General features: G+C 46.9%; 1 protein-coding gene across 1 annotated transcript; it reads left to right on the top strand.

Annotated features, from left to right (window-relative positions):
• The first annotated feature begins 20,697 nt into the window (after positions 1–20,697).
• LOC147092035 (putative G protein-coupled receptor 139) lies at positions 20,698–63,515 on the top strand. Its single transcript, XM_085975607.1, has 2 exons — positions 20,698–20,957; positions 62,610–63,515. Exons 1-2 carry the CDS (start codon positions 20,819–20,821, stop codon positions 63,509–63,511), a joined length of 1,041 nt encoding a protein of 346 aa, XP_085831733.1. The 5' UTR covers positions 20,698–20,818; the 3' UTR covers positions 63,512–63,515.
• Positions 63,516–72,089: the final 8,574 nt, after the last annotated feature.

Here is a 72,089-nt window from a genome sequence, read left to right as displayed (position 1 = left end):
TGGTGTCAGAAGTGATTGAAAGAGATGAAGAGAAAAAATCTGAAGTTAAATCAGCTCTCCACAGATTAGCAAGCCAAAAGAGAACATCGTTACTTATCATTAGAGAAAAGCTAACAAAGTGAAAAATGGAAGGTTTACTCCCACCGGCGACGCTTCAGTTGACGGTTTGTATCCGTTCTTTCTCACTGCATCCACGTTGCAGCTATTGTCACTGAACAGCTCCTTTGCCTGCAACTTCACAGTCTCTGTAACCCTACACAGTGCTATGGCTATTTCCAGGTCTAGATCTTGCTCTCTTAGCAGTCTTTCCCTTAGACCATTGTCTGGAATACCACACACCAGTCTGTCTTTTATCAGCGAGTCTGCCAGTTGGAGAAGATTCAAACAACGTGTGGGGTTGTATTTATCAGCAATCGGAGCTGACGAGCAACGTAATAAAAAGAAATCGTCACTGTTCTTACATGTCGTGGGTGATGAAGCGCTGGAGGTGTATAATAACTTCACATTCGCTGCTAATGGAGACAAAATGAAGCTAGATAAAATAATGGAACAGTTTGAGGTCTACTGCATACCTAAACGTAACGTGATGTTTGAGAGGCACAGATTTTTCACATGTGTTCAGAAAACGGGTGAGACTATTGATCAGTATGTGACTGAACTGAGAAACAGAAGCAAATCGTGTGAATTTGGGGGACTGGCAGACTCGCTGATAAAAGACAGACTGGTGTGTGGTATTCCAGATAATGGTCTAAGGGAAAGACTGCTAAGAGAGCAAGATCTAGACCTGGAAATAGCCATAGCACTGTGTGGGGTTACAGAGACTGTGAAGTTGCAGGCAAAGGAGCTGTTCAGTGACAATAGCTGCAACGTGGATGCAGTGAGAAAGAACGGATACAAACCGTTTAACAAAAAGAGCGCCAATGTGAAAAAAGAGGCGTGGCCAGCGAACAAAAATGAAAGGGACAATCGAAAGACATGTAGTCGATGCGGTACACAGCATCCACCAAAAGAGTGTCCAGCATATGGTAAAAAATGCAATAGTTGCAACAAAAACAACCATTATGCCCGTTGCTGCAAGAACCAAGTGCAACAAAGCAAGGTCAATGCAGTAGATGAAAGCGACATAGAGGAGTTCTATGTAGATGTTGTGTCTGAAAACAAAAAAGAAGAAAGAGAATGGATGTTGACACTAAAAGTGAATGACGTACATATTCCATTTAAATTGGATACTGGAGCACAAGTTAATGTGATATCAGAGACTGATTTTAAGAAAATTAGACCCAAACCAAAGATACATGGAATAAAAGTGAAAGTGACAGGATACACAGGTACTGAAATACCAGTGAAAGGAAGATGCATTGTCAAAGTGACACACAAGGACAGAGAGCACACGTTAGCATTAATCGTGGTGCCAAAGAATGTGCAAGCCATACTAGGTTTAAAAGCATGTGAGAGATTGAACCTGGTAAAGAGATTCCTCGTTGTAGAAAGCGACGGAGAGACAGTCTATGATGAACTGAATGTTGCTTACACACTGGGTAAGCTGATGTATACAGCAGACACGCTGTCCAGAGCTGTTGACCCAGGAGAGCCCGCAAACACAGTGAAAAGACTGAAGTACAAGTCAAAAGACAGTGGAACTGACTTCTACCAGAGCATGCTTCTATGCCGCACAACGCCGCTCGAGTGTGGTAAGTCACCAGCCCAACTCCTGATGGGACATCGGCTAAGGTCAAACCTACCCATCCCGAAGAACCTCCTGAAAAAAAAAGAGGGGGAGAAAGTGAGGAAGTTCAAAGAGCAACAGAAAGAAAAGCAAAAGTACTCCTATGACAGAGGAACACAAAACCTACCTGAACTCCACACTGGTGACCAAGTAAGGTTGAAAGACAAAACAAACACATGGACTCAGAAGGGAACTGTCCTGAGTGAAGTTCAACCAAGATCATACACCATTCAGACAGATGAGGGTGCTGTTCTGAGAAGAAATCTCGAGATCTTCTCATGGGACCAGCCACAGCAGGTCAAGAGACTGATACTGTTGAACAACCTGATCACACAGCTGAGAACCAATCATCTGTGGCAACAACTCAGATTCAAGGACAATCAATCAGAAAATCCTCAAGACACGTGAAGCCTCCTGAGAGACTCATTGAGCAAATTTAAGGACTATTGTTTTCGAAGTGTGGTAAACCACTGTTTGTTGTTTTTGTTGTTGTTGCACACTGTTGTGCCTATGCATGCCTCAGCTGACTCCGCCCCTGGCTCCACCCACATGCCCGGGTATAAAGGTGACTTCTCTGCAGCCCCCTGCCCTTTTGGATACCAGGCAACCACGAGAGGCATGTTCTGTTCTTTGCTAATAAAAGCCTATTAATTAACTCTCTGTCTTTTATGAGGAATTGATAGCGCATCAAGAAGGAAGTAATGTTATCTTATCCTTTCTTCAAGTTCTAGTGTATTGACATATTTCATGTGAACACACAAAGCAAGGTTAAAAAACCTTGATCATGATAATGATAATGTAAGTTCATTAAGTGTTACAGTTAAAATGCAGATTAATACAAAGAAAACATGTTGTTAGTTAAAGGTAAAATACTTCTGTTTTAAGAAAAGGAGATGTAATGATATCAGCAAATAGTGATGTTATTTGCCTGTTTGATTATCATGCCTTACCAGCATAGTTGCAGGTATTGATTACTTATGCCTGACCAGCAGAGGGCATGTGACCGAGAGAAGCAAGGCAGTGAGTTTAGTTTCAGTTTCGTTCTAGATGCATCACAAGCTTCGTGTCTCCTGTAAAAGCTGTATAAAAGAGTTGAACAGACTTAGATTAAAAGACATCTTCTTTCATAAATGTCTCGTCATTGAACCCACAAAGAAATCAATACCGACCAAGTCACCCTTTTCTAACGAGGTCCCATTTAGCCAGTGGTATTCACAGGAAATGAGCAGGCTGAGGAAATGTCCAAACCTTTGGCCATAGATTTAGGATCCCTGCATACCACGTGGGAGGGTAACCAAAAGACCGTCGAGGTGGCCAAGCAGGGGGCATGGGAAGGAGAGTTCTGCGATCCTTGTAGAGCAGGCCCGGTAGCCACAATCCATGACAAGGGAGGCACACAATTGGTAACTTTGGCCCCAGACCTAAAGCAGGTCCAAGCCCCTTAAGATGCCTGTCCCGGTAAGGAGAAAGAATGGGGAGTCCATTGAAGGCCCGTTCAGGGCAGCGGACGAGACCTTAAAGCAAGCTGCTAGTTACATTAATCAGTGCAAATTGTTTAAGCCCGAGAAAAGAGAACAGCCAGTTGGGGCAAGGTCTGAGGATGGAAATCCTCAGCCTGCAGTGGGAGAAAGTTCACAGACTGCACAGACAGGCACAGTGGCGTGTTTAAGGGGAGAGTCCATCCCGCCCACCATTGGGACACTCCCACACTCGTCTGGGATTCAGATGAGGTAGGACCCGATGCCAAAGACCCCACCCCTGACCCAAGTTTAGAGGAGGAGGGACCTGAGGGCGAAGACCCCGCCCCTGACCCAGGATTAGAGGAGGAGGGACCCCAGGGCGAAGACCCCGCCCCTGACACAAGTTTAGATGAGGTGGGACCTGAGGGTGAGGACCTTCAGCCTAAAGCATCAGGCTGCGTAGTGTTGCCTACCCCTAGCACATGTTCATGAGAGGTAAAGCCTGAGGATGAAAATCTCCAGCCAGCGGTAGTGGTAAGTGCACAGACCGCACAGGAGTGGGCAGTGGCTTGTGTTAAAGGCCCAGCAGCCAGAACAACCCCATCAGCCAAAGTCCTTGGAAGATCCCCGCGAACGCCACAACCAAAGGAACCGTGGTCACCGACTCCCCCGTTTAAAGGGACAGCCTCCCGAGTCAGAGGTCAATCTAAAGACAGAGGTTCCCAGCCAGCAGCCACAGGCTGTGAGGGATCGAAAATAAAGGACAGTGCAGCCACACTGAAGGGAGCGGTGTGCCGCAGCCCGAACAGGGTTTAGGCTGGCTGCCTGGAGACCGGCGTCGGATGTACATAGTTTACATAATTTAAGTGTGATATTGTTAAATTTGGGTGTTTAGTTTAAGTTTAAACGCGTTGATTGTTGGTTTAAATAGTATTGTTGTAAAAGTGTTTATATTGAGTCGAGGTCGCAAGACTTTACTATGTTTCACCCAAGCCAGAGAATCTCTCGGGACCTGGCTATATGTTCTTGTATCTAAAATCAAATCAAATCAAATCAACTTTTATTTTCATTGTTAGTGCACAGGTGCAGTACAACGAAATGTAGGCCAAGCCAAGCCAGAGAATCTCTCGGGACCTGGCAATATGTTCTTGTATCTCTTTGCTGGAAAGGATTTCAGGATGAAGGGGGGCGCACTCCCACTCGCCCTGATAGGAATGAGCACTGGGAGGCGAGGTGACATGGAGGACTCCCACATTTATGGGTGCTCAGGAGAGACAGCACCAGTTGTGACTGCCGGGGGTGGCGAATGAGGCGTGGAGGAGCTCGCCATCTATTCCCATGAGGGATAATGGGCAGGGTGGCTGGGATCTAACTCCACCCAGTACATAGCCAGACCGGGTTAAACTACGGGGAGGCCTACGGGGAGGCCTCCCTCCCATGCCCCAGCATACAGGTGGTGGCCACACGCGTTGGGGTCACTGAGGGGAAACGCATGTGCCTGACTTGCAGAGGACAGATTCCCCTGGGAAGGTGGTGGTGGCTCTGAAAGCTGAGCAAGGAGATGAGGGACCATACAGGTGACTGGGTACGACTGGGGAACGACACCTACCGGACGGTCACAAGGACCCAAGGGGTACTAGAGTGTGCTGGGATAAGTGGTGGGAGTCGGAACAAGGAATTTATGTCTGCATGTGGGGCTCACAAAGGGCCTGTCCGACGGGCATAGCCATCATCTTTTCCGCATCATTGCAGGATAAAGAGAAGGGGGTGGAATGGGATTCCCACCTACATACCTGCACAGTCCCGCATTTCCCAGTCCCAGTTAAAGCCACTGAGCTAGTGGCACACGCCCGAAAGGTCCCTGCCCAAGACCCAGGCAGCAAGGACACACAGAGTGGGGTGCCCTGCCATCACCAAGGGACCAGGGAATGAGCTGGTACTAGTGCCGACTGAAAAGGTGCTATACCAGTGGGTACACTACATGGTAGCTTCCATGATCCTGAATCTTACCGAGGTACAATTACCTGAGTGGTGCCCCAAAGATACAGAACAGCTATATCAGGCCCTGTCAGAAGAAATGTTTTAAGAAATTTTACGAGTTTAATTTTGCCAATGTAAACAAAGCAGAACTGTACACCACACACAATGAGTATTTTGGTAATGCGGGGAGACAAAGAAGCGGAGCCTAGACTGATGTTTCACAGCGTTTAACACCGGGCGCTCTGTTATCAACAGACTGGATGACATAGAGTTGCAGACACAGATAAACTGTCTAAAAACACAATTGAGGAAGATCCCAATGGATTAAAATAAGGTAGTAGGCTCAGAGATACACGAGGACCAGGCCATAATGGTCCATTTAAAAGAGATAACAGCCGAGCTGGAAAGACACGCCAAGACTGTAAATGCCCTCATAAGAGAGGACAGAAATGTTTCAGATCAGGCTGCACAGAACCAGGCGTGTGTACTGTACGGGGCATGGTTGCTGGGCGAGGGCCGCAGTAATCTGGAGGATTTAAAACATGGTTTGGTCCCCTCCTGGATCAGCAAAAAACACCTCGCAGCCCTCCACCCGTTTGAAATTTGCATTAAGCCCGTGTCAACTCCGGTTAGCGTCTGAGGCCTACATTGTCCCAGTAGATTGTGGACATTCAAATCATACTATCATGAGTATAGTAGTAAGGATGCCGGTCATGGGTGGGATGGACAGGCCCGCGCCAGTATACAGGCTAGAGAATATTGGAGTCATTCAAGGGGGTGCACACATCCGTTTCACAGCGGTCCCACCTTATGTCATAAAGTGGGAGCACGCTATGACAGGTACTGACCTCTCGGGGTGCCGGAACCGGGGAGCACACATAATACTGTGTCCCCAGCACTTGAACGCCTATTCAAAACCACAGTGCGGGTTTAAAGCTGCTGGCACAAAACCTATAAACTGTACCATGGAGGTAATGGCACAAGAACATGTTCCCCCACAGGTAGCATATATTGGAGGTGGGACATATTGTGTCACCACAGGTGCGCCCCGATACCAGTATGGACAGCATAGCTGGTGTCTGGTATGTGACAGCAGTTTCTGCTTTAAACCCGAGGCAGAAGTTCGAGTGGCGCAGGAACTGATTGGCCCCATTCCTGAACCCTCCACTGCTCACCTCACTCTAAAAGAGTATTTCACCAACCTGCAAAAATATGTAGCAGATTTCGGCTACGATATCCCCCCTCTCCCAGAAAACCTTACCAAAATACTAAAAGCTGTAATAGTCTCACAGAAATATTTCTACAGTCTGCCGCAGAAGACGGCAGAGATAGGGGCCAAAATATTGGATATTGTGGTTCCACCCTGGTGGGACATTTTTGACAACATAGAGTTCCCTTCATGGATTAGACTGGCTTCCCACATCCTCGTGATTTTCCAGCTGGGAATAGTATTGTACCAAGTGTGCACTCAGTGCAAGGTGTAAGGCCAGATACTAGAATCCCGAAACCAAAGGAGCTGGAAGGAGCACTATGTTAAGGTGGAGGGAGATAAACCTGTTTGAATCTTCTATTTTGTATTTCAGAATAAATATTCTTTTTTTAGTGTTTTGTTTCTATAAAGGCTTTTGACGTGTTATTTTAATAAAGATGTATGTGTTACAAGTGGTGCAGTGGTGTTGGACCCCCTGCATGCTTGGATGTGTGTAAGCGACTGTATTCTGCCTATGTATGCTAATGTACACTACATTTTTATAGAATGGGAAATGCATGTTTCATGGGATCATATATAGGTAATTACAGCGGAAGATTTACTATGGAGGGACGGACATTTTGCTCACCTTGACAGGATGATACTTAAAGCGAGTTTAGTATCAACACGGGGGAGTGTAGGGTTCTCAAAATTCCCACATTCCCCAAAAGTTATTGATAAAGGTACCCTGCATGGACAAGTAATTAATAAGGGTACCCAAAAGAAAATGGCTTCTGAAACCTCATGACAGACACCTGCAGGAATTTTAAAGGACAAGGCCCTGCAAAAGGCAGGCCCAATCAAATCCTGAAACGAAACCTAACATGCATGGAACTGAGTGGAAGACTTTGTCATTTTCTAAAGCCAGACAGCTAGGTAAACACAGAATATGCATTCTTCATCTTGGAAACAGATCAACTCAGGATAGACCTAATGTTGAGGCAATTAACTTTTTGCATAAATAATCGGTAACAGCTTCAAATTAGCTAGCAAAGCAGGGAAAGACGATTACATTTCATAAATGACGAACAGCCAGGATATTGAAGCCATTAATCAAGGAAAAAACCACCCCAAAAACAGTTAAAGTGGATGACTGTAATCACTTTAGACGAGCCCGCCAAAATTAAAGAAATAACTAACCTGATTTGGCGCTCAGGGGTGAAGAACCGGGTAAAATTATAGGCCCACCGGTAGCTAAGTGTCTCTCGCTCTTGTGCTGGCTCGCTCTTGCCTCTCTCAACACCGGGGACACCCATTACAACACTGGGGGCCAAACGCGGGAAGGAGAACGGGACCCGACTCAATGCATACAAGACACAGAGGGCAGCAAGTGGGCAGGCGAGATGAGATGAACGGCAAGGCCGATAAGCAGAGAAGTGCAGCATAAAGAAGTGTGTGGGTCAAGCGGGCATTATAAGCTGGCATTCGAAGCGTGGGTAGTAAAATCAAAGTAAACCGACAACTGAGCCCCAACTGCAACAAAACCGTCAGCGAACAAATCACCACCAGAAGAACAACCATTCCTGCAAGGTGAAGTACCCAACAAAAGAACTTACTCTAAAGAAGGAAAAAGGAGGGGTACTTCGCACAGACAACTCCATCGCCGCGCCCTGGGACCACGTGACAACGGCAGGCCCAAGGACAACAAGCGCAAACCCCAAAACCACAACCGGCTTGATTGACAGGTTTCGAACCATCAAAAAGGAACCGCATTGATGAGCATAAATCCCTGGCCCCTCCTAGCTAAATCTAGTTAGGTATTGGGGGTGGGACAAGGTTAGGGGGATTATTAATCTGTTTGTTTCCCTCGATGTGCCGTGTTTTCCCCATTCCCAAATAGGTGTTCTTTTTTATATGCCTGTAATTATTCTAGTAATCTTCAGTGTTGTGAGCATATTGCTGTGCCTTTAATAAAATTACGGTTTTCTTGTACCAAACCAGTTGCCTACACTAATTCTGTATCGCCGCCTATACCTAAGTCCGGTGTCTAGAACCCAGGGATGTGGGAACGATTGGAACCGCTCAGAGACAGTCAGGGGCAGATCTGACTGGGTACACGGTACCACCCTACAGTATATATATAGGGAGAGAAAGAGAGAGATAGAGGAGGAACGAAAGAGAGAGAGAAGAGGCGAGAGGGAGAGACAAACAGCGAAAAGGCTGAGATTCAGAGGCAGAAAGAGAGACAGAGAGGGAGATCGGGGGAGACCGGGGTTGATTGATAGAGACAAACAGGGAGACAGAGACAGAGTGAAGCATAGAGACAAAGAGAGAACGGGAAATGGGAGACAGAGAGAAATAGATGCTGAGAGAGACAGAGGCAGAGAAAGAGAGAGAAAATGAGAAAGAGGGGAGAGAGACACACTCACACAGCGTGAACAAATGAAAGAGGGAGAATGAGAGCCTGAGAGAGGGAGATTGTGAGGAAGACACAGAGAGAGACGGAAAAGAGCAGAGAGAGAGCCAGAGAATGGGGAGAGACTAAGAGGAGAGGAGCAAGCGACATTGAAAGATAGAGAGACAGTGAGACTAGAGATAGAGAGAGCAACACAGAGAGAGGCAGCGACAGACAGAGTGCCTAAAACACATTCCGAGAGTGAGAGGCAGATAGGGAGAGGGAAAACATAGAGAAGGGAGAGAAAGAAGGACCTAGACAGAGAGAGGGACAGAGAGAGGGACAGAGAGAGGGAGAGAGAGGGCGAGAGAGAGAGAGAGAGAGAGACACAGCGACAGAGAGAGCGGGGCTATAAAAGAGAAAAGGATTAACATACAAAGAGAGAAAGAGAGAGTGGGAACGGGGGTGAAAAGAGAGACAAGGTGAAACAAACAGAGTGGGAGAGACAAAGGGTGGTTCATAGCGAGAGACAGGGGCAGAAACAAAGAGATGGACAGTGATAGTTTGGAGAGGGCGAGAGACAAAGAGCAAGAAAGAATGGGAGTGATAGACAGAGAGAGCAAGAGAAGCAAATAATGAGATAGGCAGAGGGAGGAAGAGAGAAAAAAAGTGCAAGAAAATGGGAGATAAAGATGTTACCAGAGAATAGAAACATAGAATGGTTGCAACACAGAAGGAGGCCATTCGGCCGGTCGAGCCCGTGCCGTCTCTTTGCAAGAGCACTTCAGCGAGTCCCTCTCTCCCGCACCTTACCCTCAGCCCTGCAATTGTTTCCTTCAGTAACTTAGCCAATTACATTTTGAAAGTCATTATTTAATCTGCCTCCACCACCCTTTCAGGCCGTGCATTCCACTTCAAAACCAATTGCTGTATAAACAAGGATTTCCTCATGTCGCCTGTGGAACTTCTGCCAATTACCTTAAATCTCTGCCCTCTGATTCTCTACCCTTCCACTAATGGGACCAGTTTCTCTCTATCTCGCTTTCTCAACCTGTCCTGCCACCTTTAGCGATTTGTGTACATATGCCCCCAGGTCTCTCTGTTCCTGCGCCCCTTTAGAATCGTACCTTCAGTTTATATTGCACCTCCTCGTTCTTCCTACCAAAATGTATCGCTTCGCACTTGTCTGCATTAAAATTTATCTGCCTGGTGTCTGTTCATTTCACCAGCCTGTCTATGTCCTCGGGAGGTCTATCCCTATCCGCCTCTCTGATCGCTATACCTCCAAGTTTTGTGACATCCACAAATTTTGAAAGAGTGCCCTGTCCACCGAAGTCCATAACATTAATATATATCAAGGAAAGCTGTGGTCTGCGTACCGGCCCCTGGGGAATACCAATGTATACCTTCCTCCAGACCGAAATAACACCGTTCACCACGACACTTTGTTGCCTGTCACTTTGCCAATTCCGTATCCATGCTGCCACTACCCCTTTTATTCCATGGGCTTCGGCTTTGCTGCAAGCCTGTTATGCGGCACTTTATCAAATGCCTATTGGAAGTCCATGTAGGCCACATCAACCACATTACCCTTATCAACCTTCCCTGTTACCTCCTCAGAAAATGCAAACAATTTGGTTAAACATGATTAGCCATGAAGAAATTCGTGCTAGGTTCCCTTAATTAATCCACACTTGTCCAAGTAACTGTTAATCTTTTCCCCGATTATCGTTTTGAAAAGCTTCACTACCATCGAGTTTAAACTGGCTTGTCCTTCCGCCCTTTTTTGAACAAGTGTGTAACATTTGCAATTCTCCAGCAGTCTGGCACCAGCCCCGTACTCGAGGAGGATTGGAAGTTTATGGCCACAGTACATCCGCAATTTCCACCTTTACTGCCTTCAGCATCCTAGGATGATTCCGTCCGGTCCTGGTGACTTATCTACTTTAAGTACAGCCTGCCTTTCTAACAGCTGATTTTATCAATTTTTATTCCATCCAATATCTCAATTGCCTCCTCTTTCACTGTGAGAATAGGGAGAGGAAAACAGAAATGGGAGAGAGAGGTAGACGCAGCGAGAGACACACAGAGTAATAGGGACAGAGAGATAGAGAGATACAGAGTGGGACAGTGAGAGACACAGAGTAATAGAGACAGAGAGATAGGGAGATACAGAGTGGGACAGAGAGACACACAGTGTAATAGAGACAGAGAGACAGAGAGATACAGAGTGGGACAGAGAGAGACACACAGTGTAATAGAGACAGAGAGATAGAGAGATACAGAGTGGGACAGAGAGAGACACACAGAGTAATAGAGACAGAGAGATAGAGAGATACAGAGTGGGACAGAGAGACACACAGAGTAATAGAGACAGAGAGATAGAGAGATACAGAGTGGGACAGTGAGAGACACACAGAGTAATAGATACAGAGAGATAGAGAGATACGGAGTGGGACAGAGAGAGACACACAGAGTAATAGAGACAGAGAGATAGAGAGATACAGAGTGGGACAGAGAGACACACACAGAGTAATAGAGACAGAGAGATAGAGAGATACAGAGTGGGACAGAGAGAGACACACAGAGTAATAGAGACAGAGAGATAGAGAGATACAGAGTGGGACAGAGAGACACACAGTGTAATAGAGACAGAGAGATAGAGAGATACAGAGTGGGACAGTGAGAGACACACAGAGTAATAGAGACAGAGAGATAGAGAGATACAGAGTGGGACAGTGCGAGAGACACACAGTGTAATAGAGACAGAGAGATAGAGAGATACAGAGTGGGACAGAGAGAGACACACAGAGTAATCGATACAGAGAGATAGAGAGATACAGAATGGGACAGAGAGACACACAGAGTAATAGAGACAGAGAGATAGAGAGATACAGAGTGGGACAGAGAGAGACACACAGAGTAATAGATACAAAGAGATAGAGAGATACAGAGTGGGACAGAGAGACACAGACTGTAATAGTGACAGAGAGATAGAGAGATACAGAGTGGGACAGAGAGAGACACACAGAGTAATAGAGACAGAGAGATAGAGAGATACAGAGTGGGACAGAGAGACACACAGTGTAATAGAGACAGAGAGATAGAGAGATACAGAGTGGGACAGAGAGACACACAGTGTAATAGATACAGAGAGATAGGGAGACACAGAGTGAGTGAGAGACACACAGAGTAATAGATACAGAGAGATAGAGAGACACAGAGTGGGACAGAGAGCGGCTGTGAAAAAAACTACAGGGAAAGTGAGAGAGACAGCGAGTGAGTGAGAGAGAGACACAGAGTAATAGAGACAGAGAGATAGAGAGATACAGAGTGTGCGAGCGACACACAGTGTAATAGATACAGAGAGATAGAGAGATACAGAGTGACACCGAGAGAGGCTGTGAAAAAAACTACAGAGAAAGTGAGAGAGACAGTGAGTGAGTGAGAGAGAGACACAAAGTGAGTGAGAGAGACAGACAGAGTAATAGATACAGAGAGATAGAGAGATACAGAGTGGGACAGTGAGAGGCTGTGAAAAAAACTACAGAGAAAGTGAGAGAGACAGCGAGTGAGTGAGAGAGAGACACAAAGTGAGTGAGAGAGACAGACAGAGTAATAGAGACAGAGAGATAGAGAGATAGAGAGTGGGACAGAGAGCGGCTGTGTAAAAAACTACAGAGAAAGTGAGAGAGACAGCGACTGAGTGAGAGAGAGACACAGAGTGAGTGAGAGCGAAAGATTGAGTGAGAGGGACAGAGAGTGAGTGAGAGAGACATTGGGTGAGTTTGAGAGACAGAATGAGTGAGAGAGAGGCACAGAGTGAGTGAGAGAGACAGCGAGTGAGTGAGAGAGAGACACAGAGTGAGTTAGAGCGAAAGATTGAGTGAAAGGGACAGAGAGTGAGTGAGAGAGACATTGGGTGAGTTTGAGAGACAGAATGAGTGAGAGAGAGGCACAGAGTGAGTGAGAGAGACAGCGAGTGAGTGAGTGAGAGAAACAGAGTGAGTGAAAGGGACAGAGAGTGAGTGAGAGAGACAGAGGCCGAGACTAAGTGAGTGGGCGCGACAGAACGGAAGGAAGATGGACAGAGTCACAGAAATAGAGGAGAGATAGATGGAGATAGAGAGAAGAGAGATAATAGATGTAGACAGGGAGAGAGAGAGGTGGTAACAGACATAGAGGAGAGACAGATGGAGATAGACCGATGTGATATTATTAGATAGATAGAGGGTGAGACAGAGATGGAAGGCAGATCGACAAACGCAGACAAACACGGAGCGAGAAGCAGATTATAGACAGAGGTAGATGTGTTTCCCTCTTGGTTCTGTAAATTTCTGTGTGCTGTGGGCCCTTTGAGCTATTAATGATCCTTTGAGATAATGTGCTTTATTACTGGGTGTGATCCCTGATTTTTTATCTTCAAAAATGGCACAGAACTGAGCTGTTGCCAGCTCAACAATATCAACTTGTTGGAACGACAGTAGAGTTATTTCCAGAAGAAAGTGGATTAATTTAAATATACTGCGATGAGCGAAGCAGGAATGATACCTCAACACTGATCTGACAGAGAGACTGAGTCAAACCATTCCAAGGAGGGACAACACTGAGATTTTGGGGAGGCAATGATAATTGGGAAATGCCCAGGGTCCATCATGGCCTGCGTTGAGATAGCCTGATCTCACACCCGCTGTGGTACTGAGGCCCCCAATAGACACTCAGAGCAGGAGAGGCCCAGGCTCCATCCCCGGCCTTTGCTTAGTGAGCTGATTTCACAACCGCTGTGGCACTGAGCCCCACACAGGCACACACACACAGAATGGGACCTTTTAGAGCGAGCTTTGCTTTACATCTCACCAAAGCTGTATCTGCCCTGGGCGAGTATCAGGGGGCAATGTAGAGGGAGCTTAACTCTGTATCTAACCCCGTGCTGTACCTGCCCAGGGAGTGTTTGATGGGCCAGTGTAGAGGGAGTTTTACTCTCTATTTAACACGTGCTGTACCTGCCCTGGCAGTGTTTGATGGGAAAGTGTAGAGGGAGCTTTACTCTGTATCTAACCCGAGCTGTTACTAACTGGGAGTGTTTGATGGGAAAGTTTAGAGGGAGCTTTACTCTATATCTAACCCGAGCTGTAACTACCTGGGAGTGTTTGATGGGACTGTGTAGAGGGAGCTTTACACTGTACGTAAACCTGTGCTGTACTTTCCAGAGTAGCAGTTTAAATTAAGATAAGTGTCATTCCCCACGCATCACATTCCAGAGCATTAATCTGAAACAGTGTTTGTGTTTGTCAGTCCTGATATTACAAAGCTCCTTCTGTTCACCCTGTAAGATTATGTTTCTCGGTTGGGTCCATGTTCCTCAGGCAGTTCATTCATGGGTCACTGCTGAGTCATAGAGTCATCGAGTTATACAGCACAGAAAGAGGTCCTTCAGCTCATCGTTCCACGCCGGCCATCAAGCCCTGTCTATTCTAATCCCATTTTCCCGCACTTACCCCAAAGATTTGTATACTTTGGCGTTTAAAGTTCTGATCTAAATGCTTCTTGAATGTTGCGAGGGTACCTGCATCTACCACCCTTTCAGGCAGTGTTCCAGATCCCAAACACCCTGTGGGTGAAAAAGTTTTTCCTCAAATCCCCTCTAAACCTTCTGCCTCATGCCTTGAATCTATGTCCCCTGGTTATTGACCCCTCTACTAAGGGAAAAGTTCCTTTCTACCAATCCTATCTATGACCCTCAAAATTTTGTACACTTCAACCGGTCCCTCCTCAGCCTTCTCTGCTCTAAGGAAAACAACCCCAGCCTCTCCAATCTCTCTTCCTTGCTGAACCGCTCCTGTCCAGGTAAGATCCTGGTGAATCTCCTCTTCACCCACTCCAATGCAATCACATCCTTCCTATAGTGTGGCGACCAGCACTGCACACAGTATTCCAGCTGTGGCCTAACTAGCGTTTTGTACAGTTCCATCATAACCTCCCTGCTCTTATATTCTATGCCTCGGCAATAATCTCCAGTTTAATACCCTTTTATATTGCGTGCTATCTGGAGAATATTCCAGCTTCACTTGTCTCTCCACATAAATTAAGTCCTTCAACCTTTGTATCATTGTAGTAAATCTCCTCTGTGCCCACGCCAAGGCCTTGACATCCTTCCTAATGTGTACTGCCGAGAATTGGACACAACACACCAGCCGAGGCCTAACCAGTGATTTATAAAGTTTCAGCATTACTTCTTTCCTCTTGTTCTCTGCCCCTACTGACAAAGTTAAGGATCCCATGTGTTTTTTTAATAATCTTGTCAACTTGTCCTGCCATCTTCAAAGGCTTGTGTACGTAAACTCCCAGGTGTCTCTTTTCCTGCTTGATACAATTGTACAGTTTAAATTATATTGCCTCCCTTTTTCCTCACAGATTTACCCTTCACTCCTCTCTGCATTAAACTTCAGCGTTTTTGTTTAAATTTGTATTAATTCATGGGATGTGCCATGGCTGGCTTGGCCAGCATTTCCTGCCCATCCCTCATTGCCCTTGAGAAGCTGCCATTGAGCCGCCTCCTTGAACCGCTGCAGTCCGTGAGGCGACGTTTCTCCCACAGTGCTGTTACAAGTGGAGTTGTAGGATTTTGACCCAGCGACGATGAAGGAACGGCGCTATGCTTCCAAATAAGGAAGTTGTGTGACTTTGAGGGTAACTTGGAGGTGCTTTGTTTGTATGCGCCTGCTGCCCTTGTCTTTCTACGTGATAGAGGTCGCGGGTATTGGAGGTGCTGTCGAAGATGTCTTGGCGAGTTGCTGCAGTGCATCTTGTAGATGGTAAACACTGCAGCCAATGTGCACCGGCGGTGGAAGCAGTGAACGTTTAAGGTGGTTGATGTGTTGCCAATCAAGCCAGCTGCTTTGTACTGGATGATGTCGAGCATATTGAGTGTTTTTGGAGCTGCACTCATCCAGAAACCTGGAGAGTATTCCATGACACTCCTGACTTTTGCCTTGTAGATGATGGAAAGGCTTTGGGGTGTCAGGGGCTGAGATAATCGCCGAAGAATACCCAGGCTCTGACCTGCTTTTTTAGACACAATTTTTACGTTGCTGGTCCCGGTCCAGTTAAGCTTCTGGTGAAAGGTGACCCTTAGAATACTGATGGTGAGGAATTTCGCGATGATATTGCCATTGACTGACACAGGGAGGTGGCTCTTTTTGGAGATCGTCTTTGCCTGGCACGTCTGTGGTGCGATGGCTACTTGCCACCATTCAGCCCACGCCTGAAAGTCGTCCTTGCTGCATGCGGGCATGGACTGCTTCATTATCTGCGAAGTTTTGAATGGAAGTGAACATTGATATTGTAATTGAACTAGCCCTTGCCTGACCATACGTTGGAGGGAAGGTCATTGATGAAGCAACTGAAGTTGGTGAGCCTAGGAACCTAACCTGAGCAACTACTGCAGCGATGCTTTGGGGCTGACAATATTGACTTGCAACAAATACAAGCCATCTTAATTTGTGGTTGGTATGACTCCAGCCAATGGAGAGTTGTCCCCCTCATTCCAATTGTTTCAATTTGACGAGGTATCCTTGATGCCGCACTTGTTCAAATGCTGTCCTGGATGTCGAGGGCAGTCACTCTCACCTGAGCTCTCGAATTCTGCTCTTTTTCCATGTTTCGACAAAGGCTGTAGTGAAGTCTCCAGCCGAGTGCTCCTGGCTGTACGCTAAATCAGCATCGGTCAGTAGATTATTGCTGCGTAAGTAACACATAATAGCACCGTCGACGACACCTTTCAATGCTTTGCTCATTTCACCAGATTGTCTATGTCCTCCTGAAGTCTACTACAATCCCACTCAGTGTTTACTACATTACCAAGGTTCGTGTGATTTGCAAATGTTCAAGTTATGCCCTTTATATTTATACACTAGCTGAAGTGCCCGGTGGTGCCGAGGGTCTTTTGAGGGCATGTTGTTGTTGGAAGAGAGAGAGAGAGCGACTGGGGGGAAGAGAGAGAGCGACTGGGGGGAAGAGAGCGAGCTACTGGGGGGAAGAGAGAGATCGACTCGAGGGGAGAGAGAGAGCGACTGGGGGGAAGAGAGAGAGCGAGAGACTGGGGGGAAGAGAGAGAGCGACTGGGGGGAAGAGAGAGAGCGACTGGGGTGAAGAGAGAGAGCGACTGGTGGGGAAGAGAGAGAGCGACTGGGGGGAAGAGAGAGAACGACTGGGGGTAAGAGAGAGAGCGACTGGGGGGAAGGGGGGAACGGGGAGGCGGGGGAGGAAAGGAGGAGGGGGTGGAAAGGGGGAGGGGGAAGGAAAGGGGGAGGGGAGGGGTGGAGGAAAGGGGAGGGGGGAGGAAAGGGAGAGGGGAGGGTGGGAGGGGAGGAGGAGAGGAAAGGGGGCACGGTGAGGGGAGTGGGGAGGAAAGGGGGAGGGGTGAGGAAAGGGGAGGGGTTTGGAAAGGGGGAGGGGTGGAGGAAACAGGGAGGGGCGTAGGAAAGGGGGAGGGATGGAGGAAAGGGGGAGGGGGAAGGAAAGGGGGAGGGGGAGAGGGGGAGGAAAGGGGGAGGTGGAGGGTGGGAGGAAAGGGGGTAGGGGGAGGAAAGGGGGAGGTGAAGCGGGGAGGAATGGGGAGGCGGAGGGGGGAGGAAAGGGGAAGGGGGAGGAAAGGGGAGGTGGAGGAAAGGGGGAGGAAAGGGGAAGGGGGGAAGAAGGCGGAGCGGGGAATGAGGGGGAGGGGGAGAAGGGGGAAGAAGGGGGAGGTGGTAGAAGTGGGGGAAGAAGGGGGAGGGGGAAGAAGGGGGCAGGGTGGAAGAAGGAGGAGGGGAGAAGGTGGAGAGGGGCAGAAGGGGAGGGGGAGAGGGTGAGGGGGGAGAGGGGGAGGGGGAGTGGCGGAAGAAGGGAAGGGGGGAAGAAGGGGGAGGGGGGAGGGGGGAAGAAGGGGGAGGGGGAGAGGGGGTAGAAGAGGGGGGAGGGGTAGGAAGGGGGAGGGTTGAGGAGAGGAAGAAGGGGGAGGGGGAAGGGGGGAAGAAGGGGGAGGGGGGGAAAAGGGGGAAGAAGGGGGAGGGGGGAGGGGAAGAAGGGGGAGGGGGGAAGAAGGGGGAGGGGGAAGGAGGGGGAGGGGCGGAGAAGGGGGAGTGGGGGAAGGGGGATGGGGAAGAAGGGCGAGGGGGGAAGAAGGGGGCGGGTGTAAGTAGTGGGAGGGGGAGAGGGGGGAGGGGGAAGCAGGGGGAGGTGGGAAGAAGGGGGAATGGGAAGAAGGGGGAGGGGGAATAAGGGGGAGCGGGGAGGGGGGAAGAAGGGGGAGGGGGAGGGTGGAAGAAGGGGAGGGGGAAGAAGGGGGAGCGGGGAGGCGGGGAGAAGGGGGAGGGGGAGGGGCTGAAGAAGGGGGAGGGGGAGGGGGAGGAAGGGGGAGGGGGAGGGGGAGGAAGGGGGATGGGGGAGTGGGGAAGAAGGGGGAGGGGAGGAAGGGGGACGGGTGAGGGTGGAAGAATGTGGAGGGTGGGAGGGGGACGAAGGGGGATGGGGAGGCGGGAAAAAGGTAGAGGGGGAGGGTGTAAGAAGGGGGAGGGGGAGGGGGAAGAAGGGGGAGGGGGGAGGAAGGGGAGGGGGAGGGGGAGGAAGGGGGATGGGGGAGTGGGGAAGAAGGGGGAGGGGAAGAAGGGGGGCGGGTGAGGGTGGAAGAATGTGGAGGGTGGGAGGGGGACGAAGGGGGATGGGGGAGGCGGGAAAAAGGTAGAGGGGGAGGGGGGAAGAAGGGGGAGGGTGAGGGGGGAAGAAGGCGGAGGGGGGAGGGGGAAGAAGGGGAGTGGGGGAGGGGGGAAGAAGCGGGAGGAGGGGAGGTTGGATGAATGGGGAGCGGGGGAGGGGAGAAGAAAGGGGAGGAGGGGGGAAGAAGGGGGAGGAGGGGGGAGGAGGGAAGAAGCGGGAGGGAGAGGGTGGAAGGAGGGGGAGATGGTAAGGAGGGGAGAGGGGGAGAGGTTGGGAGGGGGGAGAGGGGGGCGAGGGGAGCGCCCTGTCAGCCCGAGACCCGACAACCGCCCCCCCTGAGCCACGGCCCACGCCTCCCCGAACCCCGCCCCCCGATCTCCCGATTCCCACCCCTCGATATCCCGCGGCCCGATCTCCCAAGCCCCGCCCCCGATCTCCCGAGACCCGATCTCCCGAGCCCCGCCCCCCGATCTCCCGAAGCCTGATCTCCTGAGCCCCGCCTCCCGCCCGCCCTAGCCCCGATCTCCCGAGGCCCGATCTCCCGAGCACCGCCCCCGATCTCCCGACCCCGCCCCCCCATCTCCCGATGCTCGCCCCCCTCCGATCTCCCGAGGCCTGATCTCCCGAGCCCCGCCCCCCCAGAGCCCAGATCTGCCGAACCCCGATCTCCCGAGCCCCGCCCCCCACCCGAGCCGGCTTCAGGAGCGGAGAGAGGCCACCGCGCAACCTACCGCGTGAGGCCCGGACGGACTCAAGTCGCGTGTGCTGACGCCTACCCCACCCGCCTTTACTAAGATGGCAGCGGTGGCGATGCTCGGCTCAGGACCGCCCCTCCAGCCTTCACAAAGATGGCAGTCATCACGAGCCGCTTGTTGAGCGTGATGGGAGGTGCCTAGCTCGGGTGTGGCTGGGCAACAGAGGCCCAGGCTTACAGGCCTGGAAAAACGGTGAAAGGTAGGAAAATTCTAGATGTTAGAGAAAAGATTTACAAATAAATTAACTTTTTTAAAAAACAATTTGTGTTTTAAATGCAACTTTTTTTTTGGTGGAAATGTAGATTTGAAAAGAAACCCGCAGAAAGTGGGAAAAAGAAATGAAGAGTTTGGAATCAAGATGGCGGCCACTCGCCTCGGTTCAGAATGATAAGGCCCGCCCACACATGCACCGATTGCTCAACCGTCAGGTCACTGAAATGTAGGATTGATCAATTAGCACGTCACTCAACTGTAGGGTGGCCCGCCCGCACACACAATGAACCCACCCCCACTCGATGCAAATGAGCGGATAATGAGCATAATTTTGAATGTTTTTTCGATGCCATCGGCAAAATTTTTGTCCGACCGTCAGCACAATTTTTGTCTGAGCAAAAAGTAAATACGCCTACATGAGTCACCTAATGAAGAGCTTTTTTTTGATATTACACATGTACGCTCTGTAACTTTTCATTTTATAGCCGGACAGAGAGACAGACAGAGAGACAGGCAGAGAGACAGACATTGAGACAGACAGAGAGACAAATCCTTTTATATATATCGATACGTTAATGTTTAATATTTATCAAAATGATCAGCGATCCGAATAGCGACCCCTGGGTGACATCACTGCATAATTCCCTCCAAGCTGAACAAAAAGCATTTACCACTGCTCTTTGGTTTCTGTCTCTTAGCCAATGTCAGAACCGCACTGTTACTGTCCCTTTGGTGCTAACAAGTTTATTCAAAGGCACTTTGTAAAATGTGTTTTAAAATTCCGTATAAACAACGTCAACCACATTATGCTCATCAGCTCTCTCCATTACTTAATCAAAGAACTCAATCAAAATTATCGGGAATAAGACCTCTAGAAGATTCCCCACCACTGACCTTTGCCTGACTGGCCTGTAGTTGCAGGGTTTACCGCTCTCTCCTTTCTTAACAGTAGCAATTTTTGCAACCCTACAAGCCTCTGGCCGCACTCCCATATCCAATGAGGACTGAAAGGTTCCGGCCAGATCTTGCTCAATTTCACCATTCCTTCCCTCAGCAACCCTCATATATCCTATCCAGACAGAAGAAATGTTCTACTTTACTGTGTTACAAAACGTGCAGGATTGAAAGGGGTTAACTGAAGTTGTTTGTTCAGTGACTGTAATTCATATCAGTCTCCACGGGTTAACTGAAGCTGTTTGTTCAGTGACTGTATTTAATGTCATTCTCCATGACCCTTAATTGCATCAGAGCAGGGTTCCCCTCTTTTATTAATAAGGGGCTCCTTTCATTTTGTTATCCCATAGTGTCAGTGAGAGCATCACCTCTGGCACTAACAGGGATCAGTGTGCTGCTCAACAGAGAGTGAGTCGGTATCTGAGAACAGTCGATTGGAATGTTACAACAATGGGCAAGAGTTTCTCCTGGGCGTTTGACTTTCTTTCTACATATTATGATTATCTATCATTGGCAAATAAGATCTATTACGGGCTTATGACAATTGAATGCATTTACTATCCACTCCTTGCTGTTGTTGGTGTACCTGGTAAGTCTCTCTATCCTGTTTTATTTGTCTAAACCTTGATTAACTGCATTACTGTTCTTGCCTTGTACCCTCCCCTCCTTGCTGCGAATATTGTTCCTGTTAAGTCTCTGTATCCAGCTATTAACTTTGCCTACTTTATTACAATTCTCATAAGTTACTCTCTCGTCCTTGCTGCTGTTGTTGTTCCTGTTACTTCTCCACATCCATCAATTAGATAGGTACACCACGTCTCTCTGTATTGCTGTGTTTGTCATTTAAATTTGGGAAGACTAAAGCCATTGTCTTCGGTCCTTGTCACAAACTCCCTTTTTTATCTGCCAGTTCATTTCCCCTTCCAGAACAATGCCTGAAGATGAACCAGACTGTTCGAAACGTTGGCATTCTCATTGACCTGAGCTGAGTTCCGACCTCATATTCTCTGAAACATCAGTCCTGCCTACTAAAACCTCCATAATATCGACAGTCTCAGTCCCTCCTCAGCCTATCTGCTGCATAAATCCTCACCCGTGCCTTGGTTAAATTCCAAAATGGCTATTCCAATATTCTCCTGGCTGGCCTCCCAGTTACAAGCCTCCATAAGCAAGAGCTCATCCACAACTCTGCAGCCCACATCCTACCATGTCCCGTTCACCATCACCCTTTTGCTCGCTGAGCAGCATTTGCTCCCGATCGGGAAATGCCTCGTTCTGAATATTCACAACCATCAGATCAATTCCCACCATGGCCTCACCCCTCCAATTAGTCCCATTCCCCAGTTCTTTTTCTATAGTCCTCCAAATTGTTACCTCTCAAGTATTTATCCTATTCCCCTTTTAAATTAATTTCTTCACATCTGTACCTCTCCCAGTCATTCTGTCTTTTTTTTCTTTCTCTCTGTCACTCACTCTCCCTATTCTATCTATCTGTCTCGTGCTCATACAAAGATCGAATGGTACAGCACAGAAGGAGGACATTCGGCCAAACATTTCCATGCCATCTCTTTCAATGAGCTGTATTATCAGTCCTACTCTTTAGCCAGAGCCCTGTAAAAAATGTTCCTCTTCGCTAATTATTCAATTCGCTTTCGAAAGTTACTATTGAATCTACTTCCACCACGTTCTCAGACAGTGCATTTCAGATCGCAACAATTCACTGTGTAAAGTAAGTTCTCCTCATCTCTACTCTGGGTCTTTTGCCTACTACCTTAAATCTGTAACCTCTGGTTACCCACCATTCTGCCACTGGAATAAAATAGATTTATGTAATCTTTCAAATCCAATCAAAATTTAGGTTATCTATATTAAATCTCCCCTTATGTAGAAGGACAAAGATAGATCAAGTGTAAAAGTTTTCAATTGTGGAAAGACCAATTTTAAGAAGCTGAGATGTCATTTAGCAAAAGTGAACTGGAAAAATATACTTGAAGGTAAATCAGTGTCAGAGCAATGGGAGGCATTCAAGGAGGAGATAGTAAGGGTTCACTGCCAATATGTTCCCACAAAGAAAATAGGAAAGGAAAGACTTGCATTTATATAATGCCTTTCACGACCACCGGACGTCTCAAATCGCGTTACAGCCAATGAAGTACATTTGACGTGGAGTCACTGTTGCAATGTGGGAAATGCGGCAGCCAATTTGCACACAGCAAGGTCCAACAAACACCAATGAGATAATGACCAGATTATCTGATTTTTTACGGTGATTGAGAGTAAATTATTGGCCAGGACACCGGGGCTAACTCCCCTGCTCTTCTTCGATATAGTGCCATGGGGTATTTTACATCCACCTGAGAATGCAGAAGTTGCCTTTGTATACCATCTCATCTGAAGGCCGGCACCTCAGACAGCGCACACTCAGCAATGTACTGGAGTGTCAGCCTAGATTTAAGTACTCAGGTCACTGGAGTGGCATTTGAACCCACAGCATTGTGACTCAGGGGTGAGTGTGCTACCCACTTAGCCACAGGTGACAAAAAGGATGGGACTGGACAATCAAATCTAGGGCCCACTGGATGTCAAGAAGCATACAGGGAAACATACGTGAAATAAGGGAATCCTTTGACAGAGACTGAGAGCTCACTTATACAGAAAGCCTTGAGGTGTATAGAAAGAGCAGGGGTTGCATACGATTACATAGGATACACGGTGCAGAGACAGGCCATTTGTCCAAATTAACTCAGCTGGAGATCAAGCTGCACTCGAGACTCCTCCCGTGTTCCTCGTCTAATTCTATCAATACAACACTCTATGTCCTTCTCCCTCATAAGTTTATCTAACCGCCCCTTAGAAGAATCCATACTATTCACTTCAACCTCTCCCTGTGGTAGCGAGTTCCACATTCTCATCCCTCTCTGGGTAAATAAGTTAATTCTGAATTCCCTATTTGATTTCTTGGTGACTGTCATATATTGATGACTTCCAGTTTTGATCTTCCACAAAAGTGGAAACAATCTCTCTGTTTCTACTCTATCAAAACCTTTCATGATTTTAAAGACTTCATTTAGGTCACCACTCAGCATTTTCTGTTCAAGAGAAAGGATACACAGGCTGTTCATCCTTTCATGATAGGTGTCCCCTCGCATTTCTTGTATCATCTTTGTAAATCTGCTCTGCACCCTTTCACGTGCCTCCATATCATTTTAATTATTATAGCGACAAAAGTTGCACAGAGTAGTCCAAGGGTGGTCTAACCAAGTCCTCACCAAGGTTCGATAGAAGTTTAGCAGAACTTCCCTACTTTTCAATGCTATCCATCTACAAATAAACCCTAGTACATGGTTTGCTTTTTGTATGGATTTGTTAAACTCTGTCGATAATTTTCAGTGATGTGTGTATTTGTGCTCCTAGGGCAGCACGGTGGCATCGTGGTTAGCACTGTTGCCTCACAGCGCCAGGGACCCGGGTTCAAATCCGGCCTCGGGTGACTGTCTGTGTGGAGTTTGCACATTCTCCCCGTGTTTGTGTGGGTTTCCTCCGGGTGCTCCAGTTTCCTCCCACAGTCCAAAGATGTGCGGGTTAGGTTGATTGGCCATGATTAAAATTGGCCCTTAGTGTTAGGGGGGATTACATACGTGGGGTTACGGGGTTATGGGGATAGGGCTTGGGTGGGATGGCTGTCGGTGTAGGGACCGGGTGCTAGGGTTTGGATGATCAGCCATGATCTCGTTGAATGGCAGAGCAGGCTCGAAGGTCCGAATGGCATACTCCTGCTCCTATCTTCTATGTTTCTATGTTAGATCCGTTTGCTCCTCTACCCCTTTATAGATTTATATTTTCCAAGTAATATGTAACCTCGCTATTAGTCTTATCAAAATATAATACATCACATTTATCTGTGGTAAATTTAATTTGCTCATTCTATAACGATTCTGCACGTTTTTAATGTGTTCTTGTAATTTGTTGCAGTGCTCCTCAGTATTGGCCATCCCCTCCAATTGGGTGTCGTCCACAAATTTAATAATTGTGTTTTTGATTCCAATGTCTAAATCGTTAATATAAATTTTGAACAACAGTGGTCCCAGCACTTATCCTTGTAGATCACCACTACCCACCTTCTGCCTCTCTGAATTGCTACGCTTTACCCCACTCTGTGTTTCAGTCTTGAATCCAGCTAGCTATCCATTCTGCTACTTGTCCCCTGATTCCGCATTCCCTGACCTAATTTATTAGACTCTTATTGGATAGCGTATCAAAGGCCTTGTGAAAATCTAGATGGATTACATCTACTGCGTTACCGTTGTCTACTCTCTCTGTTACCTCTTCAAGAAATTCAACTAGATTGGTTAAGCAAGACTTTTCCTTTTGAAATCCATGCTGAGTATTTCTAGATGTTCTTCTATTTTCTCCTTTAGTAGCGTTTCCATTATTGTTCCTACCACCGATTTAATCTGACTGGTCTATAGTTCCATGGACATGGTCTATCTCCCTTCATTGATAAAAGTGTTACGTTAGCTATCCACCCGTCCTCTGGCACTACACCTTTTTCTAACGAATTATTAAATGTGTGTTATGATGCCTCAACTATCTTTTCCCTAGATTCTCTTAAAATGCGTGGATGTAATCCATCAACACCAGGAGTTTTATGCCCTTTGATTTTGATCAGTTTTTTTAGTATATCTCTTCATTTTAATTTAATTGTAGTTAACTCATTATTAACCTCATATTCCAATGTCGTCTCCACCTGTTCTACCTACCTGGTAAATACTGAAGCAAATGAATTATTTAAAATCACTGCCAATTCTATATTGCTGCCTGTGATATTATCCTCTCCATCACTTACTGGCCCTATTCCAAACCTGATATTCCTTTTTTATTGATATACCTGGAAAATATTTTAATATTTTCTTCTATGTTCCTTGATAATTTAATTCCATAGTTCGTGGTTGCCTTCCTAATTGTTTTTTGAATTCTCCTCTAATCCCTTCATGTTCTACCTTATCATACTCTCCCCTGTCGTCCATGTACTTAATGTATGCCACATTCCATGTGTTCAATTTTTCCCTTATGTCTTTATTCATTCACGGTGACTCTTGAGTGTTTATCTTGTTCTTGTTCATAAGCAGAATATATTTTTCTGGATTCTATTGAATACTCATTTAAATGTTTCCCATTGCTGTTGTAAGTCACTGTTTGCCAATGTTGTCCTTTTAATTTCCAAGTGTTACTCTCAGCCCCTCAAAATCAGCAGTTGTCTAACCTATTACCTTGCACTTTGTCATCATTATGTCCTTCTCAATTATTATCTTAAAGCATATTATATTATGGTCAATATTGCCTCGATGTTCCGCTTATCTGTTCTGGCACATTCTCCATTATTACATCCAATAGTGACTCATCACTTGTTGGGCTTTTTAAATGTTGTTTTCGAAAGGAATCTTGTACACATTGTAGGAACTCCATTCCCTTATCCCCTTTACCTGCCTCAATTGTCCAAATAATATCTTGGTATTTGAAATACCCCATGATTATTATTCTAGGTTTTTTACTAATTTCACTAATCTGTCTGCATATGTATTCCTCCAACTCTCTTCCACTATTAGGTGGACTGTTGACTACACTATTAATGTGACTGATCCTTTCCTGTCTTCCATCTCTATCCACATGAATTCTATTTATGTCTTGCTGAGAGCTGCATCACTTTTTTCTACTGCCATTATGATATTTCTAATAAGTAGAGCTACACCACCTCCACTTACTCCCTCTCGCTATAATTTCTGAATACCTTATATACTGCAATGCTTACTTTCCAGTCATGATTTTCCGGTAGCCATGTCTCAAGGAAAGCAAAGAGAGGGAATGAAAATATATTAACAAGTTGAAACAAGGAAAATCCAAAGATCTTTTATAAATACATAACGAGCAAGATGATAACTAAGGAGAGAGTATGGCCTTTTGGAGACCAAAAACGTAACCTGTGTGTGGAGGCAGAAGACATGGGTAAAAAATTTAAAGCCCATGGGATCCAAGGAAAGTGGCAAGTTGGATCCAAAATTGGCTCTGTGGCAGGATGCAAAGGGTAAAGGTCGACGGGTAGTTGTGTGACTGGAAGGATGTTTCCACTGGGGATCCACAGGGCTCAGAACCAGGTCCCTTGCTTTTTGTGGTATACATCAATGATATGGACCTCCATGTAGGGAGTGATATACCTATCAATTCATCCAATGAAAAGTGACGAGTTAAGAAAGTAACTATAGGTTTTTATTGGCTAAATAACAGAGCCCACCCTCGTGGGTGATCGGATACAACAAGGAGGAATGCCAGCCAGTCGACTACCTTTATATCTCGGCAGGTAGGTGGAGTCATGGGCGGAGTCAGCAGTGGTCAGCCCAGGTATAGCAGCGTGACAAGAGGCGACCTCGTATAGTGATACAACAGTGTGAACAGTGATAACCATAGAGTAACGATATAACAGTGATAACTATAGTGTAACGATAGTGAACGATAAAAGTGGTTTACCACATTCACCCCTTGTTTAGATTTGAGTCCGGCGGGGTGAAGTGTACTACCAGCTCTGGTATGTCAGTCTGTCCGGAGGCCTCGTACGCCTTCCTGATCGTCGCAGCGGCGGTGTTGCATTATCCGGTGTTAATGCTGGTGTCTGCGTGGTCGGCGAAGGCTCGTGCGGTTCCGGCATGCCGTCTACCTGGCCTGGAATTGGGGGGGTGGTGGGGGGGGTGAAGGTGGTGTCTCCGGAGTGCCCGAGGGTGCGAGGTCTCGTAAGGAAACTGTGTCCTCCCGCCCGTCTGGGTATGCCACATAGGCGTACTGGGGGTTGGCGTGCAGGAGGTCCACCCTCTCGACCAGGGGGTCCGTTTTATGGGCCCTCACGTGCTTTCGCAGCAAGACGGGCCCAGGAGAGGCCAGCCAGGTTGGTAGCGTGGTTCCCGTAGTCGACTTCCTGGGGAAAGCAAACATTTGTTCATGGGGGGTGGCGTTGATGGCAGTGCAAAGTAGTGACCGGGTGGAATGCAGTGCTGCCGGGAGGACTTCCTGCCAGCGGGAGGTTGGGAGGCCCTTAGACTTTAAGGCTAAGAGGGCGGCCTTCCATACCGTCGCGATTTCTCTTTCTACCTGGCCGTTCCCTCGGGGGTTGTAGCTGGTGGTCCTGCTTGCAGCAATACCTCTCGCTAATAGGAACTGACGGAGTTCCTCGCTCATGAAGGAGGAGCCCCGGTCACTATGTATATAGTTTGGGAACCCGAACAAGGCGAAGAGGTCGTTCAGGCATTTAATGACCGTGGTACTGGTCATGTCTGGGCAGGGGAAGGCAAAGGGGAAACGGGAGTACTCATCAACAATGATGAGGAAGTACACATTACGGTCAGAGGACGGGAGGGGCCCCTTAAAGTCAATGCTCAGGCGCTCGAAGGGGCGGGTGGCCTTGATCAGGCTTGCTCTGTCCGGCCTAAAGAAGTGCGGTTTGCACTCGGCACAGGTCTGGCAGTTCCTGGTCATGGTCCTGACCTCCTCGATGGAGTAGGGCAGGTTGCGGGCCTTAATGAAGTGTTAAAGTCTGGTGACCCCGGGGTGGCAGATGTCGTTGTGGAGGGTCTGAAGTCTATCACTTTGCGCGCTGGCACATGTAATTCGTGACAGAGCATCGGGGGGTTCGTTCAGCTTACCTGGCCGGTACAAGATATCATAATCGTAGGTGGAGAGCTCGATTCTCCACCTCAAGATCTTGTCATTCTTGATTTTGCCCCTCAGCTTGTTATTAAACATAAAAGCGACCGAACGTTGGTCAGTAAGGAGGGTAAATCGTTTGCCTGCCAGGTAGTGCCTCCAGCGTCGTACTGCCTCCACAATCGCCTGGGCCTCCTTCTCGACCGACGAGTGTCGGATCTCAGGGCCCTGTAGGGTCCTTGAGAAGAAGGCCACCGGTCTCCCCTCCTGGTTAAGGGTGGCGGCTAGGGCGAAGTCGGATGCATCGCTCTCGACTTGGAAGGGGATGGACTCATCCACTGCGTGCATAGTGGCCTTGGCAATGTCTCCCTTAATGAGGGAGAAGGCTGTGCACGCTTCCTCCGTAAGGGGGAAGGATGTGGACTTCATGAGGGGTCTGGCTTTGTCCGCATAATTGGGCACCCATTGGGCATAGTAGGCGAAGAGCCCCAGGGTTCTCTTCAGTGCCTTTGGACAGTGGGGGAGGGGTAGCTCCATGAGGGGGCGCATTCTTTCGGGGTCGGGGCCGATGACTCCGTTCTCTACTACACAGCCAAGGATGTCAATGCGCGAGGTGTTAAACACACATTTACCCTTATTGTAGGTGAGGTTCAGCCATTGGGCCATACGGAGGAATCTCTCCAGATTAACATCGTGGTCCTGCCGGTCGTGGCCACAGATGGTGACGTTATCTTGATAGGGGAATGTGGCGTGCAGCCCGTTCTGGTCAACCATCCGGTCCATCTCCCTTTGGAAGACCGAAACCCCGTTGGTGACGCCGAAGGGGACCCTAAGGAAGTGGTAGAGGCGGCCGTTCGCCTCGAAGGCTGTATACTGGCGGTCCTCAGGGCGGATAGGGAGTTGGTGATAGGCCGACTTAAGGTCGATGGTGGAGAATACCCGGTACTGCGCAATCTGATTGACCATATCAGATATGCGGGGAAGGGGGTATGCGTCCAGCTGGGTGTACCTGTTTATGGTCTGGCTGTAGTCGATGACCAGGCGGTTTTTATTGCCGGTCTTAACGACCACGACTGGGGCACGCCAGGGGCTGGTGCTCCCCTCGATGATGCCCTCCTTCAGGAGACGCTGCACCTCAGAGCTAATGAAAGCTCTGTCCCCGGCGCTGTACCGTCTGCTCTTGGTAGCGATGGGTTTGCAGTCGGGGGTGAGGTTAGCGAACAGGGAAGGTGGCGGGACCTTGAGGGAGGATAGTCCGCAGGTGTTACGCGGTGGGCGGTTTAAATTCTGCTGGTTGTCGACTATGAGTGGGGGGAGGGGTCCGCCGTATGCTAGCGTGACGCTTTGGAGGTGGGATTGGAAGTCTAGGCCTAGTAGGACGGCAGCGCATAGCTGGGGCAGGACGAGGAGTTTAAAATTTTTATACTCCGTACCCTTAACCGACAGGGTCACAACACAGTAGCCGCTGATGTCTGTGGCGTGTGACCTCGATGCCATTGAGATCCGGTTGCGCGTTGGCAGGACAGGGAGGGAGTAGTGGCTCACCGTGTCTGGGTGGATGAAGCTCTCCGTGCTTCCGCTGTCGAACAGGCAGGTCGTGGCGTGGCCGTTTACTTTGATGTCCATCATCGACTTGGACAGGTGATGCGGTCGGGCCTGGTCCAGTGTGACGGAGGCTAGTGTATAGCTGAGCGAGTTGTTGTAGTCTGCGGTTGAGGCGGTAGTCGGGTCTAGAGGCACGGTGGTGGTCGGGCGTGGTGGGTAAAATGGCGTCTCCCACGAGGTTGGACAAAATGGCGGAGAAGATGGCTGCCCACATAACTCACATGAGGCACTGCTGGTGTCGGTTGCCTGTATCAAAGATGGCCGCCCCATGACTCACATGTGGGGATGCTGGCCTCTGTTGCCTAAAGGAAGATGGCTGCCCCCACAGCTCGCATGAGGCACTGCTGGCCTCTGATGATCCACCTCTGCAGGCCTTAGCGAAGTGGCCTTTCTTCCTGCAGTTTGAGCAGGTAGAGTTCCTGGCTGGGCAGCACGACCTCGGGTGTTTCGCCTGGCCGCAGAAGAAGCAGCCGGCGGCCCGATCGCGGGGGTCCGATGTCGGAGTCGGCACCGGGGGTGGCGGTCTCGATTGGGTCCGGGACGCCGACGCTGAGGTAGGTCCCAGGGGGGTTGCTGCGGGGGGTATCGCGGTCGGGGTCGGTCCCAAGTCCCAGGGTCGCGAGTTACAGTACCTTGAGTATGCCTCGAGGTCCCGATGGGCCACCTCTAGAGAGAGAGCGAGGGCTGCAGCTTTGTCCAGGTCGAGGTCCCTTGCTTCCAGTAGTCTTTGCCGTGAGTAGTCGGACCGCAGGCCTTTCACGAAGGCATCGCGGACATTGTCTTCAGTATTTTCTGCCGCCGTTACCGCTTTAAAGTTACAGTCTCTGCCGAGTGCTTGTAGCACCCGTAAAAATTCCTCCACGGGCTCTCCTGGCTGTTGCGGGCGGGATCTTAGGAGGTGTCTGGCATACATGGAATGTCCCAGCGTTTGGTACTGTCTTTTCAGCCGGTTGATGGCGAACTCGTATGTTTTAAGGTCCCGGATGAGTGCGAATACTTTAGGGCTCACTTGGGCGTTCAGGACTCTTAACATGGATTTCTGAGGCACGCCGGATTATCCCAGGTAGGCTTCGAAGCAGCTCAGCCAGTGTTCGAAGTCGAGGGCTGAGTTTGCTACCTGTGGGTTTAGATCCAGGTACGGTGGTCTGAGGGCTCGCAGCCAGGCCGGCTGCTGTGGCTGTTGTAGCTGGGCATCTGGCTGGTCGCTTGGCTGGTCGTTTGACTGCTCAGTTGTCGACATTTTAAAATTTAGCCAATAAAATTGATATACCTATCAATTCATCCAATGAAAAGCGACGAGTTCAGAAAGTAACTATAGGTTTTTATTGGCTAAATAACAGAGCCCACCCTCGTGGGTGATCGGATACAACAAGGAGGAATGCCAGCCAGTCGACTACCTTTATACCTGGGCAGGTAGGTGGAGTCATGGGTGGAGTCAGCAGTGGTCAGCCCAGGTACAGCAGCGTGACAAGAGGCGACCTCGTATAGTGATACAACAGTGTGAACAATGATAACCATAGAGTAACGATATAACAGTGATAACTATAGTTTAACGATAGTGAACGATAAAAGTGGTTTACCACAGGGGGCATGAATAAAGAGTTTGCAGATGATTCAAAAACTGGTCATAAGAATATAAGAACATAAGAAATAGGAGCAGGAGTTGGCCAATCGGCCCCTCGAGCCTGCTCCACCATTCAATAAGATCATTGCTGATCTGATCCTAACCTCAAATCTTCTATCACTCTCCATCCCAACTGAACCCATGTGATCTCCCGGGAGAGGTGAAAAAGCAGATAAAAAACCCAATGGCCAATTTGGGAGAAAAAATCTGGGAAATTCCTCTCCGACCCATCTAGGCGATCGAAACTCGTCCAGGAGATCACTCTGTCTCTGTATTTTCAACAGTACCTAGCTTCTGCAAAGGCGATCTCCACTCCAGCCAGGAACAGGAATAAAAGCATCTCCTGAAATCTAACACAGAATTAGAACACAAGAAGTAGGAGCAGAACCAGTCTACACGGCCCCTGGGCCCACTCCACTACCCACAGGGCCATGACCATTCTGAACCTAGACTCATGTCCAATTTCCTGCCTGCTCCCCGTAACCCTTAATTCCCTTTACTTCGAGGAAACTATCTATTTCTGTTTTAAATGTATTTAATGATGTAGCTTCCACAGCTTTCTGGGGCAGCAAATTCCACAAACCTACCACCCTCTGAGTGAAGAAGTTACTCCTCATCTCAGTTTTGAAAGAGCAGCCCCTTATTCTAAGATTATGCCCCCTAGTTCTAGTTTCACCCATCATTGGGAACATCCTCACCGCATCCACCCGATCAAGCATCTTCACAATCTTATATGTTTCAATCAGATCGCCTCTCATTCTTCTGAACTCCAATGAGTAGAGTCGCAATCTACTCAACCTCTCCTCATATGACCACCCCCTCATCCCCGGGATTAACCAAGTGAACCTTCTTTGTACTGACTCGAGAGCCAGTATGTCTTTTCTTAAGTATTATTCTGCCCTTGCAGCGCGTTCCGATGCAGAGCTAGACAGATAGCTAAAAACTTGATATCTTCCCATAAAAATCACAAGGCTTGACTTTTCTTGTAAACTTTACTGAAAGATTCTTATTGTGAAACTGAAATACAATACAGAAATGGAAGCACACATTAGTATACAAGCACATAACTGATATGCATACACAAATTTAGGTACGCCTGAGCAACGCAGTACATTTGGCATGCAACTTACCAAACACGTGGAAACACAGCTTACTGTGAATATACATTTAGCAAACTGGAAGGCATTCTCTTTAAATTAGCCCTGAACATAGTGCATCAAAATACAGCTACAAGTTTACCAGCTGGACAGAGACCGAGCACTTCCCGGCTACCTGTGTAAGTTTCCTTACAAAGAAAAGTTAAAAACTAAACATTTTCTGCAAAATATAGGGTACACAAATCATCTATAGCATTCTCAAGTGCTTACAGACAAATAGTGTCCAAGGCTGGACCGTGACAACAATATAACTTACCAGACCATGTGTGGCTGTAGGTCTGTGATATACAGTAGTTTACTTTACTGCACTTTACTGTGCTTTACTGCAGTTTACTGCGCTTTACTGCACTTTACTGCGCTTTACGGCACTTGCCAGGTACCAAATATCCACTAGGTGGCGGCACACAATGGAAACTGACCCAAATTACTCAAAACACTGAATTAACTGGAAAGCTAACATAAATTCCTAAAGGAAGGCAGCACACTCCCCGCTTGGTACAATTCCATTGTACCACTACAGATACAAAATAAAACCTAAAGAAAACGTCCTTTGGCTTCAAACATACTCAGAATCCTTTCGCTATCTTTCTTCAGAAAGGAGGACTACGATCTCTGAGACTGGCCTAAGAAACACTTTCACAGTCCCCTCCTTGACAATCTTCACCGCCACCTTCCGGCCTTCTTGTCCCTGCTTGGCAGAGTTCTGACAACCAGTCCCACTGGCAATTCATTTCTGTGTGCTTGGCTGTCTTTCAGCAAGACAACATCTCCCACTTTGACATTTGGCTTGTCTTCTGTCCATTTCCTATGGCTCTGTAGGGTGGACAAATACACCTCCTCTCCATCGCTTCCAAAAAGTTTCTGCAAGAAACTGGACTTGCTTCCACTGCTTCCCGTGCAGCTCAGCCATGTCGAAGTTTCCAGAGGGGGCTGAAATAGCACTCACCTTTGGAGTCAGTAGCATCGCTGGGGTGAGGACTGTAGGCATGTCTGGGTCGGTGGACACCGGCACCAGGGTTCTTGCATTCATGATCGCCATGACTTCATCCATGAGAGTGCTCAAGACATCGTGTGTGAGATGAGTAGATCCCGTCCGAAGCAGCTTAGCATCCAGAATACGCCTGGCAACACAGATGAGCCTCTCCCATGAACCACCCATGTGGGATGAATGCGGTGGGTTAAACACCCACGTGCATCCTTTCTTTTGGAGTTAGCTTCTTACTGCTGCATTGTCCGTGTGGATGTCCAACTCCTTACAGGCACCCAGGAAGTTAGTCCCTCTGTCGGAGCGGAGAAGTTTGGCTGGACCACGGATTGAGATAAACCGCCTCAGGGCATTGATGGTTAGGAAAGCTTTGTCGTCCATGGATAGTGCTGGCTTGTCATCATCCTTGGACCTTTCAAACACTGAGCATCCTAGGCTGTCTGTGCTCACAGTGAGGCCTGCCTCTTCCTCACAGGCAGAGGCGGTTGACCTATGATGCTGCGTCGTGCCGTCATAGTCTTCCTTTACCTGGATCCTGTTTGGGCATGGGTCAGACAGGATGTGCGACCGTTGTGCAACATGTTTGCTTTATAGACGTTGACATCCGCTGTTTTGTTGGCTGTTCCCAGGCAAACTCCACCCACAAGGACCCATCCCAGGTCAAGCCACTGCGCAAAAGGAGCATTGTGCGGCCCGTTGATTTCCTCACGCACCTTGTGCACCCTTTAGAAGTCTCTTCCCAAGAGCAGGAGGATTGGAGCGTCTGGGTCCACACATGGAATCTTGTTGGCAACTGACTGTAGGTGGGGCTGATGGCGTGCGACCTCTGGGGAGGGAATTTCCGTCCTATCATCTGGCATCATGTCACACTTAATTAAGGTGGGGAGGGGAAGCTGTAGTTTCCCATCCATGGACTCGATCATGAAGTTGCCGAATCTCCTACCCGTAGTCTCTGTTGTCCCTGAACAGGTTTTTAGCATGTATGGAGCTGCGCTGGCCTTGACTTCAAAGAGACTGAAGAATTCTGTCTTCGCTAGAGACTTGTTACTTTGCTCATCAAGCACTGCATACATCTTGATTGCCTACTCCTTTCTCCCTGCAGGATATGCTTTAACCAAGCAGATTTTGGAGCATGAGCGTGGGCTGCTTGCATTTTCACAAACCTCTGTACACTTGGAGGTGACTGAAGAAGATGTGCTTTCGCTTTGCTCCCCGCTATCCTCTTTATCAACCGCAGTACTCTCGGTGGTCGAAGGAGGAGGAGCTGGATGCAGTGCTGCGCTGTGTTTTTCACTTTTGCACTCAAAGCACTTGATTGTCGCCTTGCAGTCTTTTGCCATGTGCATAGTCGACCCATAACACCTGAAGCAGATGCGATTCTCTTTCAGGTATGATTTGCGCTCATCAATAGGCTTGCCTCTAAAGCTTCGACACGTTTTGATTGGGTGGGGCTTCTTGTGTATTGGACAATAACGATCTGGGTCATCCACTTTATTCCCAGCAGAACTGGATAGGTTGACTGATGGATCGGCTGGAACATCTGTTATGTGCACGCTCGCAGAGGCTTTGTTGCTGTACTTTGTGCGTTTCTCTGTTCTCGAAGGAGCGTAACTGTTGGAGGTGGAGAAAGTGAAACTTGGATGTTTCCTCACCTTTGCCTGTTGTTGGACCAACCTGGAGAAGAGAGAGAAAGGGGGAAATGCCACTCCGTAGTCCTCCTTGTATTTGGAACCTTTAGCTATCCATTTCTCTTGAAGGTTGCAGGGGAGCTTTTCGACTATTGGGTTGACCCCATGAGCTGTATCCAAATACGAGAGGCCTGTCAGGTAACCTTCTCCATTAGCACACTCCATTTCGAGGAGGATGTCACCCAGTTCTCGAAGCTCGACATTATCTTTGTTGGTTAGCTTCGGAAAGTCCTCAATCTTCTTAAGCAGTGCGTGTTCATTGACTGCTGGTGTCCCATAACCGTCTTCGAGACGTTGCCAAACCAGGTTGAGGCCTGCTGTGGGATTGTGGACGTGTGCTGAGCAAATTCTCCTCGCCTGTTCTGACGACTCAGCTCCGAGCCACTTTGTCACCAAATCTAGTTTTTCTCTGGGTGACGGATTCAAGTCCTTGGTGGTACTCAGGAAGGATGCTTTCCATAACCAATAACTTTCAGGATGGTGATGAAATTCTAGAAGACCTGAACTTAGCAATTCTCGGTGGATGAGGTGCCTAGCGAGGTCTTGTGCGCCTTTTGGATCGGGTGAGGACTGCTTGGCTGGATAGGCCGAGTGCTGTGGAGGTCTCTGCAGGTAAGTCTTACTTGTTTCTTCTTTTTAAGCTCAGTGCCTCTGAAAACAGGCTGTGTGTTAATGTGGTGGGTAGCTGGTTCTGCGTCGAGATACCTGGATGTTTCCTTGAAGAACAATTTGGAGTGTTGTTGGACATACTCACTTGTACGTTGCACTAGACTGAGGGGCTGTTCTGGAACATATGGTTCATGGCTGTGCTCCCCGCCTTCATTCTCCTTACCTTCTTCATAAGCTGCAGCTTCAACTTCAGCGGCAGCGGCTGCTCTCTGGCTTTGGAGAATGTGGAGACTGGCGTCGAGGTCAGCTCTCTGCTTCGTCACACTAGCGTCGAGGTCAGCTCACTGCTTCATCATTCTAGCTTCTTTTTCAGCGAAGGACAATTGAGCCTGGGCAGCTTTTGCCTTGGCATGTGCTTTGGCGGCTGCAGAAGCTGTCGATGACGACGGTCTGCTGGACCGCCGAGATGATCTGGAGGATGCTTTAGAGGACTGTGACTTGGCATCATTTGCTCGAAGAGGCTCATGCTACTCGGTTGGCTGGACGACGTCCTCTATGGTATATTGTCTTCCTGAGCGTAGACTCATGGTAGCTGAGTGGTATCTTCTTGTGCTTGAGCCCGCTGTGCTGTTGCCTTTTCACTATTCTGCCCTTGCAGCGCGTTCCTATGCAGAGCTAGACAGATAGCTAACAACTTGATATCTTCCCATAAAAATCACAAGGCTTGATTTTTCTTGTAAACTTTACTGAAAGATTCTTATTGTGAAAAGACAAATAGTCTCCAAGGCTGGAGCGTGACAACAATATTACTTCCCAGACCATGTGTGGCTGCAGGTCTGTGATATACAGTAGTTTACTTTACTGCACTTTACTGTGCTTTACTGCACTTTACTGCTCTTTACTGCACTTTACTGCGCTTTACTGCACTTGCTAGGTACTAAATATCCACGAGGTATCAGCACACAATGGAAACCGACCCAAATTACTCAAACCCCTGAATTAACTGGAAAACTAACATAAATTCCTAAAGGAAGGCAGTACAAGTATGGAAACCAAAACTGTATGCAATATTCCAGGTGCGGTCTCACAAATACATTGTACAACGGCAGCAATACCTCCCTGTTTTTATATTCTATCCCCCTAGCAATAAAAGCCATCATTCCATCGGCCTTCTTGATCTCTTGCTGCACCTGCATACTAACTTATTGAGTTCCGTGCACCAGGACCCCCAGATCCCTTTGTACTACGGTACTTTGCAGTTTCTTGCCATTAAGATAATAACTTGCTCTATGATTTGTCCTGCCAAAGTGCATAACCTCACACTTTCCAGTATTGTATTCCATCTGCCAAATCTCTGCCCACTTCATTAGCCTGTCTATGTCACTTTGCAGGTTTTTTATGTCCTCCTCACTCATTACATTCCCTCCCATCTTTGTATCATGTGCAAACTTTGATATGTTACACTCGGTCCCCTCCTCCAAATCGTTAATATAGATTGTAAAGAGTTGGGGACCCAGCACTGAACCCTGCGGAACACCACTAGTTACTGATTGCCAGTCTGAGAATGAATCAATTATCCCAAATCTCTGCTTTCTGTTAGAGAGCCAATCCTCCACCCACGCCAGATTATTACCCCCAATCCCGTGATTTTTTATCTTGCGCAATAATCTTTTGTGTGGCACCTTGTCAAATGCCTTTTGGAAGTCTAAATAAATTACTTCCACTGGTTCTCCTTAATCCACCCTGTATGTTACTTCCTCAAGGTACTCAAGCAAATTTGTCAAACATGACTTCCCCTTCATGAAACCATGCTGAGTTTGTCCTATTAAATTATGTTTATCCAAATGTTCCGTTACTGTCTCCTTAATAATGGAATCTAACATTTTAACAACAACAGGTGTTAGGCTAACAGGTCTATAGTTTCCAGCCTTCTGCCTACTACCCTTTTTAAATAAGGGTGTTACATTAGCAGTTTTCCAATCTGCCGGGACCTTTGCTGAGTCCAGGGAGTTTTGGAAAATTATTACCAATGCATCCGCAATCCCTACCGCCACTCCCCTCAAGAGCCTAGGATGTAAGCCATCAGGGCCAGGGGATTTATCCTGCTTGAGTCCCATTATTTTACCAATACCACTTCCTTAGTGAGTTTAATCGTATTTAGCTCCTCCCACCCTAGAGCCCCCTGTTTGTCCAGTGTTGGGATATTCTTAGTATCCTCTACCATAAAGACTGATACAAAATATTTGTTCAGCATTTTTGCAATCTCCATGTTTCCCACCATTAATTTCCCGGTCTCATCCTCTAAGGGACCAACATTTACTTTAGCCACCCTTTTACTTTTTATATAACTATAGAAACTTTTGCTTTTTAAAAAAATATTTTTTGCTAATTTACTTTCATAATCTATCTTCCCTTTCTTAATCAATCTTTTAGTTATTTTTTGCTGTCTTTTAAAGACTTCCCAATCTTCTATCCTCCCGCTAGATTTTGGTTATCTTATATGCCCTTGTTTTAGTCAGATACTATCCTTAATTACTTTACTTAGCCACGTATGGCTATAATTTCATTTGCACCCTTTATTCCTCAGTGGAATATATTTATTTTGGAAGTTGTAAAATAACTCCTTAAATGTACACCACTGATCATGTACCGTCTTACCCTTTAATCTATTTTCCCAGTCCACTCTAATCAATTCCGCTCTCATACCTTCATAGTCTCCTTAATTCAAGCTCAGCACGCTTGTTTGAGATCCAACCTTCTCACCCTCTACTTGAACATGGAATTCAACCATGTTATGGTCACTCTTTCCAAGGGGAACCTTTACTACGACATTTTTAATTAATCCTATCTCATTACACAGGACCAATTCTAAGGTTGCTTGCCCCCTGGTCGGTTCAGTTACATACTGCTCAAGAGACCCATCCCTAATACATTCAATGAACTCATTCTCAAGGCTGCTCTGCCCAATTTGATTTGTCCAGTTAATATGAGAGGTAAAATCCCCCATAACTATAGCTGTTCCCTTATTACAAGCCTCAACTTTTTCCTGATTAATACTCTGTCCAACAGATTTGCAAATGTTCAGAGGCCTACAGACTACGCCCACTAGTGTTTTTTCCCCTTATTATTCCTTATCTCCAAGCAAAATGTTTCACTACCCTGCTCCTTTGACCCAATATCATTTCTCTGTATTATAGTGATTCATTCCTTTATTAACATAGCCACCCCACCTCCTCTCCCTTCCTGCCTGTCCTTTCTAATTGTTAAATAACCTGGTATGTTTAATTCGCAGTCATGGTCACCCTGCAGCCATGTTTCTGTAATGGCCACAAGATCATACCCATATGTAGTTTTTGTGCCGTTAACTCATTCATTTTCTTACGAATGCTACGTGCATTCAGGTGAAGATCTTTAAAATATGTTTTGTGACACTTTGTTCCTGTTTTTTCCCTTTTACTCCTTTACCTTTTGCTCCATACGCTCTCTCCCTACCTGACACGTTCTGTTTTTTAATATCCCCACTGTTACCTAAGTCTATGACCTTCTCCGTTGCCATTTCTGTTATTTGCTCTCGAGAAGCCTCCCCCCCACTAACTAGTTTAAAGCCTTCTCTACAGCCCTAGTTATATGATTCACCAGGTCTCTAGTCCCAGCACTGGCCAAGTGGAGTCTGTCCCAATGGAACAGCTCCCTCCTGTCCCAGTACAGGTGCCAGTGTCCCAAGAATCAAAACCCATTTCTCCCACACCAGCCTTTGAGCCACGCATTTAACTCTTTAATTTTATTTATCCAAGCCAAATTCGCTCGTGGCTCAGGTAATAATCCAGAGATTATTACCCTTCAGGTTCTGTTTTTTAATTTGACCCCAAGCTGCTCATACTCCTTTAACTGAACCTTCTTCCTTGTCCTATCTATGTCGTTTATACAAACATGGACTACGACAACTTGATCCTCCCCCTCCCACTCCTAGTTTCTTTACAGCCCAGAAGAGATGTCCTTAACCCTGGCACCGGGCAGGCAGCACACCCTTCGGGACTCCCGCTCTTGACTGCAGATAACCCTATCTATCCCCCTAATGATACTATCCCCTACCACTACAATATTTCATTTTACTCCCTCCACTTGAATGGGCCCCTGTACCACGGTGCTGTGGCCAGGGTGCTCATCCTCCCTGCAGTCCCCACTCCCGCCCTCACAGGGAGTAAGAACCTCGATGCTGCTTGACAAGAGCAAGGGCTGCGGCTCCTTCAACACTACATCCTGGATCCCTGTACGTTCCTCACTCGTAGTCACACCGCCCTGTCACTGACCACGGACTACATCTGCAGTAATTAATTTCATAGATGTGACTGCCTCCTGAAACATAGAGTCCGGGAACTTCTCCCCCTCCCTGATGTGTCGCAGTGTCTGAAGCTCGGTCTCAAGCTCTTTAACATGGTGCTTGATTTCCTCTAGCAGCAAACACTTATCGCAAATGTAATCACCGTGAGCCTCAATGGGGTCCACCAGCTCCCACATTTCGCAACAGTGACACATCACATGTTCACCCATATCTGTGTAATTAATTAAATTTCTTATTATTAGTTATGAAGACCCTCTGGCCCGATATAGATTATAATATTACACCACTATTTCATAGGACTTACCAACGTAAAGGTATAGAAGAGAAGGAAGAGGACCTACCAGCCAGCTGAACACCAACCTCCCTCGTGAATGCTGTCTGGGGGACCTGTTCAGTTGATTTGCTTCGCCGCTCCATGACCTCAGTGTTGGATTAGCCTGAGAGAGGGAAGCAAAATAGAGCAAAAAGCACCCGCTCACCTGAACTCTCAAACTTAGCAAACTCTACTTACACACAATGCGACCGCACTCAGCGCTACCGCACTAAGCCCGCCCCTTTTTATACGTGGCTTCTACTTCCGGTTTAAACTGCCCAACAGCTTAATTTAGTCTAAAAAATTAAACTTACTTCAAATAATCACTTTTTACTGAATACAATTCAGTAAATGCACTTAAAAGACTTTTCCTGCCACTTGTCAGAGTCTGCTTAAACTCAATGCGACTTGCACTCAGCCTGCAGCACTAAGCCCGCCCTTTTTATACCCGGATTATACTCCCGGTTTAAACTCCCCAACAGCTTAATTTACTCTAAAAAATTAAACTTATTTAAATAATTCACTTCTTTACTCACTAAAATTCAGTAAATGCACTTAAAAGACTTTTTCTGCCACTTACCAAAGTCTGCTTAAATTCAATGCGACTTGCACTCAGCCAATATGGTGGATAGTGAGGAAGAAAGCTGTAAACTGCAGGAAGATATCAATGGACTGGTGAGGTGGGCAGAAAAGGGACAGATTAATTCAATCCGAAGAAGAGGGGAGGGCTAACAAGGCAAGGCAATAAAAAATAAATGGTAGGATAATGATAATTGTGGAGGATCAGAGGGACCATGAAGTGCATGTCCACATATGCCTGAAGGTAGGAGGACAGGTAGTTAAAGTGGTTAAAAAGGTATACAAGATATTCCCCTTTAATAGCCGAGGCATAGAGTAAAAGAGCAGAGAGGTTATGCTAGAAGTGTATGAAGCACTATTTAGACCACAGTTAGAATACTGCGTACACGTCGGGTCACGTTACAAGAAGATTTGAGTGCACTACAGGAGGTTTACGAGGATGTTGCCATGGCTGGAGAATTTTAGCTATGAGGAAAGATTGGACAGGCTGGGATTGCTTACTTTGGAACAGAGGCGGCTGAGGGAAGATTTAAGTAAGGTGCATAAAATTATAAGCGGACTGGATAGATTATATAGGAAACAGCTATTTCCCTTAGCAGGGAGGTCAATAACCAGGGCCTTAGGTTTAACATAATCGCTAGAAGGATTCGGGGGGAGTTGTGAATTCCTTTTCCCCAGTGGGTGGTGGGAGCCTGGAACCCCCTGCCTGAAAGTGTGATAGAGGCAGAAACACTCATCACATTATAAAGTTTTTGGATGTGCACGTGAAATGCCACAACATGCAAGGTTACAGACCAAGAGCTGGAAAGTGGGATTAGGCTGAATAGCTCTTTTATGTCTGGGACAGACACGATGAAACAAATGGCCTCCTTCTGTGCCATACACTTCTATTATTCAATAGTTCTATGTTTTTGTACCTTCGCTGGTGTAAAACAAACAATCCCAGCCTCTCCAGTCTCTGCACGTAACGCTAGTCCCAGATCCCTCATACAGTTCTGGTAAATCCTTAAACCTTCCCTAACCGTTGACATGCTTGCCAAAGTGCGGTTTCCACAATTGGACACAATGCTCCAGCTGGGGCCTAACCAGTGATTTAGAAAAGGTTAGCCTTTCTTCTTGGATTTTGTTACACTGTTTGTAAAGCCAAGGACTCCGTATGCTTTATTAGGATGTTTTGCCACTTGTCCGGCCACCTTCAAAAATTTGTATAAATGCTCCCCAGGTCTGTCTGATCGTGCACCCACTTCAAAATTGTACTGTTTAGTTTATATTGCTTCTGCTCATACATCCTTCCAAAATGTATCACTTCACACATCTCTGTGTTAAATTGTTTCTGCCATGTTACTGCCCATTTCACAGCTCTGTCTATATGCTCCTGAACTCTGTTACTACCCTGCTCAATGTCAATTAACATTTCCCAGTTCCTATCATCTGCAAACTTTGGAATTATGCGCTCTATACCCAAGTCCATGGCATTGATATACAAGAAAAGAGCAATGGTCCCAATGCCGACCCCTGGGGTGCACTTCTTTATACTTCCCTCCAGTCTGAAAATCTATTGTTAACCACTACTCTCTGCTTTCTGTCTGTAGGCAATTTCCGAGCCATGTTTCCACTGCCCCTTTAATCCCATGGGCTTCAATTTTGCTATTATATGGTACTTTTTCAAACACCTTTTGAAAGGATAGGGAAATTGGGAAAGTGTGTGCAGTATCTATCATAAAACCATAGAATTGGCGAGCCAAGTTGCTTTGAACATTTGTTAAGTGGAGCATGACGTCCGCATGGATCATAAGTCGTGCCTGGTTGCAATCAATAAGTTAAAATATCATTGATTGTATTCCCATTTTATTATTTGCATGTATTTGTTTTCAGTTTATCGGTGGCATTGTCAAGGCCGGTATTACTTGCCCATCCCTGGTAACCCATGATAAAGTGGTGGGCCTTCATCTTGATCTGCTGCAGTCCGTAAGGTGAAGTTGGAATACTCTTTTCAGGCTTTTGACCCAGTGATGATGAAGGAACGGCGATATATTTGAGGCGTACGGTAGTTTAATGGTTATGTTGCTGGACTAGTAAACCAGATGCCCGGAGGATTGACCATGAGTTCCATTCCAACCAGCTGGGGAAATTAAAATCAATGAATTAAATTGATTGATATTATTTGAGGAGGTAATATGGAGGGTAGATGAGCGTAGTGCTATTGAGGTAGTGCATATGGACTTTAGCAATGCTTTTGATAAAGTTCCACATGTCAGACTCATCACGACGTTAAAACCCATGCGATCCAGGGCAAAGTGACAAGTTGTATTCAAAACTGGCTTGAGACAGAAAGCAGAGCGTAATGGTTGATGGGTGATTTTTTTGACCGGAAGGATTTTTCCAGTGGGATTCCACAGGGCTCAGTATAAATTCCCTTGCTTTTTGTGGTATATATCAACGATCCTGACTTGAATATAGGGGTAAGATTAGGAAGCTTGCAGATGTTACTAAAATCGGCTGTGTGGTTGATACAAATAAACTTCCAGATATTCGGGGAACATAGCTTCTATTGAGAGGGAGGAATTGAATGTAATCAGCATTTGTCGGGAAGTGGTGTAAGGGAAATTGACGGGATTGAATGCTGATAATCCAGAGGGCCTGCTAATCTGCATCCCAGGTTACTTAATGAAGTGGCCCTAGAAATGGTAGATGCGTTGCTGGTCATCTTCCAAAATTCTATAGATTCTGTAACAGTTTCCATGGATTGGAGGATAGCAAATGTAAACCCACTGTTCAAAAAAGGTGGTAGGCAGAAAACGGTGAATTATCCACTGGTAAGTCTGACATCGGTATTGGCTAAAATGCTTGCATCCATTATAAAATATAATAGCAGAGCACTTGAAAGTCAGTCACTGTTTCTGACAAAGTCAACGTGGATTTACAAAAGGTAAATCATGCTTCACTAATCTACTGGAATTTTTTGAGGATGTAACTGGTAGAATAGATAAGGGAGAACCGGTGGATGTGGTTTATTTGGACTTTCAGAAGGCTTTCGATAAGGTACCGCATAAGAGATTAGCTTGTAAAATTAAGGCGCATGGGATTGGCGGCAAGGTACTGTCTTGGATAGAGAACTGGTTGGCAGACAGGAAGCAAAGAGTTGGAATAAACGTGTCTTTTTCCGAGTGGCGGGCAGTGACTAGTGGGGTACCGCAGGGATCGGTGCTAGGACCCCAGCTATTTACAATATATAGAAATGATCTAGTCCAGGGCACTAGATGTAATATCTCCAAGTTTGCAGACGACACAAAGCTGGGTGTGCGTGTGTGTTGTGAGGAGGATGCAGAGAAACTCCAGTCTGATTTAGACAGGTTGGGTTATTGGGCAGATGCATTGCAAATGCAGTATAATGTGGATAAATGCGAGGTTATATACTTCGGTTGCAAAAATAGGAAGACAGATTAGTATCTGAATGGCAATAGATTGTGTAAAGGGTAAGTGCAACGAGACCTGGGTGTCCTTGTGCACCAGTCGCTGAAGTTAATCCTGCAGGTGCAGCAGACGGTTAAGAAGGCAAATGGTATGATGGCCTTCATAGCGCGAGGTTTCGTGTACAGCCGCATGGATATCTCACTTCAGTTGTATAGTGCCTTGGTGAGACCACACCTTGAGTATTGTGTGCAGTTGCGGTCACCTTGTCTGAGGAAGGATGGTCTTGCCATGGAGAGAGTGCAACGAAGGTTCACCAGACTGATACCTGGGATGGCAGGAATGACGTATGAAGAGAGATTGGGTTGATTAGGCTTATAATCGTTAGAGTTTAGAAGAATGAGAGGGGATCTCATTGAAACTTATAAGATTATATCAGGACTAGACAGACTAGATGCATGTAGGATGTTCCCGAGGGCGGGTGAGTCCAGGACCTTGGGTCAGTGTCTAAGGATAACGGTTACGTCATTTAGGACTGAGATGAGGAGGAATTTCTTCACCCACAGCATGGTGAACCTGTGGGAATTCTCTACCACGGACGCAGTTGAGGCAAATTCATTAAATATATTCAAGAAGGATTTAGACATATTTCTTAATGTTAAATGGATCAAGGGATATGGGGAGAAAGCAGGGACAGGATACTGAATTTGGATGATCAGCCATGATCTTATTAAATGGCAAAACAGGCTCGAGGGGCCGAAAGGCCTACTCCTGCTTCTATCTTCTATGAAGGAGGAAGCTGTAGGCTGCAGTGAGATATCGGCAAATTGCTCAGGTGAACAGAACAGTGGCAAATGGAATTCAATCCAGAGAATTGTGAGATAAGGCATTTGGGGAGGGCTAATAAGGAAAGTGGATACACATTAAATGGTAGGACACTGAGTAGTGTAGAGGAACAAAGGGAGCTTGGAGTACATGTCCACAGATCCCTGAAGGTAGCAGGCCAGGTAGATAAGGTGGTTAAGAATGCATATGGATTGCTTGCATTTATTGCCATGATATACACTACAAGAGCATGGGGTTTATGCTTCAACTGTATAAAACACTAGTTAGGCCTCTGCTAGATTACTGCTAGCAGTACTGGTTACCGCATTACAGGAAAGATGAGATTTCACTAGAGAGGGTGCAGAGGAGATTTACAAGGATGTTGCTGGGAGTAGAGAATTTTGGCTATGAGGAAAGACTGGATAGGCTGGGTCTGTTTTCCTTGGAAAAGAGAAGGATTAGGGGAGATCTTATTGAGGCGTATAAAGTTATGAGCTGCATAGAAAAAGTGGATGGAAAGCACCTAATTCCCTTAGCAGAGGGGTCAAAAACCAAGCTTCACAGATTTACAATAATTGGGGGAAGGTTTAGAGGGGATTTGAGGGGAAATGTCTTCACCCAGATGTTTGTGGGGGTCCGGAACTGACTGCCTGAAAGGGTGGTAGAGGCAGGAACCCTAACCACATTTAAAAAGTACTTGGATGTGCAATTCGGATGCTGTAACCGGCAGGGCTACGGACCAAGAGCTCAGACATGGGATTGGACTGGATAGCTCTTTGTTGGCCAGCGCGGACACGATGGGCCACAATGGCCTGCATCCGTGCTGTAACTTTGTATGATTCCATGATTCTAAACAAACCTGGAATTAAAAAGCTAGTGCAAGAAATTGTGACCATGAAACTACCGGATTTTAGTAAAGACCAATCTGGTCACACGGCGTCGTTAACAAGATGAACAACCAAAACAACTTATTTTATACAGCGCCTATTCCAGAGCTCAGTGTCTAGGTAAAAGAAGGCACAGCCAACATTATTGAGAGTGTCTAATCAGGGATGCTCAAGAGGGCAGACTTAGAGAAGTGCAGATATCTCGAGGGGAGGGGTGTGTTGTGGATGAAGGAAATTCCGGAGATAGGGAGGGGCGAGGCCCTGGAAGGATTTTTAAACAAGTATGAGAAATTTGAAATCGAGGTGCTGCTTAACAGGGAGCAAAATGTATTCAGTGAGAACAGGGGTGATGAGCGAGCAGTACATGTTATCTTTTAGGATATGGTCAGGCGAGTTTTGGATGACCTGCAGTTTCTGTAGGGTAGAATATGGGAGGCCAGCCTGGAGTTCGTTGTAATAGTCAAGTCTAGAGGTAACAAAGGCAGGGATCTAGGTTTCAGCAGCGGATCTGCTCAGGCAGGTGTGCAGATGGTCGAAGTTATGGAGGTGGAAATAGGCGGTCTCAGTTATGCTGCAGATATGTGTTCGGAAGCTCATTTCTGGGTTTAGTATGGCACCAGGGTTGTGAACATTGTGGTTCAGGCTCAGACAGATGTTAGGGAGAGGGATGGAGTCAGTGGCTAGGGAACGGATTGTGTGGCAGAGACCGAAAACAATGACATCGGATGAGCCAATATTTAATTTGAGAACATTTTTGCTCATCCAGAAATGTATGTATGAGAAGCACTCTGACAAATTAGAGACCATAGAGGGGTCGACAGGAGTGCTAGTGAGGTAGAGCTGACTCGTCAGCATACATGTGAAAACTAACGCTGTTTTCGGATGGTGTTACCAACGGGTAACATGTATGAAAATTTGGACGGGCAAAGGATAGATCCTTGCGTGACACCAGAGGTAACGTTGCAGGAACGGGAAGAGAAAAGTGTAGCATGTGATTCTCTGGCTTTGATTAGATAGATAAGAAAGGAACCCGACGAATGCCGTCCCACACAGCTGGACGATGGTGGAGAGGCATTGGAGAAGGATGAGTTGGTCAACCGTGTCAAATGCTGCAGACAAGTCAAGAAGGACGAGGAGGGATAGTTTACCCTTGTCACAGTCACAAAGGATGTCATTTGTGACATTGATGAGAGCACTTTTGGCACTGTGGCAAGGGCGGAAGCCTGATTGGAGGGATTCAAACATCGAATTGCGGGAACAATGTGCAACGATTTGGGAGGCGACAACACATTCAAAAGATTTCAAGAGCAAAGGGAGGTTGGAGATGGGGCGGTTGTTTGCAAGGCCGGAGAGTCCAAGAGTTGTTTATTTGTGGAGAGGGGTGATAACCACAGTTTTGAGGGAGAGGGTGACAGTGCCTGAGGAAAGAGAACTGGTAACAATGTCAGCTAACATGGGAGCAAGAAAAGGAAGTTGGGAGGTCAGCAGTTTGGTGGCAATAGGTAAAGGGAGGAGGAAGTGGGTCTCATGGACAAGATGAGCATGGAGAGGTTACGAAGGAAGATCGGAGAGAAACTGGTGAAAGATGGGAGTTGGAGTTGTTGATAATATACTGGCATGGATTGAGAATTAGTTAACAGACAGAAAACAAATAGGATTGATAAACGAGTCTTTTTCAGGTTGGCAGGCTGTGACTAGTGGGGTACTGCAATGATTGGTGCATGGGCCCCAGCCATTCACTATGTATATCAATGATTTGGATGAGTGGTCTAAATTTAACATTTCCAAATTTGCTGATAATACAAAGTTAGGTGGCAATGTCAATTGTGAAGAGGATGTGAGGAGGCTTCAAGGTGATCTCGAAAGACTCAGTGAGTGGGCGAGGACATGGAAGATGGGATATACTGTCGATAAATGTGAAGTTACCACTTTGGTAGAAAAAAACAGAAAGGCATTGTATTTCCTAAATGGTGAAAAATTGGGGAATGCTTGTACATGAGTCACTGAAAGTGAATGTGCAGGCGCAGCAAGCCATTAGGAAGGCAAATGGTATGTTGTCCTTCATTACAAGAGGATTTGAGTATAGGAATATAGAAGTCTTTCTCCAATTATTTCAGGCCTTGGTGAGACCAAACCTGGAGTACTGTATACATTTTTGGTCTCTTTATCTAAGGAAGGATATACTTGCCATAGAGGGAGTGCAACAAAGATTCACGAGTTTGATTCCTGGGATGGCAGTACTGTCGTATGAGAGGAGATTGAGTAGACTAGGCCCATATTCACTTGAATTCAGAAGAATGATAAGGGATCTCATTGAAGCATACAATATGATTACAGGGCTTGATAGGATGGATGCTGGGAGAATGTTTCCCTTGGCTGGGGAGTCTAGAACCAGGGGACACAGCCTCAGGATTAATGGTAGGACATTTAAGACTGAGATGAGAAGAAATTTCTTCACACAGTGGGTGTCGAATCTTTGGAAATCTCTATCCCAGTGGGCTGTGGAGGCTTAGTCATTGGGTATATTCAAAACAGATGTCGATAGATTTCTGACTAGTATGGGCATCAGGGATATGGAGATAGGGCCGGTGAATGGAGTTGAGGCAGAAGATCAACCATGATCTCATTGAATGGCGCTGCAGGCTCGAGGGTTCCAATGGACTACTCCTAACCCTATGTCTTATGCTCTTATATTCTTAGTTCAGGGCTAGGGCAGGGGGGACCCTGAGAGGAATTTTGGCCCGGTGGGCTAAATGAAGGAAGGGAAGTGGCAGAGGCATGTGACAGGATGGTCTCAATCATAGATTCACAGAAGTCCATGAGCTCATTAAACTTGTTATCGGAGGTGAGTGTGGAGGAGACAGGGAAGCGGGATTTATGAAGGCTTTTAGCAGTAGAGAATAGGAGCCAGAGTTTATCTTTGCATAGCAGAGTGATTCTGGTATACTGAGCAATTTTGGCAGAGGAGAGCAGGACCCGATAATGCTTTATCAGGTCCAGCCTAATCTGTCACACCAGTTAAAGCTACATCAGTCACACAAGCTTCTTTAAGAGAAAGGACCATTCACACAGGCTTTTTAAAGAGATAGAACAAGCCACAATGTTTAATAAAGCAACAGGACCAGTCACACAGGCTTCTTAAAGAGATAGAACAAGCCACAATTTTTAATAAAGCGAAAGGACCAGTCACACAGTCCTTTTCAAGAGACAGGACCAGTCACAATGTTTATTAAAGCGACAGGACCAGTCACGATGTTTATTAAAGCGATAGGACCAGTCAGGCATGCTTCTGTAAGAGACAACACAAATCACACTGCATTTTTAAAGGGACAGGACCAGACACAAATGCCTTTTAAAGAGACAGGAACAGCCGCAGTGGCTTTGTAAAGAAGCTTGAACAGTCACACAGGCTATTTAAAGAGACTGATACAGTCACACAAGCTTTTTAAGGAGATAGCACAGTTCACGTAGGATTTTTAAAGAGATAGGACTAGTCACACAGGCATTTTAAAGATACAGGACCGGTCACAAAGGCCTTATAAAGAGACAAGTCCAGTGACACAGGTTTTGTAAAGAGAAAGTACCTGTCTTACAGGCATTTTAAAGAGACAGGACCAGTCACGAAGTCTTTTTAAAGACCCTGCACCAGACAAGGAGGCATTTGTAAAGAGCCAGCCCAGTAATGCAGGCGTTTTGAAGAGACAGGACCAGTCACAATAGCTTTTTAATGAGCCAGAAACACTCAGAAAGGCTTTTTCAAGAAACAGGGCCGTCACATAGATTGTTGAAGAGACAGAGTATTTAAAGAGAAACAACGGTGAAAGCTCAAACGCCTAGAAATCCCTCTCGAGCGAAGAAACTAACCAGACTGTTTCAGATCGGAAATTCTCGGCTCCCATTTATGACCTTACAGATTACGAGACCATTAGTGTTCGTTCACAGGTTGTAATATTGTCCTGCATATGACCCCTTAGAATCTGCTAATTTTGCAGACTCTTAATTATAATGTGCCTAATTTTTCTTAATGTTGAGAAAGGTTCAGTATTTTTTATTTACTGCTTCATTCACAGAATGTGGGCATCGCTGGCAAGGCAAGCCAATCCCTACTTGCCCTTGAGAAGGTGGTGGTGAGACGCCTTCTTGAACCGCTGCAGTGCTTGATTTTATGATACTCCCAAAGTCCTGACTTTGGTACAATTGTTTGGCTTGCTGGGCCATTTCAGAGGGCAGTTAAATGTCAACCACATATGGGCAGCCCATTAAGGATGGCAGTTCGCCTTCGTTAAAGGACCTTAGTGAACCAGTGCGTTTTTTCCAACATTCAGGTAAATTGATGCTCTCCATTACTGATACTAGCTTTTCAATACCAAATTTATTTAATTAACTGAATTTTAATTCTCTAGCTGCCGTGGTAGGATTTGACCTTTTATCTCACAGGTTATAATTACAGGCCTCTGGAATACTAGTCGAGCAAAAGAACAACTATGCGGATTTACTCGGTGTCTACAGATAGTAATCGATAACACTCTTGACTTGAGCCTTGTAGCTGTTGCAAATGCTTTAGGGAGACAGGACGTGAGTTACTCACCACAGAATACTCAACCGCTGACCTGCCGTTATGGTCTTTTATGTGGCTGGTCCATTTGATTTTTTGATCAATGGCGAAGCCTGGAATGTTGATGCTGGAGGATTCGGTGAGGTAAATGCAATTGACTGTCAAATGGAGGAAGTTAGATTATCTCTTGATGGAGTTGGTCAACCTCTGTTGTTTTTGTGGAGAGAATTTACAATAAAGACACCATGGGTGAGGGAATTCAATTATGCGGCGAGACTGGAGAAGCTGGGATTCTTCGTCTTAGAGAAGAGAAGGTTAGGGGGAGATTGAATATAAGTGTTCAAAATGTCGAGGGTTTTGATAGAGTAAGTAAGGAGAAACTGTTTACAATGGCTGACTTGTCATTACCAAAAGGACAAACTTTGATCATGCAGTGAGATGATCTGGAATGAACTCTCTGAAAGGCTGATGGAAGCAGAGTCAATAGGCTCAGTTTGTAGCAAACTCTCCTATGAGTCATGAAGGTTGTCTGTTCATTCCTACTCCAGCGACATGAGTACAAAATTATAGGCTGACACTCCAGTGCAGTACTTCGGGAGCGCTGTACTGTCGGAGGGGATTTACTGAGGGACCGCTCCACTGTCTGCAGGACAGTACAGAGGGCGCGCTCAACTGTCAGAGAGGCAGAACTGAGGGCACGCTCCACTGTCCGAGGGGCAGTACTGAGGGAGCACACCACTGTCGGAGGTACAGTACTGAGGGACCACTGCGCTGTCGGAGGGCCAGTACTGAGGGTGCGCTGCTCTGTTGAAGGGCCTGTACTGAGGGTGCGCTGCACTGTCAGAGGGGGAAAACTGAGGGTGCGCTGCACTGTCGGATGGTCAGTACTGATGGAGCACTCCATTGTCAGAAGGACAGTATTGAAGTAGAGCTTCACTTTCAGAGTAACATTACTGAAGAAGCGCTCTACTGTTGCAGAGGCAGTATTGAGGGTGTGCTGCACTGTCGGAGGGGCAGTTTGGACGTAGTGCTGCACTTTCAGAGTCACAGTACTGAGGGAGCGCTCGACTGTTGCACAGGCAGTGCTGAGGGAGCGCTGCACTGTCCGAGGGGCAGTACTGAGAGAGCGATGCACTGTCAGAGGGGTAGTGCTAAGGGAGCGCTGCACTCTCGAATGGTCAGTACTGAGGAGCTCTGTATTCGCGGAGAGACAATGCTGAGGGAGCGCTGCACTGTTGGACGTGCATTGCTGAGGGGTACTTTATTGTCGGAGGGGCGGCCTTTAGGATGTGACGTTAAACCAAGGCTCTGTCTGCTCTCACTCAGGTGGATGTAAAAGGTCGCATGGCAATATTCGAAGAAGAGCAGTGGAGTTATCCCCAGTGTTCTGTCCCATATTTATCTCAATCAACAGCACTAAAACAGGTGAACTGGTCTTTATTGCAATGCTGTCTGTGGGAACTTGCTGTGCACGCACTGGCTGCCGTGTTTTCTACAGTACAACACTGACTTCACTTCAAAAGTACTTCTTTGGCTGTAAAGTACTTTATGTCAACCCATGGTCGAGAAAGGCGCTCTATAAATGCAAGTCTTTCTTTCTTAATAGAAAATTTCAAAAAGTAATTCCATATATACTTGAATAGGAAAAACTGCCAGGACCATGGCTTAAATGTTCACTACCATTCACGAAAGGCTATGACAGCTTTGAAATAATCTGATTTGTTGGTTGTGGGTCCGCTTGAATCTGTTTAATTTCATCCCACTGTGCACGATGGTAGTGGCACATGATACAAAGGATGGTTTCCTCAGTGTGAAGGCGAGGATTATTCTCCACAAATATTGTGCAGTGGTCCGTCCTGCCAATGTCCGTCATGGACAGATGCATATGCGATAGGTAGATTGGTGAGGACCAGTTCATGCAGGATGTTTTCCCGTGTCCGTTCTCCCACCACCTGTCACAATCCCAAACTGACAGCTCTGTTCTTCACGGCTCGGTTAATGATGGTGCTTCTAAACCAGTCTTGGTGATGGACATTGAGGTCTCTCCCTCCCCACCTGGAGAATATATGTTGTGCCCTTTCTGCTTTCGGTACTCCCATCGACTGGTGTTTAGCATGAAGCTGTGCTGATTCAGCAGCTGAATGATGGCGGTAGGTACGAATCAGCAGGAATTTACCTTGCTCATGACGGACTAGAAGCCACGAGACTTCATTAGCTCCTTAAGCAATGTTGAGGACTCGCAGGATATCTCCCAGCCGACTGTAAACCCCTGTGTCCCCGCCTCTGGAGTGTCTGTCCATGTGGTGGAACAGGACATGCACTGGGATGGTGATGGAGGAGTTGGAAATGTAGACTGCTACTTATTGTTCTGTGACTATGATTGTGTGAGAATTTAAAGTTTCCAGATCTTTTCATGGAGTATTGAGACTGTTACACTGCATTTATGTCATTGATTAATATTTTAAACATTTTCCTTTGATTCCTGGATTTCAAAACTTGCACCTTTAATTATTTTCTGCCACTCTGTGAAGCACCATTACAAGTTGGGCTGGTTGAGGTAAATCATTAGAAAGACCTTGTTGATCTTATTCTGGATTCAGACAAGCATAATGCCCTGGGAATCAATTTGCTGGACAAATCCGGGAGCATTGTAATCTTGGCGGCCCAAGGATTGAATTTCATGGATAGAGGCCGGAGCATTGTAAATGTATAAACACTGGGAATGAAATTGCTGGACTGAGGCAGGAGCAGTGTAATCCAGGCGAACCTGGGAATGAAATTCCTGGACTGTCGTGGGAGCATAAATAACACGATGGCCCAGGAAATCAAATTCCTGGACTGAGCTGGGAGCAGTGTTATCTAGGCGGCCCTGTGAATGAAATTACTGGACGGAGGCGGGAGCATTCTAAGCTAGACGGTTCTGGCAATCAACTTGCTGGATGGAGGCGGGAGCATGCTAATCTAAACGGGAGCAGTGTTATCTATGCGGTCTTGAGAATGAAATTCCTGAACTGAGGTGGGAACATTCTAATCTTGACAGCCCTGGCAATCACCTCCCTGGACTGAGACGGGAGCATTCTAAACTGGACGGACCTGGCAATGAAATTCCTCGACTGAGGCAGAAACAGTGTAATCTAGGCGGCCCTGAGAATGAACTTCTTGCTATGAGGCGGGAGCAGTGCAATGTTACAGGCCCAGGGAATTAGATTCCTTGACTGAAGTGGGAGCACTGTTATCTAGGTGAGTAACAGAATGACATTTCTGGAGTGAGGTGGGATCAGTGTAAGCGAAGTGGCCCAAGGAATTAAATTATTGGACTGAGGAGGGAGTCATGTAATCTTGGCAGCCCTTGGAATTAAATTCCAGGACTGAGGCGGGAGCATTCTCATCTAGATTTTATATTATGAATAAAGGATGAGCAGGTTGGGCCTATATTTTTGGAGTTTCGAGGAATGAGAGGGGAACTTATTGAAACATATAAGATTCTGAAAGGGCTTTACAGGGTAGATGCAGAGAGGATATTTCCCCTCGTGGGGGAATATAGAACTAGGGGACATAGATTCAGGTTAACGGGTCGCACCTGTTAAATCGGAAATGAGGAGGAATTTCTTCTCACAGAGGGTCGTGAATCTTTGAAATTCTCTTCCCCAGCGAGCTGTGCAGGCTGGGTCATTGAATATATTTAAGGTGGAGATAGACAGATTATTGAATGATAAGGGTGTCAAAGGTATTGGGGAGCGGTCAGGGAAGTGGAGGTGAGGCCATGATCAGATCAGCCATGAAGATATTGAATGGCGGAGCAGGCTAGAGGGGCAACTGACTTATTCCTTCTGTATGTCATATGTTCTTATGTTGTAAACAGACCAAACTAGGCGCCCTGGTAATGAAATTCCTCGACTGATTCGGGAGCATTCTCATCTGGACGGCCCTGGGAATGACAGCCCTGGACTGACGCAGGAACAGTTAAACCTAGGCGTCCCTGCGAATTAAATTTCTGGACTGAGGTGGGAGCCATTTAATTTAGCGGCACATGCAATGACATTACTGGACTGAGGCGGGTTCATTGTAATCTAGGCGGCCTTGGGAATTAAATTCCTGTACTCATGCGGGAGCACTGGGATTAAAATTCATGGTATGATGTGGGAGCAGTGTAATCTAGTGGGCCATCACAATGAAATTCCTGGACTGAACTGGCAGCAGATCTATCTTGGCGTCCCTTGGAATTAGGTTCTGGATTGAGGCGGAAGCTGTGAAATCTTGTCGGCCCTGGGAATCAACTTCCTGGCATTAGGTCAGAGCAGTGTAATCTAGGCGGCCCAGTGATGAAATTTCCGGATTAAGGCGGCAAAAGAGTAATCTATGCGGCCCTGGGAATTAAATTACTGGACTGAGGCGTGGGAACAATGAAATCTTGTTGGCCGTGAGAATTAAGTTTCAAGATTTAGGCGGGGTCAGTGTCCTTTAGGCGGCCCTGGGAATTAAATACCTGGACTGCGGCTGGAGAAGTGTTATCTAGGAGGCCTTGGGAATGAAATTCCTGGACTGAGGCAGGAGCAATGTAATCTAGGCAGCCTTGGGAATTACATTCCTGGACTGAGCCGGGAACATTCTAACCGAGAATTACCTGGGAATGAATTTCCTGCACTGAGGCAGAGACAGTTTAATATAGGCGACCCTGGGAATTAAATTCCAGGACCGAGGGGTCAGGGGTGAAATGCTGTGCAAGCACTCAATTTTAATTTAAAGTTGGTAAAATGATGCGAGCTAGATTGTATTGTTGTGAAGTGTTGAGTTGACAATAGATCAATGAGTCAGTTTGTTGAATGGCTGTATTTAATGCCACTTGCAGTGAGGCCTAATGATGTCACTCGGGGTTTTCCCTCTGCTCTCAATAAGGAGCTCCCTTCACTGTGTTACCTCACAAAATCAGAAAGTTGCCTCCAAAACAAAGTCCACCAGCCTCTCAGAGATTGAATGTCGTGAGTTCCAGGATCTCTATGGAAAGTATACTTCAACAGTGGCAGTTAACAAGGATACTTTGGAACAATAACAGAAAGTGTTTTAAACACTCAGCAGGTGAGGCAGCAGTGTGGAGAGAGAAACAGTTTTACCATTTCTGGTCTGTGACCTTTCATCACAACTGGAAAAAGCTAGAGATGTAACAGATTTTATGCAGATGCAAGGACAGGGGAAGAGGGTAGTAGTGAAAGAACAAAAGAGATGTTCGTGGATAGTTGCAAGGCAGGAGTGGTTAAATGTTACAAATGGGGATGGAAGAAACATCAACCGCTGCCGTCTGAAATAATAGGGGCTGAGCAATTGGTCCTAAATTGCGAAAATCAATTTTGATTCCAGAAGACAGTATAGTGCCGAATGGAATGATGGGCTTTAAAGTAAATACATGTGGGGAGGTGGTTCCTTGTGGAGAGAAATCTAGAATGCTAAATAGAAAAGACAAGGAAGCAGTGCAGGAAAGTGATTGGGGTAAGGATAACCAGATTGTGTCCTGGAGGGACAGAGCATACAAACAAAGGAGTGCAGTAACAGATAGGGTCCGCGTAAGCTAAAATGGTAATAAGACAAATAGGGCCATAGTAGCAAAAAATGTTAAGATGGCAAAAAATGTTAAAAAGACAAATCTAAAGGCACCGTATCTGAATGCACGAAGCATTCGTTGTAAGGTAGATGCATTAGCAGCATATATACATGTAAATGGATATGATATAATTTTGATTATAGAGACGTGGCTGCAGGGTGGCCATGGCTGGGAGCTGAATATCCAAAGATATTCGATAATTAGGAAGGACAGGATAAAAGGAAAAGATGGTGGGGTGGCCTTGTTACTAAAGGATGAAATCAGAGCAAGTGTGAGAAAGGATATTGGGTCAGAAAATCAGGATGTAAAATCAGTCTGAGTGGAGCTAAGAAGCACCAGCGGGCAGAAAACATTGGTGCGAGTTGTCTATAGGCCTCTAATCAGTAGTGGAAATGTAGGGGATGACATCAAACAGGAAATTAGAGATTCATGTAACAAGGGTACTACAGTAATCATGGTTGACTTTAATCTACATTTAGACTGGCCAAGCCATATTAGCAATAATACTGTGGAGGATAAATTCCTGGAGTGTGCACGAGATGTTTTTTCAGATCAGTATGTTGAGGAGACAACTAATGAACAAGCTATCCTAGATTGGGTATTGTGCAATGTGAAGGGATTAATTAACAATCGTGCTGTGCGTGGTCCTTTCGGGAAGAGTGACCATAAAATAATAGAATTCTTCATTAAAATGGAAAGTGAAGAATTCCAATCCGAAACTAAGGTACTAAATCTAAACAAAGGAAACTATGATGATATGAGGAGTGAGTTGGCTATGAAAGCTTGGGTAGCTTCTTTAAGAGGCGGGGCGGTGGATAGGCAATGTCTAACATTTAAGGAACGACTGTATGAATTTCAACGGTTATACATTGTTTTCTGGCGCAAAAACACAAAATGAAAAGCGGCCCAACCATGGCTAACAAAATAAATTATGGACATTATTAGATCCAAAGAAGAGTTATATAAAGTTGACAGAAAAATTAGCAAGCCTGATGATTGGGAGCAGTTAGAGTTCAGCAAAGAAGGCCCAAGAGTTTGATTAAGAGGGGAAAATGTGAGTAAGAGAGTAAACTCGCAAGGAAGATAAAAGTGGATTGTGAAAGCTTCTACAAGTATGTAAAAAGAGAAAGATTAGTGAAGACAAGGTTAGGTCCCATATATTCAGAAACGGGAGAATTTATAATCAGGAACAAGGAAATGGCAGAACAATTAAACACATACGTTGGTTCAGTCTTCACGGAAGAGGACACAAATGCAAGGGAACCAAGGATCTAGTGAGAAGGAGGAATTATAGGAAATGATTAAAAGTACAAATAAATTATTGGGACTGAACGCTGTTAAATCCGCTGGGCCTGAAAATCTACATCACAGAGTACTGAAAGCGGTAGCCATGGATACAGTGAAAACGTTGGTTATCAACTTCCAAAATTCTTTAGATTATGGAACAGTTCATGCAGTTTGGAGAGCGGCAAATGTAAACCAACTATTTAAAAAAGGAGGGAGAGAGAACACCGTGAACTATAGACCGGTAAGCCTGACATCATTAGTAGGGAAAATGCTAGAGTCTATTTTAAAGGATGCGATAACAGGACACTTCGAAGATATCAACGGGAGTGGACAAAGTCAACGTAAATTTATAAAAGGGAAATAGTTGTTGACAAACCTACTGGAGATTTTTGAGGATGTAGCTGGTAGAATAGATAAGGGAGAATCAGTGGATGTGGTGTATTTGGATATTCAGAAGGCCATTGATAATGTTGCACATACGAGGTTAGTGGAGAAAATTAAAGCACATGGGATTGGGGATAATATACTGGCATGGAGTGAAAATTGGTTAACAGACAAGAAACAGAGAATAGGAATACATGGGTCTTTCTCGGGGTGGCTGGTGGTGACTAGTGGGGTGCTGCAGGGATCAGTGCTTGAGCCCCGGATTTTCACAACATATATCAATGATTTGGATGATGGAACCAAATGTTATATTTCCAAGTTTGCTGGTGACACGAAACTAGGTGGGATTGTGAGTTGTGAGCAGGATGCAATGAGACTTCAAGGCGATTTAGAGAAGTTGAGTGAGTGGGCAAATATTTGATAGATGCAGCATAACGTGGATAAATGTGAAGTTAACCATTTAGGTAGGAAAAACTGAAAGGTAGAGTATTATTTAAATTGTGCAATATTGGGAAATACTGAAGTACAAAGTGACCTGGGTGTCCTTGTTCCCAATCACTGAAAGCAAACATGCAGGTGCAGCAAGCAATTGGAAGGCAAATGGTTTGTTGTCCTTCATTGCAAGAGGTTTTGAGTTCAGGAGCAAGATTAACTAATTACACTAATACAGGGCCTTGGTGAGATCGCACCTCGAGTAATGTATGCACTTTTTTCTCCTTACCTAAGAAAGGATATACTTGCCATAGAGGGAGTGCAACGAAGATCCACCAGATCAATTCCTGGGGTGGCAGGACTGTCGTATGAGGATGGGTTGGGTCGACTAGCCCTGTATTCACTAGAGTTTAGAAGGATGATTAGGGATCTCTTTGAAACATATATAGTTCTGACAGGGCTAGACAGACTGGGTGCAGGGAGAATATTTCCCGTGGCTGGGTGTTCTAGGACGAGGGGTCACAGTCTTAGCATAAGGGGTAGGACCTTTATGACTGAGTTGAGGAGAAAATTCTTCACTCAGAGGGTGGTGACCCTATGAAATTCCCTACCTCTGAATGCTGTGGAGGCCAAGTCACTGAATATATTTAAGAAGGAGATAGATAGATTGCTAGACACAAAAGGCATCAAAGGGTATGTGGAGAAAGCGGGAATATGATATTGAGATAGAGGACCAGCCAGGATCATATTGAATGGTGGAGTAGGCTCGAAGGGACGAAGGGCCTACTCCTGAACCTACTTTTAAATGTTTGTATGTTTCTATGAAGTGCTGTTCCTTAAGCTTCAATTGAGCTTCATTGGAACACTGTAGGAAGCCAAGGACAGAGAGGCCAGAGTGGAAGGTTTGGAGTGAATTAAAGTTGCACATGACCGGACGCTAGGTGTCATGCTTAAGGACTGAACAGAAGTGATCCACAAAGCATTCACCCAATCTGCATTTGGTCTCCTCAATGTAATGGACACCGCAGCGTGAGCATCGAATACAGTATACTAAATTGCAAGAAGTACAAGTAAAGCGTTGTTTCTCCTGGAAGGTCTGTTTGGGGTCCAGGACAGTGGGATGGGAGGACGTAAATGGGCAGATGTTGCATCTCCTGCGATTGCATGTGAAGGTGCTGTGCGGAGGGGAGCGGCAATTGGGGGTGATTCAGGAGTGGACCAGGGTTTAGTGGAGTGAGCGATTCCTTCGGAATGATGAGTGGGGAGGGGAGGTTAAAAAAAGATTTACTATCCCCTTCTTGCTGCTGTTAGTGTTACTTGTAAGTACCTATTTCAAGTTATTAATTCTATAAACCAAGTTAAACTGTAATATTATTCTTACTAGTTACCGTGGCATACACAGTTATTAATGGTATTTGGTGTCTCAAGATGTTGCATTTTGGAATGCAAGATTGTTTCTTTAAAAAAACTAGCATATCCACACTGCTCTTGGTGTTCCTGGTAACATAGAAACATAGAACATAGGAGCAGGAGTAGTCCAATTGGCCACCCGAGCCTGCTCTGCCGTTCAGTGTGATCATGGCTGATCATCCAAACTCAGTACCTTGTCCCTGCTTTCTCCACATATCCCTTGATCCCCTTAGTCCTAAGAAAGATATCTAAATGCTTCTTGAATATATTTAATGAATTGGCCTCAACTGCCTTCTGTGGTAGAGAATTCCACGGGTTCACCACTCTCTGGGTGAAGAAATTCCTCCCCATTTCAGTCCTAAATAGCTTACCCCTTATCCTTAGACTGTGAACTTGGTTCTGGACTCCCTCGCCATCGGGAACAGCCTTCCTGCATCTAGTCTGTCTAGTCCTGTTAGAATTTTATAAGTTTCAATGAGTTCCCATCTCATTCTTCTAAACTCTAGCGAATATAAGCCTAACCTGCCCAATCTCTCCTCATCCGTCATTCCTGCCATCCAAGGTATCAGTCTGGTGAATTTTCTTTGTCTCCCTCCATGGTAAGAACATCCTTCCTCAGATAGGGCGACCAAAACTGCACACAATACTCAAGATGTGGCCTCACCAAGGCCCGGTACAACTGCAACAAGACATTCTTGCTCCTGTACTCGAATTCTCTCGCTATGAAGGCAAACATACCATTTGCCTTCTTAACCGCCTGTTGCACCTGCATGCTTACCTTCAGCGACTGGTTCACAAGCACAACCCGGTCTCGTTGCACTTCCCCTTTTCTCATTCTATTGCCGTTCAGATAATAATCTGCCTGCATATATTTGACACCAAATTGGATAACCTCGCATTTACCCGCATTATACTGCATCTGCCATGCATCTGCCCAATCACCCAACCTGTCCAAATCATACTGGAGTTTCTCTGCATCCTCCTCACAGCACACACGCCCACCCAGCTTTGTGTCATCTGCAAACTTGGAGCTATTACATCTAGTTCGCTCGTCTAGATCATTAATATATATTGTGTGTTAATATACGTCTCTGTTTCCTGTTATTAATTCTATAAATCATGTTTAGCTGTATTACTGTTCTTGTTTTTTACTCCCCCCACAACACTCTCTACTGTTGGTGTCCCTGGTAATTATCTGTATCCGGTTATGAATTCTATAAATCATGTTTAACTGTATTGCTCTTCTTTTCATTCCTCATCCCATCCGCACAGCTGATGGCTATTGATCCCGAAGGTAATACAAGATTCAATTATTCTTTATTCAACTCAAGAAAAGATATTGGATGAGACTCTTTGCTTAACGAATTTGGTTCTGCTATCTACACTGAACATTTGTAACAGATCAGAAGAATGCTGTAATGGCAAAAGAGTATTCACCTGTAACGTTAACTCTCTCTCTCTCTACAGATGCTGCCTGACCTGCTGAGTACTTAAAATATTTTCTGTCCTTATTTCAGATTTCCAGCATCTGCAGTAATTTGATTTTGTTTTCGCCTAATGCTCGGTATGGTTACTGACACAGAGTCACAGAAACAAATCCTGGCAGATCACATCCACATCTTTAAATTTCTAAATATCCGCGAATCATTCAGTTGCAGTCAATGTCTCCTTTCCCACTATCTGCAGTTCTGCATTAGTGGCACTGCTTCTGATGGTTAGATTCGGATTACAAGAATAATTTACATTCCCAAAAAGCGTTCACTCAGCCACATTTCAATGCGTTTATTTCCAACCTTTGTTTTGAATTTACAATTGGAGGCCATGCTCGTCTGTCACAGTTCACTGGATCTCTCAGTGAGACCCAGAGTGATTCTCTATTGCCTCCTGCTGCACTGCAGGATAAACAATCCCAGCTGATTGCAACTGACGTACTGAGGACAAGAAAATCCTTTCATATATTCTCAACTAATATTCTCTGCACAAGTTGAAAACCAAAAGGTGAAAAAGTACAAGTATAAATCTCTTCTTTTTGCATTCAGATACTTTACAAAAGCGTTCGGCAGGTCGTTACCTGTTAGATATGTTGCTGATTCTGATGCTAATAAATGCTTTTACTGGGGTTTTACCTGGTCAATGATAACAATTGATTATAATTCAGAGTCCATTCTTTCAAATGTTATTTGATAAATCTTCCTTTCAATGAGCTGCAATTTGAGTATTCCAACAAAACTGTAAAAAGCACAATCTTCAAAATACTTCTAACAGCACAGTTATCGTTCTAACTGCATTGCACTTGTATTTATTATCTTACCACTTGCATATTACAGCAATACATTTTAAATAAATTTGCCAGTAATTATTGCACGCCAAGATTGCAATTTCTGTATTTTGCCGTTGCATTCATTTTCACTTTGAAATATAATGGATATTCTAACGAGTACCAGGAATACAAGCGGGACTTCCCCCTACCTAACGAAGGGTACATAAGGGTATCGCACCGCTCTAAATGCTGATTGATCCCGGGACTTGAAGGCTTCCTGAGAGCTTCTGGTCCTTGGTGTCCTTGATACCTCGGGCGGTGCTTTTGTCTTCTGGGCTAAAGGTAGATCTACCATTTAATCTCTCATTGATCAAACATCTGTTACTTTCATGTTGTATTTATCGCTGTTTCATTGATTAATTCCACAATGTATTACCGATTGCTCTTACAATACCCCCTGTATTCAGCTCCATGGATAATAGAATTAGGAAATAGCATTGAATGTCGCGAATGAGTTGCAGATTTCTCCCTGAATTCCTTCAAACTGCTGCTCGTGCTCCCAGCCCGATGTATAAACTCCTTGTTTATTTCTCTTCCTCACAGTGAACTTATTGACGATTGTGATCCTCTCTCGGGGAAACTGCGGCCTCTCCAAGTGTGTCACTCGCTACCTGGTGGCCATGGCAGCGGCGGATCTACTGGTCATTATCCTCGACCTGATTTTGAAGCAGATTCCGATTGTTTATAGGGATCAGTTTCGTTTCTTTCCGCCCATCCCTGTGTGTAATTTCCACGCCATCCTGCTTTATGCAGCCACAGACTGTTCTGTCTGGTTCACCGTCACTTTCACCTTTGATCGATTTGTGGCCATTTGTCGGCGCAAGCTGAAAACTAAATATTGCACCGAGAAAACGGCGGCTGTGGTTCTGGGAACAGTGGCTGTGCTGAGCTGTTTAAAGAACATTTCCTGGTATTTTATGTTCACAGATCAGTATATGTTTATGAACTTCCCCTGGTTTTGTAAAGTAACACTCGATGTTTGGTTTTCACGGGTCTGGGCAACAATCGAGCTCCTTCATTATATTATCTCCCCGGGGGTCCCATTTGTTGTGATTCTGCTGCTCAATGCTTTCACCGTCAGACACATTATAGTGTCCAGCAGAGCCCGCAGGAGACTCCGGGGTCCCAGCAGTGGGGAGAATCCCAGAGACCCAGAGATGGAGAGCCGCAGGAAATCCATCATTTTACTGCTTGTTATCTCCGGCAATTTCATCCTGTTATGGGCCGCATATATGGGGTTTTATATATGGTACCGTTTGTTGGCTTTGGTGTCTGTGTCTGTATACCCACCTGAATATTTACAGGAATTAGGATTGATGCTGCAGCTGCTGAGTTGCTGCACCAACACTGGGATTTATGCCGTGACCCAGACTAAGTTCAGGGAGCAGTTAAAGAATGTGCGTAATGATGCGTTTACTCTGATTGCAAAATTCATTAAATCGTGATGTGAAGCAGAGACATTGCAGCATGATATTGTGGCGAGCTGCTTTCCCCCGGGGCAGCCCGCCCACCTGCGGGGAAATTCACACAACCAAGATAGCTGCCTGGTTGCTCCGCGCAAAGATGGCGGACACAGCGCCCCGCAAAATACTGGCGGCTTCATTTCTCCGAACAAAGATAACGGCCCCGGAGACTCCCACAAATATCGCGGACGCAGCGCCCCACAGAAACATGGTGGACCCGCCACACCGCGCAAAGATGGCGGACACGGTACCCATCACAAAAATGGCGGCTCTGCTGCCCCGCACAATATGACGTCTCCGTTCCCCATACAAAGATGGCGGTACCCGCACGCTGTGAAAAATTACGGCTCTGTAGTCCGCACATAGAGAGCGGAACCCATGTACCGCACTAAGATGGTGGGCCTTCAATCCTGCCCAAAATGTCGGCTCCACATACCCTAGCAAATATGGCGGCTTTGGCTTGCCTGACAAAGATGGCGGCTCCGGCTCCCCTGAAAAATATGGCGGTTCTGGCTGCCCTGATAAGGATGACGGCTCTGGCGCCCCTTAAAAGATGGCGGCTCTGGCTCCCCTTACAAAGATGGCTGCGCTGGCGCACCTTACCAAGATGGCGGCTCTGGCTCCCCGACAAGGATGGCGGCACTGGCGCCCCTAACAAAGATGGCAGCTCTGACTGTCCCGAAAAATGGTGGCATGGTTTCAACATTATAAACATTCATAAATCATTATGAGCAGTAAAGATCATTTTTCTATTCATTCTTGGAATGTGGACGTCGCTGTCAAGGCCATATTGATTGGCTATCCATAATTGCACTGGAGAATGTGGTGGTGAGCCGCATTATACATCATGCTAGGTCTTGTCAGAGGGCCGTTAATAGGCAACCACGTTGTTGTGGGTTTTGAATCACATTTCGTCCAGAATGGGTAGCAACGGTACATTTCCTTCCCTGGATGACATTTTTAAGGCAATCCGGTAGTTTCATGGTCATCATTACTGGCACCAACCTTTTATTCAAATGTGTTTAATGAAGTCAAATTAAATTCCCCAGCTGTTGGAATTTGAACTCAGGATCTGATGTGCCTCAATAATTCCGAGACTCGATGTTACCGAAACAAAACAAGGCTTTTATTAACTTAGAAAGTAACACGTAAGAGAGAGAGGTATCTTCCTTCTGGAGACTGAGGCCAGACTGAGCTAGCTTACAAAAGGGGCCAGGTATGGGCGGAGCCCTACACACAGCACATTCCAGCACATTCCAAGAAACAATACAATGAGGACTGGGGGAAGGGAGATGACACTGAAACGGACCACAGTCACAGGCAGTGATGAATGGAATATTTCATCACATTCACCCCTTCTATAGATTTAGTCTGTTCGGGGGTTTGATAGTCCTCTGCGACCGACGTGGCTGTTGTGGTGCCGCGGGTGTTGGCTGGGTGTCCCCAGTAGCCTCCTGGGTCTCTGCCGGGGGTGCCACCAGGGTTGTTGAAGGGGTAGTTGGTGGGGGTGCCGTTGGTCGATGTTCTTCCGGGGGTGATGAAAGAGTAGTGGGTGGGTAAGAGTTGCTGTGATCGTTGTTGCTGCTATTGCCGTGGTTGTTGTCGATGCCGGCTGGGGCGACGTCTTTTATGGGCATGGTGTCCTCCCTTCCGTCGGCTTGCCGGACATATGCGTATTGGGGGTTGGCGTGGAGTAGTTGTACTGGCTCCACGAGAGGGTCCGTCTTGTGGTCCCTCACATGCCTCCGCACGAGTACCGGACCTGGGGTGGAGAGCCATGACGGCATGGATACGCCTGAGGTGGATTTCCGGGGAAAGACAAACATTCGTTCATGAGGCATGGCATTAGTGGCCGTACACAATAGCGACTGTATCGAATGGAGCACAACCGAGAGGACTTCCTGTCAGCGGGAGATAGGAAGGCCCTTGGTCCTTAGAGCTAGAGTGACTTCTTTCCATACTGTCCCGTTCTCTCGCTCCACTTGGCCGTTACCCCGGGGGTTGTAGCTGGTGGTACGGCTCGTGGCGATCCCCTTGGACAGCATGTACTGGCGTAGCTCTTCACTCATGAAGGACGCCCCCCTATCCGTATGGATGTAGCTCGGCATACCGAACAGGCAGAACAGGCTGTTGAGGCATTTAATGACCGTGGCGCTGGTCATGTCTGGGCAGGGGAAGGCGAATGGGAACCGGGAGTGTTCGTCCACAATGTTCAGGAAGTAAACACTGCGGTCGACGGACGGGAGGGGGCCCTTGAAATCTAAGCTGAGCCGCTCAAAAGGCCGTGTAGCTTTGATTAAGTGGGCTCTATCTGGGCGGAAGAACCGAGGCTTGCACTCAGCGCAAGTGCGGCAGTTCCTGGTCAGAGACCGAACTTCCTCAAGCGAGTAGGGTAAGTTACGGGACTTTATGAAGTGGAACAGCCGCGTGACCCCTGGGTGGCAGAGGGCGTTGTGGAGGGTCTGTAGCCGATCCCCGGTGGCGCTGGCACACATCCCTCGTGAGAGGGTGTCAGGGGATTCGTTAAGGGCCCCTGGCCGGTAAATGATGTCGTACTCGAAGGTGGAGAGCTCGATCCGCCACCTAAGAATCTTATCATTTTTAATCTTCCCCCTTTGTTTATTATTGAACATAAACGCTACCGACCGCTGGTCGGTAAGTAGGGTGAAGCGTTTGCCGGCTAGGTAGTGGCGCCAGTGGCGCACTGCCTCCACGATGGCTTGGGCCTCCTTTTCCACGCAGGAGTGTCTGATCTCGGGCCCTTGGAGGGTCCTCAAGAAGAAAGCTACGGGCCGCCCCGCCTGTTTGAGGGTGGCCGCCAAGGCGAAGTCAGACGCATCACTTTCCACTTGAAATGGAGTGTTCTCGTCCACTGCCTGTAGCGTGGCCCGCTCAATATCCTGCTTAATGCTTTTGAAGGCGGTGTGGGCCTCAGCAGAGAGCGGAAAAGAGGATGCTTTCAAGAGGGGGCGGACTTTGTCGGAGTAGTTGGGGACCCATTGGGAATAATTAGAAAATAACCCCAGGCACCTTTTCAGGGCTTTCGGAGTGTTGGGCAGGGGCAGCTCCCGTAGGGGGCGCAATCGGTCGGGGTCTGGTCCAATTACCCCATTCTCCACCACGCTGCCTAGTATGCAGAGGCGCGTGGTGTTGAAAACGCACTTGTCCTCGTTGTAGGTGAGGTTTAGTTTTTGTGTGGTTTCCAGGAACCTCTCGAGCTTCGAGTCGTGATCCTGCTGATTGTGGCCGCAGATGGTGACGTTGTCGAGGCAGGTGGTGGTCATCGACCATGCGGTCCATCTCCCTCTGAAAGACCGAGACCCCATTCGTCACCCCAAAGGGGACTCTGAGGAATTGGTAGAGGCAACCGTTCGCCTCGAAGGCAGTGTACGGGCGGTCCTCTGGTCTGATAGGGAGCTGGTGGTACGCTGACTTGAGGTCGATGGTGGAGAACACCCGGTATTGGTCGATTTGTTTCACCATTTCTGATATGCGGGGTAGCCGGTAGGCATCTAGTTGGGTGTACCTGTTGATCGTTTGACTATAGTCGATCACCACCCGTTTCTTCTCGCTACCCCTTACCACTACCACTTGGGCGTGCCACGGGCTGTTGCTGCATTCAATAATGCGCTCTTTCAGGAGCCTGTCTACCTCGGTCACGATAAACCGCCTGTCCTCCCAGCTGTACCTCCTACTTTTGGTCGCTATTGGCCCGCAGTTAGGGGTAAGGTTCGCGAATAGCGAAGGCGGCTTTACCTTCAGGGTAGCCAGACCGCACACTGTGAGGGGCGGCTGGGACCCACCGTACTTGAGCGTGATGCTTTGGTGCTGGCACTGGAAATCCAGGCACAAGATCACGCTCGCACATAGGTTCTTCATGATTAAGACTTTAAAATTATCGTATACAGTTCCGTTAACGCCCAATTGCACCGTGCAGTAACCCAGAATGGTCGATGTCTGGGTTTTATCAGCCATAGAGATGGTACCCTGAGCAGGGACCACCTTTAGGGAGAATTGTTGTGCCAGTTCAGGGTGTATAAAACTCTCCGTGCTTCCACTGTCAATTAAACATTTAACCCGGCACCCGTTTACCTCGATGTCCACCATTGATTTGGAAAGCGGGTGCGGCCTGGTCTGGTCCACTGTGACCGATGCCACTGTAGGGCCCTGATCGATAAAAGATGGCGTCCACGCTGTCTGCTCATAAGATAGCGGACCCCACGAGGTCGGGCAAGATGGCGTCCAAGATGGCTGCTCCCACGGCGCATACGCGGCGGTGGCGGGTTTTCCGGCGGTTGGTTTTCCGGCGGGGTTCCCTCTGCACACCTTCCCGAAGTGCCCCTTCTTACTGCACTTAAAGCAGGTGGTGCCTTTCGCCGGGCACAGGTTTCTGGTGTGTTTTGGCTGCCCGCAGAAGTAGCAGTTTGGTCCCTGACGCGTCGCGGCTGTCGTAGGGCTTCTGGGGGGAGAGCGGGGCCCCGCCGGTGTCGGGCTGCCGGGCGGGGAAGATGCCTTCCAAGATGGCGGCGCCCTCGGTGCACACGTGGCGGAGTGAACGGCGCGGGCTGAAGAGTAGGCGTCCGAGTTTCTCTGGGCCACATCCAGGGATCGCGCGGTGTCCGCAGCCTGTTTCAGGTCCAACCCTGTTTTTTCCAGCAGTCTTTGCCGGATGTAAGTGGAGCTGAGGCCTGTGATAAAGGCATCGTGAACAAGCTCGTCAGTGTACACTGCGGCTTTTACATCTCGGCACTTGCAGTCTCTGCCAAGCATTTTCAGGGCGCTTAGGAACTCCTCCACCGATTCCCCAGGTCGCTGTGCGCAAGTAGCGAGCAGATGCCTAGCATACACCTCATTCATAGGCTGCTGATAATGTGCCTTTAAGATGTCGCAGGCGGCCAGGTACGTATCGGCGTCTTGGATGAGGGGGTAAACCCGGTGGCTTACCCAATTCCGCAGAATTCCGAGTCTCATCCTCGCAGCGTCCGTAGCATCTTTGACGGCTGCGGAATTGTCCAGGAAGAATTCCATACACTCAAACCAGTGTCCGAAGCGTGCTGATGCGTCCGGAGCATGTTGATCCAAATCCAAACGTTCGGGTTTCAGGAGTTGATCCATAGTGTTGAAAAATAAGTTAATAAAATTGATGTGCCTCAATAATTCTGAGACTCGATGTTAGCGAAACAAAACAAGGCTTTTATTAACTTAGAAAGTAACACGTAAGAGAGAGAGGTATCTTCCTTCTGGAGACTGAGGCCAGACTGAGCTAGCTTACAAAAGGGGCCAGGTATGGGCGGAGCCCTACACACAGCACATTCCAGCACATTCCAATAAACAATACAATGAGGACTGGGGGAAGGGAGATGACACTGAAACCGACCACAGTCACAGGCAGTGATGAATGGAATATTTCATCACAGGATCATTCGTCCAGGCATCTGGTTTACAATCCAGCATCATAATCACTATGCCACACAACCCTTCAATTATATAGCCGTTCCTTCATTGTCACTGGTTCAAAAGTCTAAAATTCGTTCTGTAACATTTATGTGGGAGTCCTTCACCAGACGGTTAAACATGAATGCCCAACATTATCTCATGGTTAACCAGGAATGAGCAAGTAATACCGCCCTTGGCAGCATCACCCATATCCTGAGAACAAATAAATATAAATAAAAAAATATGAATAAAATCTGTGCTTTTAAAATTCACGGACTAAAACCAGGCGAGGCCTGTGATCAGAGTGGGGCGTCATGTTCCGCCAAACAAATTGTCAACCCAACTTGGCTCATCAATTCTATGGTTTTATGATTGACACTACTCACACTTTGCCAATGTCCCTATATTTTCAATAGGTGCTTGATAAATTACCACATGTTAAAAAAATTGATTAAAGTGCCAGTTGTCGGATTCACAAAATTCCCACATCTCACAAGTTATTAACAAGGGACCCTGAAGGACAAGTTAATAACAAGGGTACCCTAAAACGATATGGCTTTTGGACTTCATGGCAAGACCTGCAAGGTTAAAGCAGGACCCTGCAAACAGCATGTCAAGTTCAAAACTCAGAACTTGACATGCCCGGGCCTATGGCAGACAGCTCTGACTTGTGATTTCAAACGAGAGAGCGAAAGGAGTCAGAACACGCATTCTTCCCTTTAAGAACAAATCTATGCAGGAAACGACTTAAACTATAAACCACAGAGTTTAAGCTTACAAAAGAGAGAAATACTCACCAACCAATCACTTACACGCTTTCCGGTGACGTCACACTTGGATTACTTTTTACCTCTCTCATTCCCTCTGAGTTCCAAGATTGGAGATTGGTACACCTTACCTGGTCTCTGGAGCCTTTATACAGCCGCTCAGCCCGCGATTCCTGCCGACTCTCGCACTGAGGCATTACCTGGTCTCTGGGGCCTTTATACAGCCGCTCAGCCCGCGATTCCCACCGATTCTCGCACTGAGGCCTTACCTGGTCTCTGGAGCCTTTATACAGCCGCTCAGCCCGCGATTCCTGCCGACTCTCGCACTGAGGCCTTACCTGGTCTCTGGGGCCTTTATACAGCCGCTCAGCCCGCGATTCCTGCCGACTCTCGCACTGAGGCCTTACCTGGTCTCTGGGGCCTTTTTACAGCCGCTCAGCCCGCGATTCCTGCCGACTCTCGCACTGAGGCCTTACCTGGTCTCTGGGGCCGTTTTACAGCCGCTCAGCCCGCGATTCCTGCCGACTCTCGCACTGAGGCCTTACCTGGTCTCTGGGGCCTTTATACAGCCGCTCAGCCCGCGATTCCTGCCGACTCTCGCACTGAGGCCTTACCTGGTCTCTGGGGCCTTTTTACAGCCGCTCAGCCCGCGATTCCTGCCGACTCTCGCACTGAGGCCTTACCTGGTCTCTGGGGCCTTTTTACAGCCGCTCAGCCCGCGATTCCTGCCGACTCTCGCACTGAGGCCTTACGTGGTCTCTGGGGCCTTTTTACAGCCGCTCAGCCCGCGATTCCTGCCGACTCTCGCACTGAGGCCTTACCTGGTCTCTGGAGCCTTTATACAGACGCTCAGCCCGCGATTCCCGCCGACTCTCGCACTGAGGCCTTACCAGGTCTCTGGGGCCTTTATACAGCCGCTCAGCTCGCGATTCCCACCGACTCTCGCACTGAGGCCTTACCTGGTCTCTGGGGCCTTTATACAGCCGCTCAGCCCGCGATTCTGGCCGACTCTCGCACTGAGGCCTTACCTGGTCTCTGGGGCCTTTATACAGCCGCTCAGCCCGCGATTCCCGCCGACTCTCGCACTGAGGACTTAACTGGTCTCTGGGGCCTTTATACAGCCGCTCAGCCCGCGATTCCCGCCGACTCTCGCACTGAGGCCTTACCTGGTCTCTGGGGCCTTTATACAGCCGCTCAGCCTGCGATTCCCGCCGATTCTCACACTGGACCAGTCACACAGTCTTTTGAAGAGCCAGCTCCAGACAAGGAGGCATTTTTATAGAAACATGGGAAGTCATGCAGGCTTTTTAAAGAGACAGGACCAGTCACAATGGCATTTCAATGAATCAGAAGCACTTGGAGAATCTTTTCCAAGAAGCAGGGCAAGCAACATAGATTTTTTAAGAGACAGACCCGCTCACACAGGCGTTTTAAAGAGAAACAACGGTGAAAGCTCAAGGTTCTAGAACTTCCTCTCGAGCGAAGGCACGAAACAGGCGGTTTCTGATCAGAAATTATAGGCCCTCATATCTGTCCTCGCAGATTATTAGACAATTAATGTTCGTTCACACATTGTAATCTTGTCCTGAATATGACCCCTTAGAACCACCTTATTTTACAGATTCTCAGTTTTAATATGTTTGATTAACCTAATTTTTGAGAAAGGTTTGGGTTTTTTTATTTATTGATTCATTCACTGAATGTGGGCATCGCTGCCAAGACCAGCCTATCCGTAATTGTTCTTGAGAAGGTTGTGGTTGAGACGCCTTTTTGAACCGCTGCAGCCTTTGAGTTTAAGATACCCACACAGTGTTGACTTTGGCACAATTGTGTGGCGTTCTGGGCCATTTCGGAGGGAAGTTAAGTGTCAGACACATATGGGCAGCCCAGGAAAGGAAGGCGGATCTCCTTCCTTAAAGGGCTTTAGTGAAACAGTTGGGTTTTGCCAACAATTCGGTAGTTCCATGGTCTCCATTGCTGATACCAGCTTTTTAATTACAAATTAATTTAATTAACTTAATTTAAATTCCCCAGCTGCAGTGGTGGGATTTGAACTCACGTCTCACGGATTATCAGTCCAGGCCTCTGGAATACCAGTCCAGTAAAATAACCGCTATGCAAATGTACTCTATGTCTTCAGATAGTAATCCTTATGACGCTTGACTTGTGCCTTATAGGATTTGGAAATGCTTTGAGGAGTCAGGAAGTGAGTTACACACCACAGAATACCCAGCATTTGACCTGCTGTTATAGTCATTTATGTGGCTTGTCCAGTTGATTTTCTGATTAATGGCAACCCATTGGATATTGAGGCCGGAAGATTTGGTGATGGAAATGCAATTGACTGTCAAATGGAG

Source organism: Somniosus microcephalus, unplaced genomic scaffold, assembly GCF_052327205.1.
Source record: "Somniosus microcephalus isolate GS21.2 unplaced genomic scaffold, FLI_Smic_1.0 unresolved_chr2, whole genome shotgun sequence".
In the NCBI taxonomy this organism is placed as follows: domain Eukaryota; kingdom Metazoa; phylum Chordata; class Chondrichthyes; order Squaliformes; family Somniosidae; genus Somniosus; species Somniosus microcephalus.
This window is presented reverse-complemented; position numbering and strand designations above follow the sequence as displayed.

Excerpts from the sequence above, each read along its gene's own strand:
- LOC147092035 (XM_085975607.1), top strand. The coding sequence starts at position 20,819 with ATGGGCAAGAGTTTCTCCTGGGCGTTTGACTTTCTTTCTACATATTAT. Across the intron at positions 20,958-62,609 it reads TGCTGTTGTTGGTGTACCTG|TGAACTTATTGACGATTGTG; the intron begins GTAAGTCTCTCT and ends TCTTCCTCACAG.